At 37.5% G+C, this 72,089-nt stretch overlaps 2 protein-coding genes and 2 long non-coding RNA genes across 4 annotated transcripts; 2 read left to right on the forward strand and 2 right to left on the reverse strand.

Annotated features, from left to right (window-relative positions):
- Positions 1-1,605: 1,605 nt before the first annotated feature.
- LOC139690605 (uncharacterized) lies at positions 1,606-2,702 on the forward strand. Its single transcript, XR_011701484.1, has 4 exons — positions 1,606-1,784; positions 1,923-2,058; positions 2,143-2,300; positions 2,372-2,702. It is a non-coding gene; the product is annotated as an uncharacterized lncRNA (long non-coding RNA).
- Positions 2,703-26,083: 23,381 nt separating this feature from the next.
- LOC139690979 (uncharacterized) lies at positions 26,084-30,742 on the reverse strand. Its single transcript, XR_011701545.1, has 3 exons — positions 30,659-30,742; positions 28,250-28,381; positions 26,084-26,397 (listed from the first exon to the last, which is right to left on the reverse strand). It is a non-coding gene; the product is annotated as an uncharacterized lncRNA (long non-coding RNA).
- Positions 30,743-33,269: 2,527 nt separating this feature from the next.
- LOC139690657 (aprataxin and PNK-like factor) lies at positions 33,270-34,380 on the forward strand. The gene is made up of 4 exons (XM_071588148.1): positions 33,270-33,349; positions 33,461-33,630; positions 33,709-33,893; positions 33,982-34,380. Exons 2-4 carry the CDS (start codon positions 33,479-33,481, stop codon positions 34,167-34,169), a joined length of 525 nt encoding a protein of 174 aa, XP_071444249.1. The 5' UTR covers positions 33,270-33,349; positions 33,461-33,478; the 3' UTR covers positions 34,170-34,380.
- Positions 34,381-38,623: 4,243 nt separating this feature from the next.
- On the reverse strand, positions 38,624-52,933 carry pasi1 (pasiflora 1). The gene is made up of 5 exons (XM_071587473.1): positions 52,685-52,933; positions 52,201-52,300; positions 51,877-52,064; positions 47,845-47,895; positions 38,624-41,192 (listed from the first exon to the last, which is right to left on the reverse strand). Exons 1-5 carry the CDS (start codon positions 52,769-52,771, stop codon positions 41,109-41,111), a joined length of 510 nt encoding a protein of 169 aa, XP_071443574.1. The 5' UTR covers positions 52,772-52,933; the 3' UTR covers positions 38,624-41,108.
- Positions 52,934-72,089: the final 19,156 nt, after the last annotated feature.

Genomic DNA, 72,089 nt, shown 5'->3' on the forward strand with positions numbered 1-72,089 from the left:
TTCTATGAATGTGATAGTTATGTTCCCGAAGGATACAACGTAAATCAATAGCGACAAAAATTCTGTTCCACTTTTTTCAAGTCTGGAACATTTACATGTCCATACATATCAAAATCAGCAGTACAGTGTCAAAATTAAATACCTCTAGTTATATGCAGTTACTATCATAGAAAACAATGAATTTCTAGCACCATAAACATCAACAACAGTGCCAAAGGAAGGAATGGTGAGTTATGTCACCAAATGATAGTATTATTACTGCTACCATTTATTCATCCATGGTGTCTGTGATAATTTTCAGAATAAAAATGACCTATATTCAAGGTATAGAAGAAAAAAACCATCTTTCCTTCCACCCTCTCTGCATAAAACAGAGAAAAATATTTTATAGGGATATTATGAAATACTCTTTCCAGTCTTTACTTGGCTGTGACATTATGAGGCCATACTTTCTTTTTTAATATATCAAACTTAGACGTCAGGTTGTCAGAGGCGGGGCCAAAATTTTGGAATCTGCTGAATAAAAGTGCATTGAGGACCTGAACTATTGGCCATATCCGTAAAAAATAGGAAACCCTTTTACAGATTTTGAACAAAATCTTCGGATCCACTGTCAAGAAAATTATGATAAACAATACCAAGAGTATGATGAAATTTCTTATCTTATTTAAAAATTTCTTCTTTATTATGGTTTCTTCTTTACTATTAATTTCTTCTGCGCTTTGGTTTACAGGGGTTCTCCCTCCAAAAAAGGGCTCTAATTTTGGACAAATGGTTATGCAAGTCTTAACCTGAGTTTTTACACTTTTAATAATGTCAAAACCTGCCTCAGAAATCAAAATCATGTTTTAACTACGTTAAACAAGATGAAATTGACCTCGATTAATGGCAAAAGGCCATAAGATTACAGAATAATGACTTTCAATGGCTACAGATTGTCAATTTTAAATTTATCACCATCCAACTTTTGAATCTTGTGATTAAAAATGTTCAACGGGCGAAGTAGAGAAACCTTAAAGAAGTGAGTCTAAAATCAAAGGCAATTATTCAAACATACATTGCTCTAACGTTCTCAATGGTCAACTATTATTAGAAATTGATCTCTCATAATCAGTCATTTCTGGACGAGTTACCCTTTATCTGCTCTTTTTGTTAATACAACAGCATTTTCCATTCTTACTTTTGAGGCCATTCTTATTTTAAAGTTCCTCTGTAATTGCAAGTAAGCAGCAAGCAACTGCCATAGGACATTCAAATTAGTTGCGAACAATTTATTTACACGAGTAAAATTTTTGATTGGAAACGAACAGTTGCAAACAGATTTGAACTGAAAAGTTTCATTAAATTACGATAAAATCTGGATTCGCTGCAAGAATTAAAATGTGCACACCCGTAATGAGTATCCTAGGTTCTAGCTATCCCGGGTGATAGCGGAAAATAACAGTTTTGCCCAAAAATACACCGTTGGGCACACATCTATAGATGTAATTGACGAGTCTAGGCAATTCAAATCTGGTCACGGGAAGCGCGGGAAAATATGTATTTAGTTTAGGAAGATACTCAAAGGTGGCGCAAAATATCCCTAGTCTTGAAACTGCAATGAAACGTTCAACAGAGTGAGTTGCTGGAGGTCGGGAGAAAATAAGTTTATGTCACGTTGTTTACTTATTGTTTTTGTAAAATCTTATAATCACAACGTTGATTAGGGAAGGCGTCATCTTAAATGTTGCATTTGATCTATAGCCAAGCTACCTTACCGTAAAAAAACGGCTATGGCCACTTACGTAAAGAACTTAATACTTTTCTGTCATAAGTTGACATTATTTTTGGTGTCATTAATTTTTTGATGCTTTTATTCGTTTGTTATGGATATATGTTGAATGCTAAATTTGAATCTTTAAGAAGTTACTACTTTATTGCAGAATCATCAGCCTTCAAAATGTGGCGTTTGAATGACAATGGTGTTCTTAAGTTGCGAAAGTCTGACGTGGAGGGTTTTAAATCAATCATGGAAGAATGCACGCAAAAAATCAATGAAATTACCGACGTCGGTAATTGGTCAGTAGATGAAGTCGGTTGATTAAGTGCCTCTATGTGTTCTTGTTCGTCTTGAGCACTCAATCGAAATTAACCTTCTTACAGCAAGAACGATTTGGCGTTAATATTCAACAATCGAGGCCATGCAAAATACATGCAAGTTGATTTTATATCGGCAGTTGAAGACTACAGCAAGGCATTGCAATTAAATCCAAATTTGGCTGTGGCATACTATAATAGAGCGACAATATACTATCGAATGGGTAATTTTTATGACTTATTAACGCATTTTTTAAACTTTTGGAAATTACTGGTTATTTGTTTTCCCTGGCAGGAGATTTCAAAGGAGCTTTAGATGACATGGAAAAGGCATTGGAACGGGATCCTTCGAATGTAGAATTCCAGGCAGGATATAATGAATGTGTTAAAATGAACTTTAAGAATACACAATGAGATTTGGTAGCTAATTGCAGACATTTTAACATATGTCTGGTGAAAGTGATAGCATCGCCATCATGATACAGTTATAGGTACCTTTATGTAACTTTGTAATTAGTGTGTATATTTCATTAATTTCCGCAGCCATTCTAACATTTAATTACTGTCAAACTACTCTTTATGCATGGACATTGGTTTTGGCAATAAACACATGGTTAACTATTTAATATCATTTATATGTTATATATTAATTATAATATCATTAATATATAATATCGTTGATAACATTATATCAGTTTTTATAAGTTAAAGAAATTATATTCATTTTTGTCATTTTTTTCTGGCGTTTTTGGCGATTGTAAGACTTCTTCTTGTCAACTAACAATATAATTGATGACGTGATGGGCAATATAAAGTTGTTTTTAGTACTGTTAATACATTTTTCTTAATGGGGAATTCTCAAGGTAATCTATTTCAAGTGATCATAAATTTATTTAGATATGGACATTTAATGTACCTTTTTAATTTTTTTATGGTCTACTTTTTGTTGATGTGCAATTAATATCAAAATGAATGATCTCAGTAGGAACTACCATCATATCTCATTAATTTACATGTTAGCTAAATTAGTTTTTACTAAGCCCAGGATCACGGAAACCATTTGGGGAAGTATAGTATACGATAAATTCTATTGGATTCAGGACTTCTAATTTAATGTCAAACACTTTCCAAACCATTATATGAAATTGCTCCAGCCCTGCTAAAACCAGAGTTTGTAATAGAAATAAAGAAAGCCCCTGATGTTCCTGCCTCCATCATTTCTCTAAATCGAAAAGGATTTTGGGAAAAATTCAGGGTCAGCAACATCAGCAGGCAACCAGCTTGCAGTTCCAATATTATTATCTGCAGGGTGATGATATTCAGCAACTCTATATTTAGGAATCCTTCAGTTAACTATTGATACATATGTTTTCTTTACAATTAACTTTGCTTGAATGTTTAACAAGGATAATTTCATTGTTACTATTGAATCACTTATAAATATTTTATCCAATGTTATCTTATTCACATTAGGTGTCCTATTGAATACATCTTTACCACGGACCCTAAATTCATTAAAAGTTAAATTATTTGTCAAAAAGTCTTTGAGATACCCACCCTATACCCTAAATGAGAGTTACAACCCCTATGCAAACATGAATTTTGAGGATAACAAGACAGAAAACGTGGTACTTGTCTTAATATTTTGCAGAAAGAGCATTTATTAACTAAATGGGATGAGTATTATGGCTTCCTTATAGATTCTCAATTGTGTACTTCCCTCCACCTTTTTTCTAAAGGATGTCTGATTGCTTCATTAGTATATGCCAAATGGATAATCTTTTGAAAACTCATATTAATAAAATTGTAAATGATTTTTAATTAGACAACAGCAAGGCGAGAGGAATGGGATGAAGATTAACCTAAATTGACCAAAATAATGTCATCCGTTAGTAATATGGAACCTAAGTTTGAAATGTGAAAATTCGGAAGTAAACTAGAACTGGTGGAGCAGAGTGTTTTCAGGGAATGTCTTTGATGAAAACAAGCATTCAGAAAAGAATTACGTAGGCAAAAGAAGCATTTACAACAAGAATTTACTCTGAAAAGATGCAGGGAAAATGTTATAAAAGGCTAATGTAGATAAAAAAGCACTATATCATTGAGCATGCTTGTGAATCCTGGATTTTGAAGAAAAAAAAGGTATGATACCCAGTTATTTAGTCTCTGGAAATGTTGGTGAGGAGAGTAACTGATGAAATACGTTAAACAGAGGAAGAAAAATGGATGTTTTAACTTTGGTGGTTGAAAACAGGAAGTCGGCTCCGGAAATCTGAAAATAAAAGGAGAAGCTGCTCAAAACCATTAGACATAGAAAATGAACATGAAGTAGAGGAAGATAGCTTAGGTCCAGGAATACTCGACGATGAGATGAAACTAAATAAGGCTGTGGGGGTGGAACTACTAAAAAGTTTAGGAAAATGTGGGAGGAAGAGTCTATATTGACTGCTTTGTAAGATCTATGAGGAAGGAATCTGGCTTGATAACTTTGTTAGATCAGTGTTAGTTCCTATTCTGAAAAAGATAAAGGCTTCATCATGTGTGGACAACAGAACAGTAAGTTTGATTTTCAGGATCATCACTAAAAGAATGGAGAGCAAGGCAAATGATCAGTTTGTGTTTAGGAAGGGGAGAGTAATGCGTGATGCCATTGCAGTAATGAGATTACTAATCGAAAGGAATATAGTATATTATATAATCAGGAAGTATTTACCTGTTTTTTAGATTTCAAAAAAGCGTTTGATAGAGTGAATCAGGAAAAACTCTTGAGTATACTGCAGAAAATAGGAATAGATTGGAGGGACAGGAGGCTGGTTCGCAACCGGCACATGTCTCAGACTGCTCCGGTGCGAGTGGGTAATGGAGAGTCCGGATGGGCAGTGTTAGGAAGCGGTGTAAAGCAGGGTTGCCCATTGTCACTGTTGACGTTCAACGTTTATGTGGAGGAAATGATTAAAGAGGCATGGGAAGAACTGGATGTAGGAATGAAAGTCGGCGGGGAATTCGTAAAATCAGTTAGATTTGCGGATGACCTAGCTTTAGTTTGTCATTCAGCCAAGGGATTGCAAGCATTGCTGAGAGAATTGGAAATTCAGTGTGATAGATACAGGATGAGAATCAATATAAATAAAAAAAGGTGATGCGATTTTCCAAAAAGAAAAAGGCTAAGCTAAACATAAAAATAGGAGGGCAAAAAATAGAGTGGGTAGAACAGGGTACGTATCTCGGAAGTGTTCAGGGCAAACACGGTCAAAGTAGTAGGGACGTAAGGAGAAGAATTCCGCTAGGCAAAGAGGCTTTCACAAGGACGAGGGAGTTGATGACAGGGACGTTGAGTAAGGATGTTAAGAAAAGACTAGTAAAAATTTTGATTTGGAGCGTAGCTATGTATAGCACGGAAACAAGGTCTTCGAAGCAGGAGGATAGGCGTAGATTGGAGGCTTTTGAAATGTGGATGTGGAGAAGAATGGATACGGTGAAATGGACCGAAAAGAAAACAAATGAGGAAGCACTTGGTATGGTGGGCGAGGAGAGGAGGTTGTTGGGAGAAATCCTAAGGGGGCATGAAAAATGGATAAGGGGTGTATTGATAGGCATTGGGATGTTGAAGACTGTAATAGAGGGGAGAATGTTAGGCAAACGAGGAAAGGGCAGAAACAGAATAGGGAGGTTGAACGGGAGGAAGGAAGTATACGGAGATGAGGAGGGACCTGATGTTGACTAGGTTTCTATATTGTGTTTTTTTAGGAGTCACAAAATATTTATTTGGTAGTTGTTTCCATCCAAAAACCTACATTAACCGGTAGAGTACCTTATTACTATTATTATTAATGGAAAATATAAGAGCCTCTCTCCTCAAGGATATGTGTAAATTAATCTGGTTCCTATTGACTGAAAAGACGCCCACCGTAATTATTAAGATGATCGCATATCCAAGTAATATTATCCCCTAATGCTGTTTGATACCGATCATCAATAACTATTCTTATTTCTTTGGATTCCCTATTCGTCACAATTTAATGATTTTCAATTGGATTGGCAGCATTATGTCGAGTATTTTTCTAGGCAATACTCTATGAATCACCTCCCACGTGATGATATTCTGTGACTTTGTTTTTTAAACTTTGGCAATTTACTACCAATGCAGATAATGTTTCCTTGGCATTGCGGTTTTTTGAATTTTTAACGAGGGTCATCTTTTTATTAATATTGAATCCCTTGCAAAAGTTTCCGTCTAATGCTATCTGATTCGCGTTAAATAATCTATTACTAGCCATGAACCTCACTTCATTTAAAGGTACATAATTTGGCAAAGAAGACTTTATAGACCCACTATTTGACCTATACGCTGACCTAAACTTCAATCTAAAAAAGCCCTGCAGTGCTCGAATATCCTACTCGCTACACACCTGGCGGCTTCAGACGTGTAGTGAACACCAGAACGATTGAGGGCATTCCTACAAGACTGGATTGCTGGCTGAAAGTCGACGAAGGACCCCCCGATATCCCTGCAGAAAGCACGCAACCTCTGATTGATGCCTTCCACTCGGCTCCAAACCAGAGCTCCACGATCAATATTCGGGGCAAGGCTGCAGATCGAGAGCGTCACATCAACCCCCTCGACACAACCCACCCGCTTCGCTTCCGAGTTCAATTCCCTGAAGGAATTCAGAATCTCTTCATATCCACGGTCGACGGCATCGTTGGCGCCAACATGAGCCACGGCTCGCAGTCTGGAACACTTCGTGTCCGCAGACGCCGCTCCAACCACCTCCGTCACCTGGGGAACGCCGCCCCTAGGAATGCACCATGCCTACGTCTGGCCTCCCGATCTGCCCTCTCCCGCAATGGGACTGTCAACCGTCTGACGTTACTGCTGCCTATCACTAGAATCCCCCCTTCCCACTCTGTCGGTTCCGTCTGGGTAATGCTCTCACAGGGGCGGAGGTAGGGGCTGAAGATACCGCTGGGCAACCTTCCGATAGCACTTGATACCTGTTGGAGGCGGGGATGAGGTTGGCTTCGCATCTCCCCCGCTGCTGCGCGAGACAACCTTCCAATCCTCCGGTTTGCGGAATGGCACCTCCCCCATCAAGGGATACTGCCTCGTATTCTTTCACGGTTATTAAAACTACCAGTATATTTCATTGGGATTATGTCATGTTGAATCCTGAGTACATAAGACGAAAACCACATATTATACAGGCTGTAGTTGGGAAAACCAGAGCGGACAATTTAGGTAATCGCACATGGACATTCATATTCAAACTGTGTTTCTATCTGTTTACTAGAAGTCTGTGAAATCGCATGGTGGCAAAAGGAAAGTACCTTTCCTTTCTTATTAATCTGATTGTATGAATTTCAAACGCCCTAAGGCCTCATACTCCGAGCGGCCTCTCGATCACTCCGTCGCATGTTGCATTCGGACGAAAGTTGCGAAAACTCGCCACGCCAATTAGCGACTCCACCCAGAGTCAGGCAGAGTCAAATCATTTTGTGTAAAGGTAATACTAACAGGATTATTTTAGGGTTTCATTAGAGTGTTCTAACCTCATTTACACCTTCCTTCAGAATAGAAGTGTCCTTCTGGGACATGACAATTGGAATATAACAACTGATATTGGTGTACAATTGGCAAACTCTCTTAGGTGACAGGGAGAATATGAGTTGGGCAAGAATTTAGAATTGAAAAGAAAATTTAAAATCGGCGAAAATGCAACCCGATTATCAAAATGAAATCGTGGTTAAAAAAATTGGAAAAAAATTACGAAGTAAGACTTGGGAAAATATCGTACCCCATTTGGTATTTCCTTCGGGACAGGTTTTGAGTGCGGTGTCCAGGGCATCACACAAGGAATAAGACCTCTTGGTTGTGTTGGGAGTGTCGTATATAGATATGGACTTATAGACGACGCTGAGTGACACCCTTATCCGAGTTCCATCGCTGGGGAGCCGCTTTCCGGAGGAATTATTCTCAATTATCCAAATTCATCCTTTCGGCGACCATCATGAGAAAAAAGGGTAATGCAGCAAACGAACGTCTTTAAGGCATTTTATTTTTCAATAATAATGAAACAATTATAATTTTTCCCGTTCGATTAGAATCGGGCAATTTATTATTTCAATTATTTTGGGGTAACTTGTTTTTAAACCTCCAACACAATTTCGCTAATTTTTTACGAAATACAAAATATGAGTTACATTCCCTTCCTTTCCGTCTTTATCCTTGTTCCCAGTTTATCTTTTTTTGATAAATCTATTCAATATTTTCCTTATCGGTTCCTCGTGTAGATATTTCCAAATGTGTTGGACGTTATGCAAATATCAAAGGATAGCTTCCAGTTCGCGTCTTTCCTCGGCATAAATTGGGGAATAAAGGTGGTGTATTGCCGTGTCCTCCTCCATCATGCATTCACACGTCCCCTCCAATTTTCCCCAATTTTTTGAGGTATGATCTAAACTCCCTGTTTCTTATTTTTCAATAACGAAGTTTCCGTTAATTTTCAGCGCGACGCGCAAAAGTGATTCCCTCTTCCCTTACCCTTTTACACCAAATGATTGCAACCCCTGCCACACACCTTTGGCGGATCGCGGGGTATTTACGTAGATGTAGATTCTAAGGTCAATTTAGAGTTTTAAAGGGACGAAGGGAAAAGTAATTTTCACTGCTGTGAATTGATTTCATTTGATTTTTCAATGCCCAGTAAAATATACCACTGTTGCTAAATCCAGCAAGGCGATGACCAACAAACCACGACACCCCAACCCCATTCCCTCTTCTCCGAGCCAGTGGAACAGTACCCCCGGCCGACCCCACCCCCTCGCCCCCACTCCCAGGGGGTGGGCCCGAAGATTATGATTCGTTTGTGAAGTCCAAGATTTTGCGTAGGGGACGGAGGTTGAGGGCTCGTGTACCCTCCTCGTCCTTGATAAGTACAAAGGCAAACCTAGTCGGAACGGAGAGCTGACACACGAAAGAAAATAACAAACATAGTGAGGTTTTTCCAAACGGTTTCACGTTCTTCGGGAAGGACCGGCCTAATGGACATCGCGGAACAGTATTAATCTCTGTAAATTAACATCTTGGTAGTCAACGATATGAATGCGATGACAATGACATGGAAAGAGTTTGATGCAACGTACAGGATTTCAACGACAGATGCCTATCCGTGTTCTCATTTTACAGACCCCGTGATTCCAATGTAGATGGCTCGACGAACAAATGTCCATGTATCCACACTCGGCAACAAACAGAGCAACAGTATATTTATAATCGCTGGTGATATTAGCCTGCCATCAATTAATTGGGACTCGTACTGCCTGGGAACATTGCAAAAGAAACCAAATTCAAGAATTTCTTACGTATTCGCAAAGCAGCCTTTGGAACAAGTAGTTAAATCCGCTACAAGGAATCAGGGCATATTTGATATTTTTGCGACGCATATACCCGAGATAGCTACAAAATTTGAAATGATAGACAGTGTTAGCGACCATCAAGATATTCTTGTAGATATAATAATTTTATTCGCGTAATTAAAGAAGGAAATGCGTTAAGTATACCTTTTCAACAAGGAAAAATTTAACGGAAGAATTCAAGATGGAAACCCAGACCGCCAATACGGTGACTGTCGCAGTATCTTGGAATTATTTATTAAATTTGGCTATTTAGTTAACAGGCCCTATTAAAGACCCCCCTACCATGGACTTCAACCTTCACGTGGTGGAAGGGCTTGTGCGTTCCGGTGGCCCCTAGAGCTGTGCTGACACGAGCAATGACAATTGCTTCTGCCAGCACAGTTGCTGGCTGACCCCAGTGATGCAGGTTGAGTAATGTTGTCACATTAAGAACACTTTTGATTAAGGTAGCGGGAAACCACCTCAATTATTAATCCCATGGTTTTAATGACGGATATTTTTGAGAAAATGAGTCCTGGCAACTACGGGACTCGGCCCAACCGGCCGTGTATCGTGCCTGGCAGTGGGAGAGGTAAGGTTTCAGCAGTCGTCAACTTACGATACCCTTGGAAAGAAAAACTGGCAGCAGCAGCACAGAAGACACAGAGGAGGACAGAATAAGTTAAAATAGGACCTTGGAACGTTAGGAAAATATTGAGGACGGGAAAATTAGAGAATATTAAGGGAGAGAAGGAAAAAGGAAATATATGTAGTAGATGTTTCAGGCCTATGCAAGGTGAGATTGAAGGATAGCGGTGATTACTGGAGTAATAGATAAAGATTGATTTACAACGGAGGGGATGAGACAATTGAAGCCATCCACCTATAAGAGGGGCTACCTATTGTACTCTGGGCAAAATATTCCCGCTGTTTAAAACGCTTGAAAATCGCGCGAGAAAGCGAAAAGGGAGGTTCAGGAAACTTCTCAGCAAAAAGTTAAATTGCAGCGAGAGGTCACCGACGATCAAAGCCAAGAGTTGTCTGCTCGCGATAACCTGGTCAACACTCGCTTATCTTCTTGCTCCTCGTAAGGTCGTCCAGTCCATTTGGGATAGCGCGAAAGGTGATGTTTATTCCGGGAGGGCAATGCTGAAATGGGAAAGGGATAGTGGCGGAGAGGATAGGCCAGTTTTCCCTCTTACACCCAAGTAGGCGAGCCTGTTCCCATCTGTTTGATTACGCCTGAAATTGAACCATTTTAAAATCATTTAAGGTTATGCATGTTTATTATTATTATTTTAGAATTACGTTGCAATTAGGCGATTTTCCAGGTGGCAACGGTGAAGTTTGGTCAAAGATAACTCTTACAACGAAAAATACATACAGGGTTCGTCCGGAAAATAAGTGTACTGAGCTCAGGAAAAAAAAATTATTACACTTTTACATATCTTAAGCTAATATTCCTCAAAATAGGACCCTTGTGAGTCGATACACTTGTTCCAGCGGCGTTCCCATTCCTGGAACGCTCCCGCGAAGGCATCATCGGGAACCTCTCGAAGACACGTCGTCACGGCCTCTTTGACGGCGTCCGAAGTCCCGTATCGCGTTCCTTTCAAACTCCTCTTTATCTTCGGGAACAGAACAGTTCTCTAAAAAATGTGGATCATTTTTGCAGTGATCCGCAAGTTGTGTCGCGATTTCCAAACGATTGAGTCTTTGATCATCACTGAGCACTTTCGGCACCAACTTTGCACAAATTTTTCCCATCTGTAATTGCTCCCTAATAATCTCGTGCACTATTGTTTTTAGCACATTACACTGCTCTGCTATCATCCTAACACTAAGACGACGATCAGAGTTCAGTACATCGCGAACTTTTCGCACATTTTCGTCGGTGAGTGTTGTTGATGGGCGTCCAGGCCGTGGTTCGTCGTCGACCTCTTCTCTGCCCTCCACGAACATCTTGTGCCACCGTAAGATCATGTTTCTGGACATGGCTGACTCCCCGTAAGCCTGGTTAATCATACCGACAGTTTCGGTAGACGATTTCCCAAGCTTTACCGCAAATTTGATGGAATAACGCTGCTCCAAAAACTTCGGCATCGCGTTCCGTGACGTGGGTCGAGCGTGGATGTTCGCGTTAACAGAGCTCCTCACTGCACCACAGCTCAGAGCCGACTGCCTTTTTCAGCGTCGCTTGCCAACATACCCCCCTCCAATCGCAGCCCGTCAGAGCGGTGCTGGGCGCGCCTGGAGCGGCGGGAAAAAATCAGTACACTTATTTTCCGGACGAACCCTGTACATACACGCACTATAAAAACAGATAAGACACAAAATAGTCTTACATACAATGACACTTCCACATTACATGCAAACAAACTTCCACATCACATACAAAATGCCGTCCGCATCACATACAAACAATGTTTTAATAACTACAATGAAGTTTATCACCCGGTGGCTGCTTTACATTTATGCTTAAAACTTCTGAAATTGGATGGAAAGGGCTCAAACAAACCTCCAGGCAGCTGGTTCCAATCAATAATAGTTCTATTTAAAAAAGAGTATTTTTTCTTATTTGTTTTTTGCGTCCTTATTTTTATTTTGAAACTATGGTCGTTTTTTCCCTTAAAGTTAGGCTTTTCTATATCCCTTGCCATAAATCTTCCCATGCTTCGTCCTTTTTAACAATTCTATGCACCGCGCCTAACCTACTCCTTTTTCTTCTATTTTTCAAACTCTCCCATTTCAGTAGAACTAACATTTCTGTGACACTATCTGTTCTTTTGTTCCTTCCGAGTATATATCTTACTGCCTTTCCTTGAAATTTTTCCATCTTTTTAATATGTCCCACCTCATATGGATCCCATACTATGGAAGAGTATTCTAGGATAGGGATAACCAGTACCTTATATGCTTTTTCTTTTGTGGCTACGCTACTTCCTTTTAAATTTCTCATTACCCAATGCAATTCTTTAAATGCCTTCCGTGTCAAATTATCTACTTGGACTCCTCCCCCAAGATCCCTAGTTAAGTAAATGCCTAAATAAATGCATTGACTGCTAAATGGGATTCTTTCTCCAAAGAGGGTGTAAATTTCCTTTTCTGCATTCTTTTTATTTGAAAAATGTATATGCTTACTCCTACTTATATTAATGCCCATATTATTATTTGTAACCCAGTCACCAAGGCGATCGATGTCATTTTGCAGTATTGCGCGATCATTTACATGCTCTATCCGTCTGTATACAATGCAGTCATCAGCAAAGAGTCTTATTTGGTAATTTAAATTGTTAGGTAGATCGTTTTTTCGAAAATTAGGAAGAGTAATGACCCTAGAACACTGCCTTGTGGAACTCCTACTAAAACGCTCGCTTCATTTGAAAATGTATTGTTCTGCCTCTAAGAAAATTTTTTATCCATTGTTTTACCCTCGAGTCCAATGGTAACGAATCCAACTCTAACAATAATTTATCGTGAGGCACTCGGTCAAAAGCTGCCGAAAAATCAACAATTACTGCATCCACATCCTTTCCTTCATCTATTGCGTCGCCGATATATTGGCTAAATCCCAAAAGCTGCGTTTCACACGAGTATCCCGGTCTAAACCCTTGTTTGTGTTTGAATAGCCATCTATCTCTTGTCCACCATTCCCGAATGTAGCCAGTGATTCTTTTTTCCATTATTTTGCAAACAACTGAGGTTATGCTTACCGGTCTATAATAGTTGGCTATTGTTTTTTCTTGAAAATTGGTGCAATATTTGCTTTTGTCCAATCATTGGGCAAGGCATCATTATTTAAAGTTACTTTGAATAGATGACTCAGGTATCACCCAGTTTTAGAATGTCAATTGAGATATTATCCGGTCCCACTGACTTATTTTTCCTCATCCTCCTTATTTTTTTCACAAAATACGAGTCCTCCACGATAATACCGTTTGTCGAGGGCAGTGAGCTATTTTGTGCTGTTCCCCTGATGAAGTTCTCCGTCGTTTCTGAGCTATTTAGGCAAGCCTTATTTTCCTTTTTTTTTCCTATTCCCCGAAAAACATCCGTAAAGCAGGAGTTGAACATATTTGGTATTTCTACAGTGTCTGTTACAATGCCATTTTCCTTAGTTTTTAATATATTCACGCGATCCCTGTTATCTTTCCTCGTTCTCATATATCTATAAAATTTCGTTGCTCTGTCTTTTGAAATTGCATTTATGAGAAATTTTTCCTTTGCCTTCTCTTTTACCTATTTAGGTTCCGGACCAAGGTCCTGTAATGGTGTGACATTTCTTTACTTTCATTCTTTAATCTGTGTACCTTTCTTACCGCTCTCTTGAGTTTTTTTATGGTTTTTTTGTATTACTCCGGGTCCGTGTTCTGTTTCCATTTTTTTATGGGAACATACTTCATTTGCCTTTCAAGAATTATTTCTTTGAATGTTTCCCATATTTTCTCCACGGTCGCTCCACTAGCTGCCCATCTAGGAAACTTGCCCCTTAAAAATTCCTGGAACCCTTCCCTATCTGCCCGGGTATATTGTATTATTCGGCTCTCGTTTTCCCCACCCCCTTCTCTGTAAGTGTATGTGATATCTTTATCTCCCTTTTCCTCCCCCTCACATATTAAGCGACGCAATCATCATTGTTTCGAATTTGTACCTTTCCCCAAAGAAAAATAAAAAGCATATTTAAATTTGATGGAAGCGCTTTTCACTGCTATCATATACATCTGATTTTAATTAATTTTTTCTGAAATTAAATTTTACTTTTATTTTTATTTAGTACCCTGCGAGCCATCACTAAGGTGTATGGCGATGGGTGATTAGACACTAGATTACCCTTGACCCAAAACACCCTCATACAGCCGTCCGGCAAACGTTTTATTCTGATCTCTTATCGTTGATGGCAAAAATTACATCTTACATCTATTTCTTCTGCACTTGCACAGCTCTCCAATTTAATTGACATTGTCTCTCCTACCGAGAAACGATAACGGGCTAGTAACACAAGTACGCAACCTAGAATGATATTTTTAAAAATAAATGAAACGAAGCTTTCTAAACTCTTTTGAAAGGTTTACAAGTTCTTGAACAATTCTGAGCGATATTTTCGTAGGTGAAAATTGGGCCAACGTCGTTCTTTGGTGATGAAAGCCCATAAAGATTTTCTTCACTAAAATTATTGAAACAATGCAGTATCAAATCTACGGTAAGATTTTAACCCCGTACTGAGAGTCTCCGTAAGTCTTCCCGCTCATTTGCAGTGATCGCTTGTACTTCTTACTGAGAGTGGAAAAATGCCTCATTCGGATCGAAACTTCCTTATTTTGAGCAACCAAAACAAAGAGAACTTTTACCTTCTTTGGACAGGCTACCTTCGAAAAGGAGATAGAACTCCTTTTTACAATCTCACCTGTGTCTGTAGATGCTTGCTTCGTAGGAAATACTCTCGGTACGGGTCACCCCACCCTTGTCCAAGATAAGGAGACTTAATGAAATGACCCACACCACCGTCCCTCAAAAGCCCTGAGTCAAATATAAGTATAGCAGCCCCAACTCACTCCGTATGGAAAAGCAGCAGTCCCAACTCGGCTTTAACCACACTTAGTCGCTGCGTTTGCTATGGTCGAATGCACCCGCGCTCATTGAAATCACTCCCACCCCTCCACTTATTTCCTCTCCCCGTGCGAAGCCATCGGATAGGTAATAGAGAAAGGACCTCCACCCCAAACAAACTTACCCCCTCCTCCTTCACTCAATTCATCATTCCAACGCACTCATTGGCCAGGTCATCTAGAGTGGACGAGTTTTTCCCTCTTTCGTTTTGTCCCACCCCTCTCTGGTCCTAACCCTCCTCACAACCCCGTCCCAAGGGGGTGGGTGCAATACCCTCCCATTACAATTGCTCGCTCTTCGCCACTTCCCGCGGCCGAATCTTCCACCTCTTTACTCATTCCATTCCTCCATATCGCCTTTTTTCCTACATTGCTTTCTTTTGTTCCTGGCAGCCTTTCTTCTCTCGAGCGCGGCGTGAGTGGAGCGCTTGGATAGCATTCTGTTCGTGGCTGCAGCGGGAGGAGGACGCAGAGTGAATGTCGGAGTGAGGGAAGATTTAGCCGCTCCGGTGGGTCAATGGAATTACTGAACTCTGTACCGCGTATTCCAGGTGGGCTTTAATGATTTTCACCAACTCTCTCCGTCGATTTATATCTTAGCAATCTATCCGAAGGGATTTTTTGAAAGAAGTCAATGTTTGTACACCTCGCGATGAACTCTCTTAGCCCGCGTGAAACTAGTGAAAATCCAATGAATGGGATCATTCAAATCATATCTCTGTCCTATGATATTGCTTTCCTCAATTTATGAATGCCACAAAATATTCCTGATTTAATTTCAGATTTCTCCATATATCGACCAGGATTTCCATCCAAGGACCACTTAACAGCATGTCAAATTTCGGTTTCCTAGACTACCACGTCGCATCATTCTATAAGGAATATTAATGTAATTCATATATCAAATCTTTGGAGCAGTTATTTGACAAGGAAAGATCCAGGCGGGTAAGTTGCTCATTCTTCTCTTTTCATGTACTCAAGTTAAAATTCATTCTAGGTGAAGATAATTACTCATCGTCGAGCTATGTATGTAATTTAAAAATGATGCCACGTAATTATGACCTGGTAAAAAATTTGCAACTTATATCAGTCGTTACATAATATCAAATTTTTAGAATGTTTTTGTATTCTTACTTCTATATGTAAATAATATGACATCGACGGAGATCAGGTTGGTGCGGCAGCTAGTTTATTGGCTTCCCATGCTGAAGACCTGGCATCGAATCACAGCAGTGGCATAACTTTTCTAAGGTATCTCGATCCCTACTTGGGGGCCATATGTAATAACTGAATAGTCTAATATCAAATTTATTAGAATGTTTTTGCATTATTAGTTACTAGCCAAATAGCATGACTTCAATGAAGATCAGGTTGGTGTGGCAGTGAGTGTTTCCCATGCTGAAGGCCTGTGTTCAAATCACAGGGCTGGCATAACTTTTCTAATATATCCTCATGCCTACATGGGTTCCATATGCTCCAATGGAGTAGTCCATCCATCAAATGGAAAATTAAATCGTGTGACCCCTTGGTGTTTTCCCTTATAGTAGGCTAATGCTGACAATGATGTCCCCTCCCCATATTGGTCATGGAGATGAACCTACTCAGTAATCCTGGTTTGATTTTCCTTCAATGAGCAATGAGGCTTAAAATGAAATATTTCCGATACTTCTATCAGGTCTGAGATGTATCACATCCAGTGTGCCTATCTGTGTAATTTATGCAGCTTCTTTTCCACTAGAACTCCGCCAGCCCTATTGTATGTACTGAGTGATAGCTGGTGCCATGGTATGTATTATTCCTCCATCCTTTTATTACTACATACAAAGTATTTTCACATTATTATGCCATCTTCAGGTACATGTGAACAAATGTGCATACTATTACAGGAATACAAATATATATTCACACACAATATATAACTAAGAGAAGTGCAGCACTTCATTATACTTGTTCAAGTATTTGGTAGTCATCTTGGGAAAAATTTTGAGGAAATTATTTTAATGAACCAGTCATTGACAGTGAGTAAATCAAAGTTAAATGAATTTTCATGATGTTGCATTTCATAGTAGGTAATTGAAAAGTGTTCCTGACAAACAGTGTAATCAGCATGTAAATGTTTCTAAAATTAAAAAGTTTCAATGGAAAATTACTTTCATATAGGAGCTGAATAATTTAGAGAAGAAATTCAAAACTCTCCAATCATACCCATCGTATCAATCTGCATTTGAAAATCTTACCTTTCTTCCTCAATTTAGTCTTATTTTTATCTTGACCAAATTCATTATAACCATCTGTGTAACAATTTAGGCATCTGCCTACCCATTTAGCCATATGCCTAACCATTAAACCATCCAAGTTCTCTTGCCATGTTCAGAAAAAGTAATAATTGTTCAACCACACAAATCCACAAATAGGGAGATTTTTTAAACAAATTTTCCTACTTCTGGAGCTTAATGTCAAATTTTTTCATCGTTGCCTTGACCCCAAACTGTTCATGTGGCTGGATAATACTTTTTTGTAATCATAAACTCCCCCAAGCTGCCACCCCTTCCATTATTGTACTTTTCTAAATTTGTACTTCCTATCTAGAAATAAGATTGGACCTAGACTCTTACCCCAAGCTGAGAATGGACTCCTCTTTCAAAGAAACTGTTTTTTGATGTCTGCAACATTTCCTATTCATCATCAGCATAACTTTGATGCCACCATTTGTGTGCTGTCAACTGAAAGGAGCCACTCTCTGATTTGTGCTGGACCACATGAGGTTTGCTGAGGCAGAAGAGGGGACATGGAAGAGAGCAAGATTCACACGGCAAGTAGTGACGTAAGCTATTTTAAATCTTTATATATTTTGTCACCTCTGTGAAAATTTGGAGATATTAGACTTCAAGATCTTTGCATTGATTCTACCAGAAGTAATGAGCATTGTATGTAGTCAGTGGCATGTCTCAAGCCAAAGAGGACTATTTGTTCTTCAAGAAATTGAAAAAATTTCATTTTACCATTAAATTTTGACTGAGTTTTCTTATTTTTCTTTCTCAAATGAATCTTTCAATCAAAGAAAAACTTTTCCAAAGCAATCTCATTTCCCTTTAACTGATTGGATGCGAGTTGTCTAAGGTGCTCGGTGAAATTGTTTTCTTTGAACCTAAGCATAAATTTAAGTTAGAACACAGGTGTGACATTGTCTTTGTCTTTTTATTTATTTTAAAAGCATAACAAACCTTGTATATTCATTGAGGGATTGTGGTTAGGATGTTTTCTCTCCAATGAGTTCAAGGATGGTTGGGTCACATGTTCTAAGGAATATAGGAGCTGGTTAGGGGGAGTTATATTTAGAAAAAGGTTAAAATGATCAGAGTCTACATTAAAGTCAGTGGCCGTGATGGACCCATAGTGATGTGAAGGTGGTGTCTCTGTTTTTCCTTAGTGTTGGCCGTTTGAATTTTCACTTCCATGAGTTGGTGGGCATCCTCTGTTTAAACTCTTAGCTTATTTGTATGATTTCTGTAGCTTCTAGGATGAGTTCTATTAATAATCAGCTATCATTGGCCATTAATTTTGCCTCTCCGATGACATGTTGAGCAAAGGCCACTCTGCACATATTATGTGATCACCAACAAATAGAATTGCTTGCTTTTTCAATGTCTCTATTGTGTTATTGCAAGTGACAATTGAGTTCTGAATGAATGGACAATGTTAGAATTGCTGCATTAACCTTTCACCATGGAAATGCCTCCTGGGATGTTTTTAGTTTAAAATTTTTTTGGATAAAGTGGAAAACTGCTTTCAAGCCAGATTGGCCCAAGCAGTGAGAAACCCAAGACAACTAATTCATCATTTCCCAGCTATTGCCTAACCTTCTGTTACTGCAATTAATACCTTAAACCCATCTGTACTTATTTTCTTACCTCTGTATCAGCCCCATCCGCCTCTCTCCACGTATTTCTTTCAAATCTTTGCTTTTTTCTCTGTACTTGGCAACCTTTTCACACACAGGAAACCTTTTCACACCTTGTCTTGCTTGGTCATATTGTCCAAGGAAGTCTGTTCATCTGCTGCAGAATCTCACTGATTGGTAATCTATTATGAACATGATGTTTTGTCTTTCAAGGGATGTTTCCTAGAACTAGCATGTCTGCATTGAAAGCAATGATTTATTTATTATAGCTTATTTCTTTTGAAATTTCAATTTTATTGACAAACTCCTCTCTTACTGACATTACACAGATTTGCCTGGAGTGAAAATTATAATACTTTATCCGATTTGAGAGAATTATTCAATCTTACTTACCCAAAAGGATCATTGCATTACAAATCAGTTATGTCTCTAAACCTTAATACTAATGTTTTCATGGACCCATGGATTGACATCCCAACTGGAGCTTAGAAGGGTTTTATGTGGGATTGCCAGCTGTAATACATGAAGAATGTTAATGGTTTTTAAGCAATGTGGATTTCAATCAGCATCATGGTTTAAATAATATCATTATTTAAAATATTCAATAAAACCCATTAAGACAATCCCAATTGCAAATTTTCTGTCAATTCTAAGAGGGAAAAGTTCTTTGTTACTCCCAACAATACTTGCTTTGGATGTATCCTCTAAAAGTGTTCTTCAGTGTTTTAGCTCTGAAATGTTGTTTTATTTGAATAGCTTAGGAACTAAGGGGCATGACCCAAGTTATTTTGGTATAAGGCTGAATGTACGAGGGTCATCCGGAAAGTAGTACCCGTTCGTGCCGCATGAAGTGCTGACGACGCGAGTAGCCGCTGGACGAGGTCAGATAGCTTCATTGGCTTGTCTGCCTTCTCTGAGCCAAGTTGCGTGACGCTAGCATTGCCTGTGTTGTTTCTGTGATTGTTTACAATGTTTAAAAAAATTGAGAACGCCGCCAGTTGTGAAGTGAGGGCAGTGATTAAATTCCTCAATGCAAGAAACGTTCGCCCATGTGATATTCATCGCCAATTAAAGGAGGTGTATGGAGACAATGTAATGGACGAGTCGTCTGTTCGGCGGTGGTGTCGCAACTTCAACATGGGGAGGGGGAACACACACGACGATGAGCGTTCGGGGAGACCGTCTGTCATTACAGACCAACTGGTGAGCTCAGTTGACGAATTCGTGAGGAACGATCGGCGCGTCACAATTGATGACATCTGTGAGCATTTTCCCAATGTTTCTCGAACAATTGTTCATGAAATTGTTAAACACCATCTGCATTATGCAAAAATTTGTGCAAGATGGGTCCCTCGCGTATCTCAATGAGCTGGCGGCGAAGGACTATGCAGCAGGAATACAGAACCTTGTCACACGTTATGACAAATGCCTTAATTTGCTTGGAGATTATGTTGAGAAGTGGTTTAAAGTATCCTCTTTCAAATAAAATTTTTTATGCTTGTTAATATTTACTTTTGTCTTTTAATTTCACGAACGGGTACTACTTTCCGGATGACCCTCGTAGAAGGCCAAAGGGAAGGTGGAAAACTTGTCACGGGACTTCGGAGAGACCAAATGGGATGAAGTTGGTTGGGCACCTTCTCTATTACTGGTTATTTTTTTCCATTCCTTCCATTTCTCCCTTCTGTTGCATCTCCTTTCTTCTATAAGCCCTTCATCAACACAATGCATCGAGAGAACATTGGTGATACAGTGGATTGGTGCTGTTTGGTGTCACATCAATTGGAATATGATCATGATATATTTTCATAATGAATCTTTGACAGAGAAGTTTTGACTTTAGATTTCTAATATTCTTGTTGGAAATCATGAAGATAATTTCTCTGGACAAACTTGTTCCCCTGAATACTTGTAGTTTTCCACTCTGTATTGATGCCATGGTTATGAATTTTCATACAGCTATTTCTGAATCCTTATTGTTGCAGTATAAAAGTGGTAAAAGCAAACAATTTTAGCAGTCGTATGTGGGCAGTATTTGTGGCAATGGTGGTGAATTGTTGAAGGAAGTGGATCTCATTATTGATTAAATAAATCCAAATATATAATGGTCATTAATAACTTGATACAGACTGCTGAAAATTCTCAATTAAATTTGTTTTTATCCTTGTTGAGAACTTGCATTTCATGAAAGTTCACTAGTTATAATTAAAATTACTTAAGAAGAATGAACTCATAAACATTGATTAGAGAGTTATGTAAGAAGTGGAAATTTTGAGTAAAAATTCAGGGGCTTACCAGAATGAGATTGACCAAGATTCAGGCATATATGGTGTGAGACCCTCCCTATTGTTCAGTTACAAGAGCTTCAGCCAAGGGATAGCACATGTTATTTCATGTGTAAACCTTGGATTACTTCCTCATGTGATACCTCCAGAAGGGTATAAATGCCATTGAAATGGTAGATAGGGTAACTGTTGCAATGCTAAGTTTCATCTGCTAATCTTAGTTCCATGACCAACCCAAATGGTCCAAAGTACAAATAAGGAGAGATTCTGCAATGTATATTCGAAAATGATAATGGACAATAATAAAATTGAAATGAAGATGGGTGGACCTTTAAGGGGTTTAAAACTTTCTTTCCTCTCAGACTCTAAAATTTCTACTTTCTGTGTGAGAAACTGCCTCAATGATCTGAAATCAAAACAATGCAGTTCTATTTGAAGGTTGGTTTGATAAGAGAGATCTCATTAAATTAATAAATATTATTTGTACCATATGTGAAATTCGCACAACAGGATAGTAAGATATGGATAGTTCCATTCTGTGAGCCACTCTGGTTTCCCAGGGAGATATGGTTAACTGGCAAATCGCACGCATGGGATTAATCAGTCCGCAACGCTGTTTTCAAATGTGCACATTTGTAATGCTTAATTTTGTTCTTAATCATCTTACTAGGTATTGTTTACAGAAACTGAGTTAGCTTTTCAACAAATTACTTCGAACATTTGTGGGAAGTGTCCAAAATTCACCCTGCTGTGATGGTAAATGAAGAAATCAAATGAACATATCATTTGGAGACATGAGTAGTGCTGGACTGCTGACTGGAGGGCACAGGTTCAATTAGAATTCATACCTCTATGGCACCCTCTGCTCCACCCAAGCTGTTTTTTTATGGGTACCAGATCTTCCTAGGAAACCATATCTGGCACAGAGAAAGGGACCGACAATGTGTGTAAAATTAACACCCCATTGGGCTGAGTATTGAGTGAACTCTACCATTACTAACCTAACTGGCCTTTGAGTGGGTTACTGTGATATTTTGTGGTTTATATCACAGTGATGCCTAGCATCCAAGTATTTAGTGGTTTTTCCTGACATGGCTTGATTATTCTTTTATTTGTGTAATTAATAGATTTTATCCTATTTGATGTAATCCAATCTTAAACATGAGACATGTAAATAAAGACTTCCTACCCATTTGCTGTTGACTGAAATGTTTTAATAATATTTAACAGGCAGCCATTTATATTTTAACTGCCAGGAACTAGGTGCAACCAATAGACCAAATGACCCGAAAGGTAGGTAGGTGCCTGTGGTTGAAAGTAGGAATTTCGGCTGATTAAAATGGAAGTATGATTTAATGTGTTGAATTATTCAAGCTGGAAAAATTGTAAACAAACACCAATGAGTTGATTGCAATAAAGTAACCATAGAGGAGAATGTTAGTGGCCCTTCGAAATGGTCCTTTAAGACCCATCAAACCCAAAGAGCCTGAATCCCTCACCCATATGTAGATGGTTTACTTCTATTTGATCTTTATTTCAAATGTTTACTTCCAATTAAGTCGCCAGGTAAAAAGGTTTTAATTTCTCCAATTCTTCCAAAATCTTTTTCTCTCCCTTTTTCCCCTTACGTTTTTTAAAGTCCAAATTCTTAATCTTCCTGCTGGATGAATCTGAATGGAGATGTACAATGAAATATGAAGAGCATTGATTAAATTTCATGTAATCTAGAATTATCCACCCATACTTTCACATTTTTCGTTTTGACCAATAAGTTCTCAAAAGAATTCCCATTAAATTAAGGTGAAAATCCTTCCATTGGTATAAGATATTATCTAGTTATTTAATTGGCGGGTAAATCTGGTATAACACATTACTCTTCATAAACAGTTTTGATCAACCCTGATTCAGAATCCTTATTTTGATGTCCGATTTCATACATGAAACCTACTGTTTTATTTTAACCATTTTATTTTATATTCCTTGGTGTCTTATTTAAGTGGGATTGTCACATTATCCTGTTATTTAACAAATGGCTAATAATAATTGTATTAATCTACTAGTAATAGTAGGTTTATGATGAAAACCAGCTACCAAAAAGTATAGAAACAAAGTCCTTGCCCTTCCGAACTAAACAACCCAACATCTAACACTATAATCTTCAAATTATACACACCTCCTTATTCCATTCTGTCTATTATGTGTCTACTATTTCTACTCCTTCCTCGCATAACTTTCTTCCCTGTATTAGAATTTTCAGCACCCCCATTGATAATAAAATAGGTCTGCAGCTACCTTTCCTGCCTAATTATTCCCAGCTATCCGCTCTCCTCTCCCATGATTCATAGTACTTCCTAGTTAGTGGTCTAATAATATGCAGTCAGGAAATTCATTACAATCTAAATTCTTTATGCCTGTGCAACTAAGCAAATGAATTTTTATTAGGTTTTTAATGTGAACCCCAATAATAGGTAAACATAAATGATTTAAGAATATGATGTAGTAAGTGACTTTTGGATAGCAGTTTGCAAAGATAATTCCGTGGTACAGTAGAAAGCATATGTAATAGTTTTTCCATATCCTGGTGTATAGGAGGGAATTATTCCTTCAACTTATTGTATGGACAAAATATTTGATGAATATTTGTAAATGTACATGATATGAATTTGGGTGAAAGCCAAAGAAACTTAATTGGAGATGTGGTATTATTATCCCTGAAATATCAGGGACATGGGTTATTTTAAACCCAAGGAGTTTTCAGGATGTTTTATTCGCTGCATTGTTTAAGAAGATATCAGACTTAAGTTGACATCTGTAATTTTGGAATTAATAAAAGTTTTAATAATAATCTTGCATTAATGATTCTTATACATAATTAAAATGGTAACTACTATGACAGCAGTAATAAAGATCACGTAAAAGTGGCAAGTAGTGAAGTGGATAGCATTTTGCATAGATTGACTGCACCACTGAAGCAGTATTCAGGAATTTTTGGAAAATGCTATTATTAACTAATATATCAGTTTTTTTTGGATCAAACGCAACTCTTCCATACTTCACAACTGGCCGATTTCACTGAAATAAAAAAATCACAGAAATAACTGAAAATCAGCTATGAGATATTACAACCAAATAAGGTTGCCACCCCATTTTTAATTTGTGCTTATTCTAATATTTAAATACATATGATGTTCCCGCACATTCTAAGAGCTTTTACTAGAAGTAATCGGAGGGATGCTTCTTATTTTATACGAACCGTGCCCCAACGGCGAATGAATCCCATTTAGCGAAATACCAAATACACGATGCATTTTCTATAGCCATGTAAATTTTGAATTTCGAAATTACACGTTTACTCTAGCGGGAAAAAGATGTATTAGTATGTGCTGGTATTTGAGGATGTTTCAACAAGTGAAGGCATACGCCATCTGTTGGCTAAATCCTCAACCAATCCATTAATTAATTTTTGTTCATTAATTTTCAGTTAATTGTCACCAGAGATTTTGACGGTAGGTTCAGGACGCCGCGGGAGATCAGGAAAACAATTAATAATTGAATATTTTTGTGAAGAGGGCTGCCATTTTTTCCGGCGCCCCGCCGCCCGGCTGGAAAAAATGGCAGCCCCCCTCACAAAAATATTCAATAATTAATTGTTTTCCTGATCTCCCGCGCCGTCCTGAACCTACTGCCAAAATCTCTGGTGACAATTTTTTGCATATTAGCCAATCGAAAATATTTTTCGAAAAAAAAAAATTTCGGCTGCAAAAGTGAATCGAAGTAACATGCTCTATAGTTTCGCCCCCTTATTCCGCCTCTTATCCCCCAGGCTACTGGGTTTCTTGGAAATATTCGATCTGAAACTACTTTTTTTTCTGCAATACTACGGACTTCGCCGTTTTTTTTCTCAAAATCAACTCGAACTCAGCAAGGCTCTCTCATCCGACGAATCCAAGGCATCTGCCTGCCTGGACGCCTCTCTCGCCTGGCGAAGGGCTCTGGACTTAGAAAATATTTTTGCTGGGTGGACTCGGGACTTGAATATATTTTCTCGGGGAGGCTTAGCGCCTCACCTTGGTCCTCCGAGACGGCTCGTGAGCGGTGAGCGAGGAAGCTACTCTTTTTTGAAGCAAGAGCCGGTTCTTGGAAAACAGTTGATACCATGCTTTTTCGCATGTGATACACCAATAAACTCTAATTATTGGACTTCGTTCAGTTCGGTGCATGATGTAATTTTTTGTCTCGGTGCGAGCAAATACACCTAATATTTTATTGTAATGACGGATTACACCTTAAAAACCAAAGACAATTTTTCAGACCATGTTGCTTTGCAGGATAGGATAAAATTACTTTAGAATAATTTGACAACATTTTAGGCTGCCAACGTACGGACTAAGGCCTCTTTTCATATTCGAATTGAACAATCAATTCGATAACAATTTGTTTCGAATAGATATATGCAGGAAAAACCGGTATTCCATTTAAGTTAAACTATTTAATTTTAACTGTTTAAAATTTTAACTAATTGATTATCCCGGTATGCCGAATGCGAGTATGGCAGATTGTGTAAATGTATTCACTCATTTTTTTGAGATTATTAGACTATACTAATGTACAGTTATCTGTCCTCAAGGTAACAATTCCGATCAACATTTTAATCAAATGTTTACCCCAGAAAAAAGATCTTTATTTTGCAAATTAATTCCTATATTATACTTAATTCTTAAGCAGCATAGTAAGGCAAAATTAGTCATTCAAAAGTTACATAAAGAGAAAAATCAAAATTAGACAACATTCATTATTGTTTAATTCATCTTTATTAATCATAAATACATTTGTGTAGATACATCAGTTTTTGAAATTGCATCAGTATTACAAATATCCTTTTTTTAACTAAAATATTCTACTGAAATTCCCGCAGCCACTATCCACAATGTTAGCGGTGGAGGAGTTGCAGTCTATTCAGAGGCTTCATTAAAGGCTGACACCCACATGAAGCGCACTTCTTCAGATGCTGATGGCTCCATCCAACTTGGCACCAGCAAAGAAATATACACCTTTGTTACTTATTTCCTTCGATGTGAAAGCTTGATTCCCATGGATGCTCCTCTTCACCTAGTGTTAGCATCGAATGGAAGACCTGAGGGAAAACAATTCAAATATGATTATGAATTTTAATTTATGTGGCTTTTTAAACTACTTTTAGGATGTTTTAAGCAAAAATATAACTACTTGTGTGTTCAAAAGGGCTAAAGAAATATTCACTGGTTTAAGATTGAAAGAATAGTTACCCTTTAAAAATAAAAAAATTGAAACTTTCACTTGAAATTATTCATATAACCACAATCGAATATCAGAGGTATTAAGCTTTAATTAAAATAGAAATGAATTTCATGCAAACAGTATTTTTTTTGTGAAACAGATTTAAATTTAATTATTTAATTAACAACTGATGCTACCACACTCATTTCAACATTTGTCTAAAAATAATAGGTAGAACACCTTTATATGAACATGTGTGTGATACACAAATGGTTAAGAATGGCTGGCTGAAATGAATGACTTCAGATCATCACTCTTACACATCATGTAAGAAATTTGAATCTAAAATGCATTAACATGTTTGTGTATGTTGATCAGTTAAATTTTTTTGAAAGAATTCAGGCATTGCAGATTTCAAAATATATTTAAATATTTTCATATGAATTTGGAAAATATCAGATTAAGTTAAAATAACAATGAAATCCCTTTTCTTACATGAAAAGGGATATGAGGTACAATTGAACATGGAACAAAGTATATTTTACTGTATCAAATATGCTTATTTAATGGAGAATCACCTGAGCTTATAATCAAGTTCACAACATGTCTTTACAGAATTATTTATGGATTCAATATTTTTTTCTAAAGGAGCTCCAACCACCCTTCTCCCCTGATCTTGTGAGCTATATATCCAAAAAAGGTGACCAAATATGATTCAAGGAATGAAGAAGATTGGGATGTGAGAATAAGGACAGAATGAAAGTAGATGAGTCTGTGTTGAAGGAGTCCAAGGCAGGAGAGGGGGGAAAACAGTGAGGGTAAACAAGGAAATGTCTTGCCAGTTATCAATCATTGCATCTGCCTTGCTTAATACCCTTTAACAGAGAAAAGTAGCACTCATTTAAACAAATTTTGTTGTTATATCATCACTTAAAACATTTGCTAATGCCAGTGGATAAGCATATATTGGAAGCTCATAAAATAGCACGGACATGGGGAAAAAATCAAATGGGAATGAAATTAAAACAAGTTTGCAGCATGGAAGGGGAGGGGGGGAAGTGTGTTGGGAATAATTTGCATGAAAAGTGGGAATTATTGCAGGGCATATTGACTGGAAATAATAATTCAATGTGTGTGATAGAAGGGAGTATGCTGGGTATGTGAGTTTAAAGAAGAAAATTAGTTTTATGTTTTAAGGGTGTGTCAACAGCTAAGGTCATTTAACACCACTGTCTAATTTAAGAATACAGAGTGCTTATAAATAAATTTAAAGGCATGTTGGATTAAAAGGCAGAATGAAGGGAAAGAGTTGATACTTTGGATGAAATTGAAAGTAGTCATTTAACTTGTGTGTTGGAAAACCTGACACCTAGTAAACCACCTCTTTGACAAGTGACACCTGATGGACATCACAGGAGGAAGACCACTATTAAACCTCAAGACCAGAATATCTGCATCACCGAAGAACATCATACACAGGAGAAATTTTTTAACCATCAGGTGAAATCAAAAATTACTTCAAAAACAGAAAAGAATGAAACAAAGATATTGCACATACAGCAACTAAAGGAATGAGTGCCCAAATAATGTTTTTATTGTCCACAGACCATACGTATCATGTACATATAGGAGTCTTCAAACAAAGAAATTTACAAAATACTTTTTGGCACAGTGAACACGCTTAAAAAAGAGTGCACATATTGAAGTATGTAATAAAAATTATACATTACCATTACATTGTTTGTTTTTCACAGCATTGAATTGCTTGTATTTGCATCTCCAGGTTCTCGATCCATGTTGGCTATCTTGAGGATGAGATAGTTCATTTCCTTGAGCTGCCCGTGGTTAGCATTTTGAGCACTCTGAAAATAATAGAATTACGATGAAGCTGGAAATTTTCCAAAGTCACAAGAGATTAAGCCTGGCCCTACAGAGTTAAACTGAAAATCCTGCATCCTTGCGATGATTACAAATTGGCTGGTTACTTTTTGCATTGCTTTTCCAAAGATGTGATGCTTTCAACATAGGCTACTACACACACAAAAAAAGCTACTTTGAATCTGTAATTTCACCTTAGGTGTCATAAAACTGATAAATTTCCCAGTCATATTAATACAAAAAGGTTTACATAAACTCACCATTTGGCAGACACTACATATTTAAGAAGTGGTCTCTCAAAATTCTTTGCCACCACCAGAAATTATTGCCACATTTTACAAGTTAGTTTTCATTAAGGAATGATTTTTTTATTATGTAAAATAATTCACAATAAAAGGTAAAACACAATTTAAACATATTATTAAATAATAAAACTAACCCGCAAATAATATATTAGTTCATCAGTAAATAAAATTTTAAACTTGGTATTGCGAAGACTAAAATATAGCCACTTCACTTCTCAATCTTGGCAAAAAAGAATACCCGACCCCACACACTACAATAAATGCTTCTATTCCACATCAACTCCACCCAAAATCCCTAGTATATTCCTGCAGTCACCTGCCTTGACTAACTTTCTCCCCTTTAATACACTTGATATCAGACTTGATTCCACGGCTATCAGAATGGATTCCATTCCATTTATTTTTGAATGAAAGGAGAATGCAATGTATTCCCCACAAAACTTTTATTTACTGCATCTAATTTCAACACAGGCATCATCTTAAGGTACCCAAAGATAATGATTTTTCAGTGAAACTAGTTGTCGCAAATGTAAAGATTTGGAACAAAGAATTATCTTTCATTATCAGCCCTATTACAGTGTCAACGTTTACACCATTTCTACTTGCTAAGAGAAAATATAAATTATTCATCATCGTACTTTTAATACTTTGGGAGTGAAAATATTTGGCAAATTATCTCAGTACAAGCTAGAGCAACCTTAAGTTTTAAGATTTTACCCATATTTTCTCCTATCAGCAGCAGGTGGACATTTATTCAGGTGAAAAACCCTGCAATAGGCCTAAGATGAAATGATGAGGGAATATTGACATGTTTCAGTCTGGGAGTGACCTCATCTGAAGCATATCTGCATAGAAAGCAACTTCAAAACAGTATTTTTAGAAGACTGACAAAATTAAGGAATTCGTGGCTAATTTCACCAAGCTCCATCGCGCCGGGACGGTTGATTTGTTGTCCTTATAAGGATTCCTGGGAAATACATTCCAGTCGCCCGCAAACTCGACGCAAGATTTGAGCGCACAGCCTCTGTGCTTGGATGGCGAGAGCGATACTAATTAGGGTGCCACCGTCGCGTATGAAGGAGTGAACCACAAAATTCAGGCTGCATTTATATCTACTTAACAAGCGATCGAATCTGCAGTCCCTCCCCATTGCGAATCGCATGCCAAACGACCGGTAGACCAGAAGGTAACCAGATTAAAAATTATGGGTCGTCTACAATAACGAGGAATTGGACGTCGCAAATTGAAATTTCAATGTGTGCGGACACAAGAATTGGAAGCTACCGCGGCAATGATTGCAACCTCAGAATTGCAGAGGATCGACAAAACTTGTAATTTTAGGGGAGATGGCCGAAAGCCGAGGTCATTAGCGCCATTAGGGGTGGATGACAAAGGAGGAAGGGTGCAGAGAAACCTGACGTAGGCAGTAGTCCACTCTTAACGAAAGGCGCCAAGGGGTCCGCAGTTTTGCGTCCCAAACGACTGACGGTGCACTCACTCTTCAAAAGTACCTTCATCGTAGGGATCGAGACACTACTGAAGAATACCTGCCGCCTCCAGGATTTAAACACTGACCATCAGGGTAGGAAGTCAGTACGTTACCCTCCGCACCATCCCGATCCCCAGTGATAGCAATGACGGGGCCATCATTAATACATCCCCAGGACAATAACTAACTGCAATTGAGCCAAGCTGAAGATATGATTCACTGCGTACTTCAACCCTTTGCTCAGTGTATGTATGTACGGATGCCATCAAGAGAAAGCACATTTCAAAATAATTTTTGTAGGCCGACTCTATACGTACCAACATGCAACCGTCAATTTTGGAGAGTGGCCCCAAGATGTAGATAATCGAAGCCTGACAATTAGAAACTTGATACACTGAACACTTTTACGAAGAAGCCTAATCTACATCTATATGTTTCACCTGGGCTTGCATTAAATCGCCACTCACCAATGATATCGAGTTACCCGTGATTTCGTCCGCTCAATCTTAGGAGCTTGCCCTCGCGGGTTCCACGAACTCCGGGATAGCCATGAGTGCAACCGCTTCGATCGACTCTCAATGCGAACTGGCGAGACGAAATGCCCGTCGGAAGTTAGGGGGGGGGGGGACTTTGGGGGGAAGGCGGGGGAGGCTAGGGGGGGGTTTATTGAGTGGGAGAACTCGCACAAGAGAGAGTGAAATCGAATTGGAACGATGGAAAAGGAGGAGGAGGGAATTGTCAGCCCATTTCAATTCCGAAAGTGCACATTTCGCGTATCTTCGCAGGGCTTTGCACTGGAGCGAACTGGAGTCCTGCACTTGACCTCTCCCTTCCTCGCCGAAAGGTTGAGTGTCGAGTGTATGTACAGTTGCCTCCAAGACCACCAGCCCACAATGCAACTGCGTGCCCCTCCAGAAATGAGCGCGTGTCATTCAACGAGCCATCGTGTGACCATTCAGTGAATCAAGACCTGGGTCTCATTGTTAGTCCATGACTATACTAATACATGCCCTAACACACATGTAAGTAAATGAGGCCAATGATGATGCTAAGGCCTTGCAACCCAGAAAATAAATTGCATGTTCCAATCAAATTGGCGATAAATTGCTGTAAGCAATATTTCATCAGGAACTCGGTAAAATAAATGTGTTGGCAACTACTATTCCTCAGTAGGTAGTATGAACCTGAATAATTCCTTAGTTTTCTTAAGGGCATGGTACCTTGTACATAACAGGGAGGGTGAGTTTGATGGAGGGTCAGAGGAGAGGGGGAGGGAAAGTTGAGGTAAAAGGGAAGCAGCATTGCCAAACCCGCCTCGGAAGTGCGATGAGTCAACTGCGTCCCATCCGACGGACTGTGCACTGCACTGGGATATCCTCGGGTAGCATTCAATTACTCTTTCGCGATGACTCTATCATCTCTTTGGTTGGCCTCAATCCCCTTACCCTAATGCGGGTAGGGGGATCGAGAATTCTCCCGCAGTATCCCTGCCTGTTGTAAGAGACGACGGCGGCGGGGAGACATACCCGAAAACTAACCCCTAGTAAGAAAGGGATACTTCCAAACAGTCCGTCTGTGTCCAATGGATTTACTGTATGCGTGCGGCCATAACATCCGGCCTGCGATCCACATGGGTGCTTGCCGCGCCGGATTGATGTATTCCACTCGGATCCAAACCAGAGGACCACGATCAATCCTCGGGACAAGGTTGCAGATGGAGTGCGTCACATTAACCCCCTCGACGCCACCCATCCGCTTAGGCATCATTTAGAATATGCTGTTAGTGGGATCCCCACGAAGTTGTATTAGTTGCCGAATTGGATCGCGTGCAGCGTACAGGAGCTAGAGTTGTGAAACGTTGTTATGATAAACTTAGTAACGTTTCTAAAATATTAGAGGAGGTAGGGAGGGAATCACTCACGGAGCGAAGGCTAAATTGCAGATTAAATCTCCTGCATAAATTGGAAGGATGCCTCTTTAGCACTGATGTTGTATTATGTACTAAAATGTATTATTATCCCCATCGTACTACGGGAGGAGATATCATGTAAATTAAATCAAATAGATTAAGTGTAGAACATGTAGTGTTAAGATGTAATTTTTTCCACAAACGATAAGGTATCAGAATAACATTGTCCGACCGCAGTAAGGTCATATTAAGGTCAAAATTAGTCTGTGTGTATTCAACCCCCGCCGCATACCCTAGCGGTTGCTTGCAGGATAGTAAAATATCTCACTACTGAATTTTATTCAAAAGTTCAATTTAGAATAAAATAGAGGAGGGACGCGAAATTTTTCGATGACTATAAGATTTGAAAAAAATAAATCTTAATTTGCAATGCGAGGCCAATGGAAGATTGCGGATTGCCGGAGCAGGAGGAAGTAAAAGTGAGATGTGTTTTACACCAAAAGATCCAATGTGATCATTGTATGGGAGGATACAGCCAAGGGCGCAACAGGAGTCTTCATTCCGCGTGCCGTGGATGGCTCACGGATTATGGAGCCTCACCCGTCCAAGTTGTCCGGGCAGTGGGAAGTACTTTATGCGCCAAAAAACATCCAATATATATGTTAGATTATACAATTCGACAGAACTCACTTTTGCTACTCTAGGACCTATCCTCATCTGCCCCTTAGTAGCTAGTTGCAGGCAGGTCTGGGTGGTCTGAGCTAGGCCTTGCGCTCAAAGAATAAACGTCAGGCGTCATCGGGTTCTTATTGAAGTCTCTGCCTTAAGAACAATCCGCTTTAAAAATAATAGAATCGCATTAAAATAGAATTAGATATTTTGCGTATTTCCTGGCTTCCACCTTTCTCCAGGGCACTGTTATCAATTAAAAGTAATTCTTTGAAATCATAAGCATTTAAACATACGTCTCAACCAAAAATATATTTACGGCTTGGCTGAAGCCGTTGCTCAGTAATATTATTTTTCCACAGTTCCGACTAATTGATTCATTAGCGGAATGAGGTACTTGACTCCAATTTTGGTATTGGCGCGAGACGGCGGAGGGTTTGTACAGAGTCACCTACCGTAAAATAATTAAACTATTTAAACATATCACTAGCTATCAGTGCGCTGCCTTGTGTTGTTTTCGTGAACGTCTTGTTCAAGGTTAGCTTCCATAGTAAATATAAACAGGAATGTTTTGCCATAGGTCTGTGTCATGTGGTCATATTTCGTTGTTTCTTGGGAAAGCAGCCTGTGAATAAATTAATTTGTCGGACCTATATAGCTATTTAATAGCGTTTTATTTTTATATCATAAGGTCTGTTAGTTATCGACAATGGAATCTCAGAATATGGGAGACAACGAAGAGGTGGCGGGAAATATACCTCCTGCTTCTGTCGTAGAAGATGTCTCCGAATCAAAAGATGAAACTTCAAGTGTTAGCTCGGGTCCTAGAATGAGGTGTAAATACGGAGCAAGCTGCTATAGGTAATGGCAGTGTAAGTAGAATTCATACAGCTGTGATTTTAGGTGTAACTCGTTTACTATGGTGATTTTATATTAAAGACGAAACGAAGATCATAAAAAGCAGTTCAGCCATCCTGATGATCCCGACCATGCACCCGCGACTTCAGATGATCGACCGGAATGCAAGTATGGCACGCTTTGTTATCGCCGAAATCCCCAGCACCGTATTGATTTCAAACACAATTCTACTCCGGCGAAAAAGAGGAAGGCGAAAGTGAAAAAAGGTATAATTTTGCTTTCTTGTGATTGCAATGATCATCATCGTCTTAGGAAGTGTATTTAATTATAATTTTGAATATCCATGTCTGTTAGAGGTGGCATCTGATCAAGAGTCGAGTGATGACTACGATTATGACGACCCTTTTCTCAATGACGGAAGCTCAGATGATTACCAGCCCACCTCAAGCTCGGACAATGATTCCTCTTCCAGTGATGGTGAAGACACGGAAGAAAATTTAAAAAGGACGTTAAGAGAAGGAAAAAAATTTGTAAAACATTGAGAAAATTTGTAAATTCATCTCAATCCACGTGTAAGCGGCAATGTTTGGCCGTTTTGTTTACTGTCATTCCTGAGAAATTGTGCACCAAGGCTAGTCACTGCAGTTGAATATCTGTCCTAACCTCTTGAAAAAGGAAGTCTCAGGAATTCACAAGTGTAACTTGTAAGGGTATTTAAACATGTAATGTTTTTGCAATTGAAATATATAAAATATGAACAACTTGCAGCTTCCCTGGAAAACTTCACATTCGTGTTAGCTTTCTCAAAATAAGAAGTAGTAATCTCGATCTTAATTTTCTCGCGATATTTTATTTGGTGTATGTTACAGATACGAGGAATTATGCACTTTGTTATGCATGGTTGTCTTATGCCATTAGTTATCTTCTTACAATTTTTCAATGACCATGAGAAAACTGGAGGCTACTGAGATCCGCTTGTGATCTGTACATCTTTCAGTAAATGGGTGTATGGTTTAGTTGGTTTGAACACTTGGTACATCCCTTTCTTACTGAACTGTGGAAAATTGTGGAGTATTCATTCAAAGGTCAGTAGATCTCAAGTGCTCCTAGCAAAACCTATTCTTTTAAATTTAGGTAATGATTTAAATATGAAGTGGGCAATCTGTACCCTATCTCATATGCCTTTCCGGGAAAAATCAACACACCAATATAATGTGGTGATAATTGTTGTTACCACTCATTTTATTAACATTATAAAAGTGTCTGACCTGCTCTCAATGTGATAGGGAGGTCTCAAACTAGGTTACTCAGTGGCCTTCTAGTAATGCTTAAAAACTCAACACTGCATTGATGTTTTTGGAGAGCTGTCCATGACATACTTAGAAAAAATATGAAATTGTTAATCAGACTTAAAGACAAGCACAAGGTTCAAATATTTTCTTACAACAAAAAGGAGAAAGGGTGTATTTCAACATTGTATACATTGCGAGTAATTTTTCCCGCATAATTATTTTACTAATTTTTGGGACTGATCTTGTATGCCTATTGCTGGAAAACACTACATAGGATTCTCAACCTGCATACTGGCACCAGGCATTACTTCTTTTGGCACTAACCTGGTATCATACATTCCCTTCTGCTGTAGAATTAAGATTTACCTCAGACATAACTTTTCATTCAACCATTTGCGGTGCAATGCTGAGTTGGGAATTCCTTAATAGTTTTGAAGAAGAGAGCCCATTTTTAAGATTTCTTCGGCTTATGACATAATGTAATTAAGAGAGAGTAATTTTACAGCGACAATGTTGTAATGTAGGTGACTGTGACGCATATTAGAGGGGAGTTCTGGGAGTTAGCTGAAAGAGGAGTGGGATCCAAAAAGAAGAAAATATGTTGGAAATTTTCAGAAATCACATAATTGTTTTTCATGAAATTCCTTCCTCCTAGTAAAATTGTGGATGACATTGTGACAAAACCCCAACCTTCATCATGAAATAACTTATTTGCTTTTTGGTATCGCGTGGCAAAATTAAGAAAAACAAATTATAAAAGTTCCTGACCCATAAGATGCATTTTACTTCAAAAGCTATAAAATTAGGCTGCGTCTTCTGGGCTGGGGGTATAACTTCTTCCTCCTAAGTGCCAGCCGATTTATCAGAAAAATTCCATCAAGTATTTTTTTCCACATCGGGTGTAGGAAATAATTGCCTCGATTACAAATTTCAATAATCTCTGTTTGGAGTCAATTGTAAGCTACGGAGTTTTAATATTTCGATGAAAGTACTACCTAAAAGAATTCCCCAAATAAATCATAAATGTGTTGCAGCTCAATGTCATTTCACATGTGGTGCTCGACTATTTAGGGGAGGCGACTGACTGCTGAGGTCATTTGCGCCTTAGTGGATGGACAGGAAAGGATGAAGGGTTGAGAGAAACCCGGCGTCGGCATTAGCCTACTCTTTATGAAAGGCGCCAAGGGGTGCGCAGCTTAATGCCCCATCTGACGGACGGCGTACTCACTCAAAGTGCCCTCCACAAAGCATCTCAAGTAGAGATCGAGATACCTCTGAAAAATATTCAACACCACCGGGATTTGAACCAGAGCCCTCTGGGTGGGAAGCCAGTACGGTAGCCACCGCACCAATCCCGATCCGCTGTGGTGCTCCATCCAAGTATTTTTAATAAATTGTAACATGAAAAACCAGGGTGTCTCTGGGCTAGGAAATACGGTATTTGTAGCAGTTTTATGCAATTAAAAGGAAGATGAATGCTGCTGATGAACAATTAAAACCATAATCCTCATACTTCCAATATCATACACTCATGTGTCATAATTCTTAACGCGAGTGTATTTCTACATGCATAATCAGACAATTGATGGACAGAGGAATACTTGAGCAAATGCAGTCATATTACTGAATCATGCTGAAATTGTTCTATCACAAGGAGCATAATATATACCTTGTAAAAACTCAGGCCAGTTTTCTAATACCCTGTCTCCAGCATGTTTTACTTGCTTCGTGACCCTGCCTATTCATTCTCAGGATACTCCACATGAATCTACAAATGTGTGGTTTTACATGTTCACTCAGAAAACATCTGGTCATCAACAAAAAGTAAATATTAAATTAACGTTGCAAAGTGAAAAGGGGGGGATTTCCGCAAAGTAACAGCCTCAACTATCTCCTAAAGTAAAATTACATAAATGTAGAAAATACTACTAGATTTAAGATTTTTGAAGGTATTTTTTCTCTGGGATTCGCTTTATCTCTCAATTTTTTTGGCAACTGGCATGGCTAGAAAAATTACCCAGGAAGAAAAGCCAAGGACTGGGAACCAGAGCAATAAACACAGAGGTTTATCTGATCAGATGTAAATGCAGGATAACATAACAGACAGAAAGTTTAGTCTCTTGGTCACCCTGCTTAGTTATCACGAAACTACCAAATCAAGTTTGGAAAGATCAGGATTTTGGTGAGTGGAAAAAAAACCCTATTTTCCAAGAATGACTAGATAAACTATAGAGATATATTTAGTGAGGTAGTATTTCTCTCTTTCCCATGTGATAATCATTTTTTTGACTTCAAGAGAGAAGGACCAATTGATCGCCAAGGAGGAAGTGGCTGGTGCCTAGGCAGCCACTCCTGTTTAAGACAGGTGTGGAACTTTTCCATCAAGTGGACATGATAATACTAAACATATTGTTTGCAATAATTAGAACTTCCAACTAAATCATGGACACTTTAATCAAACCATTGGCTGTAGTAGAACTGCCAAGATATAATCACTTATGCACACCTATTGATAGAAAATGACCCTCTGGTTAAGGAACATTGAGACAATGAGTAAACTTGAGAGAAGCCATCATAAACATGTTATTAATGCTGAACAAGTCAGTAAAAATTTTGAATTTAACACAAGGAGGAGGTTGAAATGAAAATACTTACCCCTGTCATTAGCACTATAAATCGTTTTCTTTATGAGAGCTTAGAGCTAGGATTTGATGAAACGTACAGAAAGTGTCAATATTTGTTAAAGAGGCAAACAGGTAAGTTTTTAGGTTTACAAATAGTGCGATATACAGGGTCGGCAATATAACTTCCTTTTTTCAAATGCAAAACACTTTCAAAAAAGGAAGTTATGTTGCTGCACCCTGTTGTACTAGCTGGTTGACTAACTTCGTTTGAAAAATTTAATTACACTTCTCGTTTACCTTAGTTTGATGGTTGGGGGGCTTCAGTAGTGACAATAAATGGCTTCAGGTCAAATCCTGATACATACCTTGATATTTCCAGATCCTATGAATTACTTGTCATTGTCATTGGATTTCCCCTAAGTCAGATGCTTGGGTCACCATCTCCAAGTCTCCTCAATTGTACCTTGAAGTTAAAACGTAAAGAATGTTATTAAAGGCAATTTAAAATAAAAATGCATAAAGAACTTCAATTACTGTTGCTTGAACTTCTGAACTGACCTTGTGATAAAATGCTGCAAAAACCTGGGTTATTGCCAAGCGGAGCATTCAAGGTTCGCTCCAAAAGTAATGAAATTATTTTTTTTAATTATGTATGTTCAACTATTGAATACATTTTTAAGGAATCAATAATAAAACGGCAAGTATATTTCAGTCTAACCAGGGTCCAACCAATGAAAAAGAAAAATTTTAGTAATTAGAATAAAAGGGGATAAAAGTATATTAATTTTTGTAAAAAATTGCTTCAGTGACTCGTTCAAAGAAATAGCTATTGATTCAAAAAGTCACCCATTATGAGGAATGATTCATACATATATGCATCTGAAACAGTGATGACCACATCAATCACAGGTATCATGAGAACACTGAATGGAAATTTAAGACTATCAATAACAATGACTACAAAGTGAAAACAAATTGAATTATTTATTGATGTGAGTAGGTCTTTGCTGAATTTCTTCATGAAAGCAATAATAACACTTATCTTAGATAATTATATGCAAAAAATTACATCTTTTATTCAATTCATTACAAAATATATTACTTTCACATACAATAATATAATATCAGATTCAATTTTGAGACACTAACAATTCCATTTCCTTAAAACAATTATGGCGTTTCATTGGCTTTTTATTCACCATTTTTGAGAATACAAATTTGTTAACAGTATACCAATGTATAAAGACATGGTCACATTAGACCATTCAGAAACATTAAAATAAAATCCAAATTTAAAAAAAAAGGTAAAATATTTTGCTCAATATAAAAATATCAAAGTGATGTCACTCAATTAAGTGGTAAACGTTGGACGGAAACTGGGACGGATTTCATACCGATCTTAATTAGAAATTCAAACAATCTTATAAATTAAAATCAACATTAAACTTTAAAACAAAGGAATGTTAAACAGGACATGATCCTCTACATCAACAAAAAATAATGGTTGTTGCAATTATAATACAAGTGCATTCAAATAATACAATTACATGAAGAATGTAAAAGGATTCATAGACCCTTTAAACTACTAATAAGTGCCTTAATATATATTGTGTGTGCAATGTCTTGAACTGCCTAAAAAAAAACAGGTGAAGTAGACAGAAATTGATGACGTGTCTTCCCCATGGATAGTAGACATAAACATGCATATCCCAAAAAAATTTCTCATGTAAAATTAACCATTGGATTGTGGCCATAAATATATAATTTTAAGAGATCCAAAAGATAAACAAGTTTTGGACTTAGTAAGTGTTTATAGAAACAATAACCACATCCATCAAGATATGTATTTGTTGAAATTCAAATTAGATATTGGCTAGTACTCCTTAAAAATGATATCAAATGTAATTGTATAGTTCATGAAAAAGGATACCCATTTCATTACTATGGAAGGCATATTTATATTTCAGCATCAACATAATATTTCCAAGCTGCCATATACTTAAAAAAAAAAAAATAAATATCAATCATGAAAACCCTACATTACAATGGAAATCACTAAAATGTTATTTGGTTTCTGAAATAGATTCATGCAATTCAAGCCCGGAGCCACTTTGCTTGGGAGCTTAAAATAAAAGTACAACCTGATGATGTAATACTATAATCAAATTCCAAGCCAAAGGAGACCTCTTTTTTCATGTGAGATCAGTACTTTCAATGGAAAAATGTTTAACATGATGGTGCGCTGGTAGAAGTGACTATCCATAGAGGGAATTTTCCTTAAGACACATTATGGCTTCCCTCATTCTTAAGAAATTTGAGCATTCAATGGGCAACATATATTTAGCAAGTGACCTTAATCGTTATATGCTGAACAAAGATATATATTAAAATTTTTAAAATGGCCTTTCATATCCTAATGATATAAAAATGTACAAAAATGATCGTTTACATTTTTGGTATGCTGGGAATGACTCATGATTCCCTCAGTTGGAACTTGAATCATGACTTGTGATAATTCTGCGATAAGAATGATTTGCAAGTAATAAACCACATTATAGACAGAATATGAGAGTATTAGGCACTCACCTGAGAGACAACTACATGCATGACAAATAATAAAGATTAATTAACTTAACATGATATGATTCAAGGATATTCACATTTTAAGGAGAATGATTAAACAGAAAGATTGAATGAAATGCACATCACTGCATTAGGGAAAGCCCTTCTATAATACAGTAACAGATTATATACAATCAGTCACATTACCAGGTGTCAAAATTTTAACCGTATATGAGAGTATTCACTCGATATTGAAGTACGGTTTATGAAAGATTCTCATAAAATGAAGATTAGAGGACAAATATACATCCTAGCTTTTCAATAATATCACACACACAAAAAATGTGAGTTCTAATTTCAAGTGAGAGGGCAATACATTAAATTCACTCCATCCTCTTTCCTCTACCTGCAAATTCCCGTTCATGGCGAGAGAACATTCGTTTCCCACTTTTAGAAAACACTGTACAAAGCTCCCTGGTGACATTTCATTTGTATGAATCTAGTAGGCCAGAATACTCATGAAAATGGATTGTCCTCAAACGCAATTATTGCATTAGGACACAGCACAAGCTCTCCTTTTGCAAAGCTTTTTTGTACAATAGATAATAACAATGTTTGAATTGCCTGAGTAATAAGAATAATTCTTATCATCACAAATAACAAATGTATCCAGGATTAATCCTGATGGCATCAATAAAATACCATGACAATTTATACGCCACTATTATCTACAATTAGCTTTTTTCTTTTAAAAATACAATAAAAATAACTCTGAATACAGGCATACCTCTTTCCCCGATAAAAATAACACACATGTACTTTAAAATTCAGTGCCACACATGTGCTGTTCAACACCTGTATAAAATGTAAAAGCAGAATTTTAACAATCGGTAATAAGAAACACATTCACATACATGAGGAATGGTAAAAAAAAAGAGAATTATAATGGTGAACACTTGTGACACCAGACTGCAATTCTGATCAGACTGGTGTGGGTGACTTTTTACGGGTATAAAAGTTCAATATTTGGAGACTGCATCTCATCTATGTGTTGATATTCTGAGTAAACCACCAGCCAGCAGTACACCTGCAAGGAAAAAAATCCTTGATAAATGTAAAAGAATTTGCATACCTATGTAAATGGTCACACAGGGTAAATGCAATTGAAATTGAAAGCAACATCAGGATTCAAATACATTGTCATTAAAAATGTGATGTGGATAATCTAAAAACGCAGAGATTTACGTGATTCGATCCAGGGGAACATTTATGGGTAGTACAGTGGACCGCCTTGAATAGGAGCAAGAAATGATAATGTCCCCCAAGCAGCAGTTAAAAGTCATTTGCAGACATTTTGCAACAAATCAACTGCGAAGAACCAAGACATTGAAATAGAAAAACAAAATTAAGGCTTGATATAGAGTTCATAAAATCATTAAATGAATGTGCTATCTGAATTAAAACAACTGACTAGGATAAGTTTTAGATGGTTAAGTTCAAATATGACTTCCCAAGAAAGTAACGAATATATTTCATAAAATGACATTAACCAAAATTTCACCATTATTAATACAGAGATCACAAAATCTACCTCGCAATTGATGTTATGCTGTCAACCGTTGTAATTATTATGACTTACTGCTGATATACATTCTCTTCGGCTGAATAGAAGTTGGACGATAATGGAATTTGCTAATTTGTTGAGAGTAAGTGGAAATTAGTAGGTTAACATATTATTTATAAGGACTATACATATCACAACTGTCTATTTATGACAGGGCTCAATAACATAAAACCTTAGTTTTGAATATCCCATCCCACAATCAACCAACCAATTCCTTTTGAAGAAGAGCCCATCCTTTCAGCCACAATATTCCTTCTGGTAACCTCCAATCATTTATTTTTTTTTGACAGAAAGGAAATCAATCATGGAGATGTTCAAAGCAAAACTTTTTAAGTTCTAAAATATTTTGTCCAAATGACCAATTTTGTTGAACAGTCCTAAAGACATTGATTATTTGCCAAAACTTGCTGTTTTAAATAAAATTAAGGGGAACTTACAAAGTTTTGAATCGCCCATGTTCACCATGAAGCTTCATTAGCTTGAGCCTAATACCACTGAATTCCAAATGTAATATGTTGGAAACGGTTATACATTTACCATTCATTAACTCTTATACCTTGTCAGAAAAGACAAAGAGGTGATAATGTTCACCTCAAGTCATCCACATTCCTTCAACTTCACTACGAGTACACCTGCTACAATTTCAGAGTGTAAAAATCATTCGCCTTGACTGGGATTTTTACTGGGAAGGAATGATTTTTACACTCTGAAATTGTTGCATTGAAATGCACATTAGCGGATGACTCCGTTAAAAGTTACTGTTGCGGCATCTCCTGCAGTTTCTTTGGAATTTGTCGAAGTGCACCTGCTCATACTGCTGTCAATGCCATTACTACCCCATGCAATAGGCTTTAGATTTCATGGCAAAAAATATCGTAACTATCTTGCCATATCTGGAATGAGTCTGTAACTTGGACTCCAGTTCCTCCAGAGTGACACCGGTTGAGTTTGAAATTATCTGAAAGAATTACTGGCACTGGTTGCGATTTCATGGAAACATCCCAAGAAGTGTGTTTTATTAACTTAAATAAAACCTCGAATTTATAGGGCGCTAAGTTTTACAGTCTCATTAATTTCTCACACAATGCACATGTACTGAGTACCTCTGGTATGGAACACCATCTGCTAGATAGAATATTAGCCTTAGGGGACCCTGATGGCCATACCTAAAAGATAAATTATGCTGAAAGAAATCGTCCCATAAGCCTTCCTTAACCTTAATTTCCACATCACTATCACAGGTCAGCAAGAATCGTCTTCTGCATTCACCTTTTGATATCTGTCTACTCTTAAATAGAAGTCCTGAGAGGTCATCATTGGACAACTTATTCTACTAACTCTTTGAAGAACACCAAAGAGTTTGTAGGACATGGTGTCCTGTTGAACATCACTGAAACCCCTGTCACACACAGAGCATGTACCCTGAAACCCCTGTCACACACAGAGCATGTACCATTGGCAGAAAAGCACCAACCAATTCACCGATTTGAAACATGTTATGACCTGCCCATACACTTCATGAAGAAAAGTCCCTCACTCAAATCAATACAGATATAAGAATTACTAAATTACTAAGATCTGCTCACCTGTTTGCAGTCAAATTGAACTGAACTATGCTTTTTATGTCTTATTTTATTTCTTTATTTCCTCCATTCTTCAGCATAAGGAATATAAAATATATGACTGTCATAGGAAGAGCTCTTGGACCCCATGCTATATTGAATATGCATCTCAATGTTTTAAAGCTTTACTTGCACATACTGAGCACACAGATACTGTAATTTGTAATATACCACATCAGTAAGTCAACAATTTTCTAGTTTTGCAAGGTCAAGTAAACAGGTTTCCTTCACTGATTTGGATTCAATTCATATGAGTATTTTAATATAAAACTTAAAGTTTGATGACAGTGTTCAATGATGGAACAACAGTTGAGGTCGTTAACAAATTAATAGAGAACCTTCCTAAATAAGACATTCCACTTCAAAATTAATTAACAGAATGCAAAAGGAATTGCATACATTTTTTCTTTCACAGTCAGCACGAATGTTTTCAACACCAAATGTGAAAATGGATAAAGTAATTCTATTATGAGAAATATGATGTGCAAGTGGTTTAATTTATGTAAAAATATGCATGTATATAAAAATTAACAATAAACAATGAAATACACCAAGTCACTTTTGGGATTTTTTCATAGTCATTTATGCCTCAGGTTTTTATGTTGTGTGGCACTCCTGATACTTTATTAATGCTAAAAAGAAGTCAAAAATATAATGCCTCAAATCCAAATAAGTAGGGCAGTATGTAAAGAAATCATCGTAGACAGATTTAAAAAAACTCTTGTCCTCTTAAATGTGAACCTATGACTTTTAGCAAGACACCCACCAGGCTCATGCAGCTGTCATGATGTACCTACTGATATTGAGTCTAATATTTATTCAACTGAAAAACACATTCATTCAAATTTTCTATAGTGCTAGTGCATTAGCAAATACTAACAGACATAACACCAACAGGTAATGAGAGTAACTTTTCAGGAATGACGAGGAGGAGGATAAATTTGCTGTAGTGTAAATCAACACAGTACTTAATTATATATGTATACATATTTTATGGCAAGTATGGTACTTGGTGTATACTATCTTAATCCTAGTAAAATTATAACTTTAATTTTGACTAATTGAAAAATGATGACAAATATGCATAAAATGAGCCAGTTAAGTGTTAAATAAGCTGTAGTTCCTGGAAAAGCTGGATATTAGAAATTCCATAAAAATTATGTCAAATCTTATCTCCAAGATATCAGTTTTTTATCCTCTCAACTAATTTTATCAAATTAAAATTCAAAAGTAAAGCTTATTTATATGAACAATCCCTCTTTGAAATCACATAAAATACAGGGAGCTAAATCTATCCCTTATGCATATTGTAAAAATCCTATAATGTCAGCTGGTAGCTTAAATAATGCAGGTTCCAAGGAAGAACACATCTCTCTGTTTGACATGGCTGCTGCCAAATGAATCAATCACTGTTTAATGTCAACAAATCCTAGCCAATTTTATTCACACACAGGAAGATACACATGAATTCTGATAAATGTGAACAGCATCGCTATACCCAGAGACCAAAATAACAATGTTCAGACCCTAACTCAATTCCAGTATGAGCTGCAAAACTCATATCAAGCATTAATTAATCTAATTAAGTTTAAACTGTTGGGTACCACAGGGAAGTGTCAATAAATGTTCTTAAAACCCTGCACTGTGGAGAATATCATTCTCACTTGATGCACAGTATTCTTTTTTTACAGCATTCTCCAATTAATACCCAAGTTTTTTAAAATTCCAAAAAAAAAACGCTTTCTGTATTACGGCCAACTTAACTTGCCATTTCCTCTGGTGCCCGGCCTATACTAGAAAAAATGTCAACTCCCTGAATTTATATTTTCATGGTAACAATGTACATACAATAAAGTTTTGAAAAGACTGTGATAGTTGAAATAAGGGTGCAACTAATGAAGGAGAAATATTACGCACATCCAGAACTTTGTAGGTATCATGAATTTTCATAGATACCGTGAGCCCAGGGCTTCATAGTTATCTTGAACGTGTATAGATGATGCGCATCTGTTTGTGTGTATATATATAGTGGGTGTAAAAATATGTCTATATCCATTTACTAATAGATGGTAACAACCAATGAATACATGGGATCATAATTGCCTGTGGCTATATCTACCGTAAGTATACAGAAGATTAGAGCCAGGTGACTGAAATGAATTCCAAACAACAGAAGGATAGAAAAATATACAATATTTACAAGCCAACACAATATGTCGCCTTATTGCTTTTTTGCTATGATTCGTAAGTCAAAATGTGACATAAATTTGTGTACCCTTGTATTTGCTATAAAAATTAACTTTCAGCCAATCAAACATAGAAAAACAAGAGAATGAATGAAATAGAATTTTCTTGTTTTGCATGCTTTACTTCGCTTTGTTAATATTGGCACTAAGCTGTTCTAGACACCCTCCAAGTTCTATGAAAATGCTGCCTACATGGTGATTGTTTCAAACATGAATTGAGGTAAGCTTTTATAATTAGAAGTTTCTCAAAAAAATTACCCATGGAGAAGAAAATCGTATACAGCGATATTTAAGCTAGAAGTCATCAATTATACGAAAGAAAAAAGAAACCCCACAGCTGGCAGGAATTATCCAATAATAAATCTTTTAAATGAAAGTTATGTTCTGGTTGGGAAAAGTGGATGATGGAAGACTACACAGAATCGGAAAGGATTAAAATAGTGTCTTATGAAGATATAAGCCAGTGGATCCTGGAAAGTTGGCAGGGTGTCAGAGGGACTTGTGTTAAAAATGGATTTGAAGAAGCTTTAGGCAATATTTCAACGCCAGTGCTAGAAGATGAGGAAGAGTTAACTTCGGAGAGAAGAACTCGATGATGTGCCTAAAGATACAATAAATGCCGTTAAATCATTTAATTGTGATTCAGGTAACTAATTTCTTGGATTTGAGTTATCCACCTATCCTATCATGTATTTAGACGTACGTGTATATAATACGACATACTCTATGCATACGTGAAGTACTATGTATCAGAACAAAGAAGTACTACATATTAGAATATATGAAGTGTAGAAACTATATGTTTCTTCTTTTTCTCATGGATTTATGAGATGAAATAACTGTAACAGGAGCAGATCTGTATAAAATAGAATGCAATTAGAAAGGCATGCTTCCAGACTAATTTATTTTTGCGTGACTCTTCTTTAAATTATTGTGTACGTCGGTATGTAAATGTTTGGATTTTTTCAATTTTCATTACATAACCCGCATCGTCATTTTTTTGGATCTTCTGAACATTTTTGTATTGATAACGCGCACGTTATCGATGGGAAAATACGGTAATTAGAATAAAAAGGGATAAAAGTACATTAATTTTGTAAAAAAAAGTCCTATAGTGACTTGTTCAAAGAAATAGCAACTGATTCAAAAAGTGATCCATTGCAATGATATACATGATATAGAAAAAATATCTGGAACAAGTTTTCCTTATGTGACTATACAAGTATCAGTAAAGAGACTGGTATGTAGCCTGCTCGCACCATGCTGGCTCAATGGTGGGGCATCTGACCTTTAACACGCACCAAGCAACAATCCCCTACGAGTGTTTGCTCAGGCTAGAATATGTTTTTAGTGAACCCCTGTTGAGTGACTCGGTGCAAGCACAAAATGCAGGGAATGATTGAACAGCGGTACACCATCAAATTTTGTGTTGGACTGAGAAAAACAGGTATGGAGACATTGGACATGATTCGTCAGATGTTCAAGGATGAAAGCATTTAACAATCTGCAGTTACTTAATGGCACAAGCTCTTCAAAGATGGCTGAGAGGGTGTGGAGGATTAGCCCGCACTGGATGGCTGTCAACATCAAGGACCAAACACAACGTGTGCATGAAGTGATGAATTCAGACCATCGGTTAAGGGTGTGCATGATCGCAGATAATATTGGCAATGATAAGATGACATTGCACATCATTGTCACTGAAAATCTGGTGATGTGATAGACCTGCGCTAAACGCATGCCAAAGGCCTTGATGGACAATTAGAAGCAGAGTCAAGTGTCTGCTCGCGAAGACTTTCTGCAATGCGATGATTCCCCAACCCCCTTATAGTCCTCACTTGGCAGCAGAAAACTATTTCCTATTCCCTAAAGTAAAATTCTCCCTCAAAGGACACCACTATGGGACCCTAAGTGCCATCAAAGAAGCATGCACCTGGTACCCTTAAGGACCTTCCGCCTATAAGGGAGTCATGGAGTATCAGTGGGAAGTAATGGGAGGGCATGCGAATGGGAAAGAGTGGGGAGAGGGCATTACTTGGGAAATGCACAAGGAACATCCAAATAGGCCATGGTCTTTTATCTTGGAGGATTAATGATCTTGAATTATGCATGAGAATGGACTTATTTTATCATTTTGTCATAATTGAAACCAAGGATCTTAGCAAAGTTATACCTGAGGCACTATCCTATTAAGTGATACTTGTATAAATAATATTTTTTATGCATAGATATAAAATGTAGACTTACATTGTACGCCATCCATAGCCACAGCACCAAGGCCACTAAAACCGACTGAAGCTGCAAAATAAAAGGTAAAGAAACATCAAAACCCAAATGTCACTGACATCCATTACACAATATATGTACATTCTGGGTCAACTTTTCCAGGCTATATTAACAGAGACCACTATGCCAGGAATAAACACAGAAATAAAAATTGCAGGTGACTATAATATGCCTAAATCAAGCCAATAGTGAAATAGAGTGAATAATACATCTAACACTATTTTCAATAATTTTATTTATAAAATAGTTAAATATGCACTCAGTGCACAAAATATGGGATTATGTCACCCTTTAACAGATACTTGAGGGGAAAATATGAGCAATAATCTTAAGTAATGACTTTTCCTTATACTGTTTCATCACCATTAATTCCTATAAATACATTCATTTAAGTGGGCTGAATAATTTTCAATGGTACTTAACATTCCACATACACTCACATACAGGTATCCTATTTTGCATAAGAACCAATATAATTTTGTTGGAAATAACTTGATTATCAAGGTAAATTATGTGAATGTGCTTCAATTACAAAAAGATATCAACATGGATCAAGAACAAAGAATATAAAATATAAACTCTTAACTGTGTGCAATACATTATCTCCATCATAAAAACCATTTACCCAAAAGATAATCCCAAGACTGTGGGATTATGGCATCGTTCCCGACAATTTTTGAGTTTTTCCTTTTCATTAGAGGTGTACTCTGATGCAATGCCCTTTCAAGTTGCATGGGTGATTCCAGCAATAGGGACATAACAGGAATGTGGGTGCTACACGAGGAGAAGCCAATCTTTGAAGCAGAAGCACTTTTGGCTTCAATGACAGCTATTCACGCCATGTTGGCCGCAGCCTTCACTTTTACCCTGATTTTAAAAGACTGTACATTGATTTAATAAAGGATTTATTGTGCAACGCGACCCGATGGTACATGTCTTCTGATGAGATTCCGGCCAACCATCCTCCTTGTATCGTCCTACCACCCTATGCTACCTCCATCTCTGATTCGTCAATGACGAGGTTAGTATATAGGGTGGATGAAGCCTGAGGAGGTAGTCGATCGAATTGGCATAAGGTGTGCCAACAGATGTCTCGTTTATGAAAAACTATTTCTGTCAGACACTAGCTAAAGTCACTCTCCAAGCCACTTTGGCGAACACTGCAACAATGTCAAAGTGCAAAAATCATTCACCTAGACTGGGATTCAAACCCAGATCCCTTGATGTCTTACAAAGTGCTTTAGCCAGTTAAGCTACTGAGCTACTCACAATACGATATTACTGTTGTGGCATCTCCAACAGTTCCTTTGACTTGGTGAATATGTTAAAGCTACCAATTTTCCAACAAATATCACAAGTAACTTCAACCCATGGACCAAGCCATTATTAAAAAAACCACAAACACAGTAATCAACCCCAAGGTTGTTTTGGTAGGTGATGGTAGATTTCACCCAAGACTAAGCCCAATGGCGTGTGAAATTCACACATAGGGATAGAGGGGCCAGTTCCTTTCCTTGTGTCCACTATGGTTATCCCAGGAAGATCTGGTATCCAAAAAAACAAAGCTTGGCTGGAGTTGAGGGTGCCTGAGAGGCATGCCCAGGAATCGAACCTGGATCCTAGTCAATAGTCTAATGCTCTACCCCTGGACTATCATATCCTATCAGGCCATTATGTAGACAAATCAATCATTATTCCTTTGAAAAACGTATTACAGAAAACTTCTTAAACTATAAAAAAGATGCTATTCTCCACAACTTTTTATGTCACACGACAAAAAAATTTCATTCGAAATATCACATTGGGGATGTTCAATAAGTATCACATCGATAATTTTTGTTCGACAATTATTACATCTAATATTTACAGATTATTGATAAGTTTTGATATGCAAACCTTTCATTAAAAAAAATGAACTTCACTGTATGCTTTCTTGGCACATAATGGCTAATAGGTAATAAAGGGTGGGAAGAAAGAAAAGGAGAGGACCTGGGTAATGGTTATGGCTGGAATGATCCAAGGTCATATCCCTGTCAGCCTGGTGGAAACACTCGGACACTTGCTCATATGGGGAAGGGGGAGAGAGGGTATATGCACTGCAAGACAGGTAGTATAAAATGAAAGATATGTATTTAAGAACTCAATGTGTTACAAGTGTTTAGCTATTATAATTAAAACCCATTCCCATTGGAAAATATAAAGGCAATGGAAAGTTAAGAGAAAAAGTTGTACTATTTCATACAACTATGAAGCCACGATCATATTTTTCTACAACCAGCAAGGACACTAGTAGACACTGGAAAAAATAATTGAAAATATAGACCAGTGAGCTAATGAAATATTTCAGTACACTGCGGCTCAAACAATACATCAACTTAAGTATGAGGGTAAGAGAAGGCAATTGGGATAATAAAATGGAGAATAGGTGTCTTTCAGAGTCAGTAGAAACGTTGCATTTCCAGTGTTCAACCACGTTAAAGTATCCTGAGTTGATTGTGATATGTCCTCCTTTTGTAAGAGACATTAGAGATAAACAATTATCTCGATAATTAGCCCTATGATTTGTCAAGACCCATTAATGGTAACAAAAATCCAAAATCTAGAGCCTCAGTAAACGCACTGGTTCTACTCTGTCAACAACATTATACTTATGTTCTGCTTATCAAAAATACTTAGAAAAAATTCAAAAATTTGGAATTGGGAGACAAATTTGTCAGAAATGGGTAATCGTTTTATGTTACCTGCCACCTAATTATTTGGGAGTGATAAGAACTGGGGCCGGGCACAAGAATGGGTTACCAATCCGTTTTGGGCTTTTGGGTGAGATGGAGATTAGGTTCTATACTAGTTGACTACCTATGATATTATTATATTCCAGCAGAGAGCAAAGAATATGACTTAACAATCAATTTACAGTAAAACTAGAGATAAGGCTTGGCAATTATTGCACACCACTTATGCCATCCAAGAGCTTAGAATCACTTATCAAATAGCCTTAAGGGCTATTGTGGTGTGATAAATCTGCCTGGCACTAAGTCAATTCACACTCATCCTTCTCAATCTATTTCTGTCTTTCCCTAGAATAAACACCAAATGCCTAAAAAAATATGTACATAAGAGTTAATGACTCATCAAATGACGGAGAAATTATTTGTATCATCAGTGTCATTCCATTAAAAATGGAAAAACACAACTCACAATTAATCCATTAGTTTTTAAGTGAGCAGAATTTTGAAAATATCATTTCACTAAAAATCAGGAGGTACTGAGAATTCCAAAATGTACTGATAGATTTGGGATTGAAAATAGTTAATTTTATTAAGATTAATTATACTTAGCAAAAAAGATATCACACATCACCTTCTTATGGCTCAAACTCTTATTGGCTAAAATGAAAATAATTGTCACACGATGCTGTCCATTCATAAAAACTGTTTCCATAGTTTTGAGACAGTACATCAAAATTTAATGAAAATGTATACAAATTATCTTGACGAAGAGTGGAAAATTTTTCAAATTAAATTTGTCACATTCAGATTATTTATAGTATGCTTATCATGAGAACAAGAAGCTATTCCTCAAATGCATGGAATCCACCTTGCCATCTATCTTTTGATCAATTTCTCTACACTGGTACCTTGGTTAACATTTGGTAATGCAGGACTGTCCATTAAGTTAACTGATTACAACATTTTCTACAGGTTGATTTAAATACTTGGCTTTATATGTACTCATGCTATTCAAGCATGCAATACCCAGAGACCTGTTCAATAGTCACGGGTGGTTCGTTTAATAACTTGCCATATGGATTTCATCTCATGAGAATGATATTACCTGATATGTATTTAAAACTGTAGCAAAAAAGATTTTACAACCAAATAAGAAATTTGTCCAGATCTTTTACTTAAGTTTTTACTTGAACATTTCTTTCATGATTTAAGTTGCTATTACACTTGCTACACTTCAGGTTGTTGATGAAAGTGTCTTACTTACATAAATGTAATATCCTCCAATAAGCCACAGCCCAAAAACAAGTTGGAAAAGGATGACGATTCCGAATCCCACCAACCATGGGATAAGATAGCCTCTAATTCCCTTGGTCACTCCGACAATTAGAAGAGCAGCAAATAAAATCAACAGTAGAAAGTAAAAGATAAAAAATCCACCAACTCCTTGTGTGGCTGCAAAAAAGTAAAGCGATAATTTGGTTGTGCTCAACAAAACATTTTTTTCCACTTTCAAGCCAAAATAAAACGTAGGGCACTGAAGAATCATTAATAGATGCATGAGGAATAAAGTGATATCACAATTACTTACAATCTCGGACATCAGTTTCGAACAGAGGAAGGTAAAACTGACTGGATTCGCCACCACTCATTACAAATGCGGTATGAGTTATACAAACCACGCTTGCGGCCTAAAAGGAAAAAGTTTGATGGTTAAACAAAAAAACTAGACACAGATAAAAATAAGGGTGAGCTACACACTTGCAGTACAAAATGGCTTTTCTAAAAGACATCAAAATCAAACAGCGAGCGTGTATATACATAATGCATGCATGTAAGTTTAAATATTAGACCATAAGATAGACTATACACTGAAAGGTTACACTCATGAGCACCAATGACCAAACGTACTCACTACATCCTTTCACCTGCTCTAACCACTCAAATGAAAGAAATAATAAATATTGCCATTTTTTTAAATTGTGAAATATTTTAGATATATAGAGAACTTCATCAAGCAAAACCTTCGGACTGCAAGATTGTTACAAATAGTCAAGAAAAAACAGGCTTCTTACCAAGGTGTAACCTGCAACAGCTTTTGTCCCAGTCTTCAGACTGTTATTCCAAATACATGGGCACCAACAAGATTGCAGTAGGGGCATTCTAGCTGATTAATGTAAATTTTCCAAAAAATATAAGTCAATTCCCACGTATTTTCAGAAACTAACACCGTATGCTCGTAGAAAACAGCCTCCGCAATACAGTGAATTTACCTACGTTCAGTTGATGCTTAATTTTGAATGTCAACGCCCTACTCACGCATATGAATTCAAGCAATCTTCTCTTGTTTCTTTCGTTCAAGAATTTACCGCGGCACGCCCGTTTCTCATGGCGTCCAAGCGGTAATGGAATGCGAGTCCGAAGTAGCGGTAAAAAATTAAAATATACCTCGATGATTGATCCATAATTGAAACCCTATAAGATTGTTTTCGATTATCAAAATTAACCCAAACTACATCTTCATTCAAACATACTGCAACAGTAATTCCAGAATTATTGTTACAATGGAAGAATAAATGATAGATTCCCGCCTTCAACCAGAATAATTCAAACAAGTGGGAAACTTAGTCTCCGATTTAACCTAAACTTTAGGTGGATTTCTAAGATTAGTCCTTTCAAAAAAGGATGATATTTAAAGAAAATCAATCCAGGTTCACAAAATAGGCAGCTCCCTTATATCTTCCCCTTATCTCTCCGTGGTTTACAGCCTTAATGTGGTGGAAGGGCTTGCATATTCTGTTGATCCCCAGAAATATGTTTGCGGGAGCGATTACAGTTTGTCCTGTCATAGTCATCCCAAACTAAATAAATCAAAGACAGAGTAAAAAATCCTCAATATTCAGCTGTAATGATTCAGTCATTACTGAGCGAAGTATAGAAACCAACCACTTATAACAAGTTAGGCGTTAATGAACAATAAACCGTTATCGTTAATTTCCTCCCTGAGAGAAAGTAGTGATTCCTGCAGTGAAATGAAATGGCGAATTTTACATCAAGAGAAAACGACCCTGTGAGCAGTATTAATTGGTTTTCTCCTTACGAGGTGAGACGGATTCGTTTCCCAGAGGTTGCAACATTTCGCGAGAGTTCAGTTGTGACATTAAAGCTTTCATCAGCCACTGATTTAAATAATGATTACCCGGGAAGCCAACTTCAAAAGAGTAAAATAAAAAAATGTAAGGAGAAAGGTATCCTATGAAATATTCATTGAAATGTTAAAAATATACTTTTATTTTAATTGCTCCAACACTGCAATTGCCGTCCCGGCTCGGCCGAATTTATGTTATGTTAATCAATTGCCAATGTGAGAATTTAATTTAAAAATAAAATACATATATGTGTCCAAGATCCGCTAAAATCAACGCGTAAAATTGCTCTACCCCTGGACTATCATGTCCTATCAGGTCATTATATAGACAAATCAATCATTATTCCTTTGGAAAAGGTATTACAGAAAACTTCTTAGACTATAGGTAACATGCTATCCTCCACAACTTTTTATGTCATATGAAATAAAAATTTCATTCAAAATATCACATTGGGGATGTTCAATAAGTATGACATCGATAATTTTTGTTCCATAATTATTGCAGCTAATATTTATAGATTATTGATAAGTTTTGATATGCAAACCTTTCATTAAAAAAAATGAACTTCACTGAACGAATCAACGCGTAAAATTAATTTCCCAAAAATTTGAAATTTAGAATGACTTTTGACTTTGTCAGCAAGACAACGAATTTTTAATTGAAGTGAATTATAATAAATGCTTAAGAAACCAAGTATTTTACATACATAAGCAATCGCTAGATGGTACGTTACTTTTAAATTCATTAAAAATATGCATAAATAACGAACTGATAAGCTATACTGATAGCTTAACGCATTGCATAAAATTTGTCCGTCTTTCATAAAGTTTGTATCCTTCTTTATTATCTTTATTATCGTGACCCTGTGGTAATAAAATATCCGCATGAGTCTATTTTACAACCGTTGTAAAACCATTGTTTTGCGACTTCATAATCGTGCGTTCACATGGATACTATAGTGACTATTCAAATGTTCCCTTCATGCGGAAATTGATCTGTACTTGGGTATCTCGTTTCCCACCAGTTGGCGTAATAGAAGTTAAAAAGAGATAAATTTGTTGCTGATGACTGATTATCTATAATATATTATTGGTAAGGTCTGATAAAAGAATGCATTGCATTACTAGTTGCTTTTGAAACATTGAATTAGTTTTTGTCTATCATTACTCGGGCCGCTTTATGGAAAATAAATCATAGGTGAAAAAAATGGTACGATTCCTCCTAAAAAGCCATTGAATTCATGACAGCGACAAAGACAAAAGAACAACAATAGGACATCTTCAGGCATGATTATATGAAAACGAGATACTTGCTATTAAAACTCTAGGCGACCGCGGATAGCGGCAAAGATAGAATTCATTTTATTATCACTTCTGCTGAAAGCTAAACTAAACAGTGGCATCGTGTAGCGCGGCAGCATTGCTTATATTAACGTTTTTGTGCGATTATGTCCTAGAGAGCGCAAGGGAACCTAATCGCCATCCACCAACAACGATTTATTATTAAATTGTACGCCCCTAATGGATAGATAGATTAGATAGTCGTCTTTGATTAATGGATGACCTAACGCTCAACATTATGCCAGCTTGATTATTTATTTTATAGCTATGAGTACGTAGGCTCAAAACAAATATCGGATTTTTTGCATTTTTTACGGTATTCCGAAAAATACTTTTCTATTAATTATAAATTTTTGTATAAAAATAACGTTAAAATATATTTTTTTGAGTGGTAGAAATTTACGTAAACACTGGCCTATATTTTTTTATTCTTAAAAAAATTGAATTGATAAAATTTTAGTTTTTCTCATGTGTTTAACCCGTAAATTTGGAAACTATTTTAAAAAGACAGTCATATCTTCACCAAATTTGGTAAAAAATATACCAGGCTTAATTTTTCAAACCACTGAAATCTAAGTCGACGCTGTTTAAATTGAGATTGCGAAAATTGAATGCTGTAGTTAGTTACGTGCGCATATGCATCAAAGCGCTTTTGGAGTGGCAACTGGCCGACAGTATGCCCATCGCCCACACCATTATGGAGACGTCATTACCTCCTCACACCCTTTTGCGATGGACCCCTGATGACTTTTTTACAGACACAGTCCATGGTATCCTTGGATTTTCACTGTAAAGAAAACAACCCCAGTCGAAGGAAAAAGTAAAAAAATTGTATTACGAGCATGATCATCAGCCGCAGTATTTTGAAAAATGTAGCATTTATTTTTAAGTTAATTTGTAAGATTAAAAATTAGAGCAGCGCAGACTTCGATGAAAAACAACCATCATCGAATTGAATTCTTTGGAATATACGACATAAATGTTACTTATGTTACTTATGACCGGTTTTAAATATCAGATTAGAAGGAATTTGGCTATTTATCAATGTTCGTCATGCTTCATTGCTGACTTGTGACCGCGGCAATTTTTTAGTTTTGGCCAGAAGCCTCCCCAAAGTAGCCTAAAATCCGCTGTAGAAATAAATAGGTCAGTATGTCATGCTTAGAGGAGAGAAATTAGAACGAGTGGACACATTCATCAAGTGGATCTGAAGATATATAGGTCAGAATGATTTTATTAGAGGGGAGAAACTAGAACAAGTGTATTGCCTTGCCTTGGAACCAAGGATACGCGGAATGGGATAAATTTGCAGAAACTTATCTTTAGAATGGCTCATAGAAAGATGAATTTCATGGAAAAGTTGCCCTTGCAGTGTACGAAAAACTGCGAAACCTTACCATACATGGACGGAAGAACATTTGCGAGAAGTGCGGCTGAAAACGTGGGGAACTGGAAGAGCAGACCAAAAAAGAAGCATTAACGTTGGAGACGAATGTTGACAGTTTAGTCTAAGGACATGAATATGAATGAGATGGCTTAAAGAAGAGGAGAAATCAGTATTAAGTATAATATGAGAAAAAAGAAGCTGAGCTGGTGTACACCATTAAGAATTATGGCGGAATTATGAGAAAATATGCAGTTGAATAAACTAGATTGAATCAACAAATAGCGACAACCCAGACTAACTCGTGAATAATAAAACGGATCAAGCCGTAGAAAATTGTTACAAATAAAAATTACGTTGGTAGATAGATAGGTAGATTTCTCTGGGACGTGATATTCAGTGAGTGGAACGTTGTAGTAATACTGAGCGGATGGCCTGGGTTCGATTTGCGGGGACTCCTCTGGGCACACTCATGTTCAACCAAACTGCGGGATTACCTGATCTTCTTGAGATATCATAGGCGGCACTGGGAAAGGAACTTGACTCCTTACCCTAATGTATGAATTTTACAAGTCGTTGGGATTAGTATTTTGTGAATTCAATCCTCACCTGCCAAAGCAACCTTCGGATCCCTAATTGTTGGAAGTAGGCATTAAGAAGACTCATCGATTCATTTAGAGATTGAGATACCTCAACAATTTAAAAGGAGGGCAGCATGCTCTGATCTCGAAACTTGTGAAAGAATGTCAGTACTGAATAAATGATAAAAATACAAGATGAATATCTCCAAAGGAAATAAAAGAAACGGCCAGAAATTTTTTTTGACTATGACGATGTTCACGTGCAGGGAACCTCAAGGGTGAATATTTCCACGGAAAAAATAGCCCACTCCTTTATCGCTGGGGGAAAGATCAAAATTGGATAATTGAGATTCTGGATAAAGCGATATTTTTTCAAAATAGAGCATTAGAAAATACACTACCAAAATATCTTCTAGATCCCTTCTCAAGAATTTGAAGTGTTGTAGAAAATGGTTGCAACGGCGAAATAAGTGCCCACGTATGCTCCTATGCATAATGGGTACCCTTAGATTTGGAAACAGCATGATCGATTCGCACTTAATACATTTTTATTAGCTATTATCTCAGCATAGCCCTTTTATGTTTCAGGTACCTAGATATTCCATTGCTGACGCCGATTATTATTCTTAACCTAAACATGTCACATCTGAACAAACGGCCCTCTTGATATTTTGTATGTTTTAATGATATAAATATTTATTTGGTAAAATAGTACGTGAATAATATATTAAATGTACAATGATATTATAGTAAAAATTCGTCGTTGCTACAGAATTCTATTCATCAGATTTTGGGAGGTTAACCGAAAAAGTTATTTCAGTGGAATGCAATGTATATCTAGCAGCATTAACAAATTCCAAAGAAACTGCGGGAGATGTCGCAACAGTAACTTTTTAACGGAGTCATCCGCTAATGTGCATTTCAATGCAACAATTTCAGAGTGTAAAAATCATTCGCCTTGACTGGGACTCGAACCCAGATCTACGAATGCATGTGACATTGTATGCACGGTATTTCGTCACAACATCTAGTTCCTTTAAAAGCCCCATAATTTCAGAGTTTAAGAGGACGCCTCGGTAGCTTAAGTGGCTAAAGCACTCGACCGGATGTTGAGGGATCTGGGTTCGAGTCCCAGTCAAGGCGAATGATTTTTACACTCTGAAATTGTAGCAGCATTAAGTTAAGGCTTGATAAAATTAATTTCAGTTAAAATAAATGAGATTGACTTTTAAGTTCACCCTAAAATTAAATTCAACAGAAATATACCATTTACTCCTGCGAAAACTCGTTAAACATTTTTTGTTTTCGTTTCTCAAGGTAAAGAATGAATCATTATTGATACTAATGAAAGATTATCGATCTCTATAAAAGAACAAGTGACTTGGAGTCGAAATCTTTTCGCTCTCTCTCTCTCTCTCTCTCTCTCTCCTATTACCTCGCATTGGTGCTAACCTGAAATAATTATCCTGGAGATACTCTCTCATGTGACGAATTAACTTTCACCGTGGTAAGCTCAAAGTTAGGTTATTGTACATTTAAACAAACGTGTAAAGCTAAACATTTATCAGAAAAATAATATAATGAGTTAAGAGTTCACCGAAAAGTTGTCTTTTGAGTTGATACATCAACGTTTAACGCGCTATTTCCCAAGCCATCCGTTTAATCACACTTCAGCATTATCTTTGTAAGCTAGTACGCTACAGTAACCACTATGACAAGCAGTAAGTACATGTATGCACCTTCTTCCCTCCTCATGGAATACAACTGTGCTGGCGTGATCAGGGATAACTGCTCATGGTTGAGTCACCTATTCCAGATAGGTCGCGTAGGGGCCAGACGAGTAGGAGCCAGACGAAAGGCCGTCCTCGAAGGTGCAGTGAAGTGAAGTCTGCGGTAGTGAAGCGGCCTCAAAGGCGTCTCTTGACCCCAGTGGATCGGCCAATTGGGTGATGGCGTCACTTTAAAAACATTATTGATCAAGACAACGGGAAATCACCTCAGTTATTTATCCCACGACTTTATGAAGAAGACAATTATGAGAATGAGTACTGCTGCTGGATACTAAATTGCTAATACTGCTAACTACTTTAAAGCAGCAGCATGAGCATGAAAGGCAAGGCCTCCGCAATCGCCATCGCATGAAATCCTTGAAAAATGAAACCAACAGCAGCAGCGAAAAAGACGCACGAGAGAACTGAACCAGTTGATATATGGACTTAGGATGTTAAAACGATCTTGAGGCCCGGGAAATTTAAATCATAAAGCGAGGGATGGAATGGATGGATGGAGAGATGAAAGAAATATATTTAAGGCTGTGTGAAGTGAAATGGAAAGATAGCTGGAGTTTTTGGAGTGATGGTTATGAAGTACGTAATATATACGGAAGAGTCAACGTGGGGTCGACATAATAGCACTGAATAGGAAGCTGGGGAGAAGGGACGAATGGACGTGGCACAGGATAGCGCGAATTACTTATTGTTATACAGAATAACAGAGAGGAGAAGAGAGAATATGGGATAACTGTAGTAAAAGGAAAGGAGTGGGAAGAAGTGTAATAAACATAAAGCATGTGATTGATGGATTACTATTATTATTAGTACGAGCAAAACTAACGAATCAGGTCATTGTTAAGATTTCGTAGCCAAAATGTAATCATAGGGAGGTAAGAATAGATAGAGTATACCAGCAATTAGAAGAAAGTCTCGCGAGTGTGTCCCTGGAAGGAAATATTTGATGGTGATGTAGGATTAGAACACGCTGGTGAACGAAGTGAGAGATGAAGAGGGGGAGTTGGGAGACTACGCGTACCATTTAGGTACAAGGAATGGCCGCAGGAAGAAATCAATAGAGTTTTAGCGGAGAAGTCGTTTAATCTAAACGAGTAATTGGGTTAAAAATACGTAGTATTCGTGGAAAATTCCCGAAGACTAAGAGATATATCAATTAGACTGTATTGTGATTACCCATGAATTTAGAAACATTGTGATCAATTCGCACACATTTCCGGGAGCGGAAATGGACTCGGATCATAATTTAGCACTAATGAAGAGTAGCGTCAGATCCAAGAGGATGAAACAGGGAAGTTGAATGAAACAATGGAATGTAGAAGAAAAACCGGGACGAAAATAAAGGTGTGCAAGAAGAGAGTAGAAACATTTATGAGTGAAAACAGGGAGATGGGTGGAATAGAAGAAAGATGGGAACATACTGGTATAAAATACTGAATATGAAACTACATATAGAAATACTTAATAGGAAAATAACTAGGAAGCTATGAATTACAGACGAGATGATTAAGAAAGTGAAAGCGTGAATGAAATGGAAGAATGTAAAAACAGAGTTTGGTAGAAGCAAACAATAAATTGAAGGGGGGAAATGAATAGGACAAAGGGATTCTTGTTGCAGGACACAGTGTGACGACATGGAGAATTTACTAAGGAACGGTGAAATGAGCGCACTATACTCCAAATGTAGATTAAGCCAAAATTATGGTTAAAAACGTCGACTGTTAAATCTGGATGCACAATGGCTGGAGGGGGAGTTCCAATTTTTTCCTTTTACGGTAGAACGGAATGATTTTCAGTTCACATTGGCAGTATTTTTAGACACACTGAGAAAACACCGATCCTGATTTCTGTACTTTTGTCATCGCCCCATGAAACATTCGGTATTGAAAAGCCCTTTATCTAAGTCCTCATCAGATATTCTCATCGTTTACTTGAATTAAAAAAAAATGAGTGCCAAATAATCCATGTTTCCGTGTCGGTCGACGTCCTATTTCGTCATTTTTTGGACACCAACTAGAAGACGCAGTCACCGCCACCGACTCGGTCATGCAAACAGCTGAGAGGGGTCGTATTAGAGGTCGGTAAAAATCAACCATTTCCGCCTAGTGCTCCGCAATTAGAGATCCATTGGGCACGGAAGGATGGCGACTTTTTTTTAACCGCCGACAGGGATAGGGGCGGAGGGAGGGGTTCGGATTTCGCCTTAATGGGGCGCGCCTGCCCGATAGCGGCGGGAGTACGGTGGTATCCGTCCGTGCCAGGACGAGCGACGTGGGTGTGTGTGCGCGCGCTAAAGAGAGAGGCGCCATAAAGAGGAGAGTGTACGTAGATAGAACTCAAGAAATAAATTATCCTCATGTTTTACCCACAAACAGCCAGAAAGGTCTCTTTAAGTTTTTGTTTAATTCTTAGATTGCTTACTAGGAAAAAAATTGCCTACTTATACCTACGCATAAGTCTACCTCCCCATTACCTACGTATTAGTCTTGTAAGTAGAGAGGGGATCGAGATGGTGCGGGGGCTAACGTACTGGCTTCCCACCATGAGGGCGCGGGTTCAAATCCCGGCGGTGTTGAATATTTTTCAGAGGTATCTCGATCCCTACTTGAGGTGCTTTGTGGAGGGCACTTTGAGTGAGTACGCCGTCCGTCGGATGGGACGTTAAACTGCGGACCCCTTGGCGCCTTTCGTTAAGAGTAGGCTAATGCCGACGCCGGGTTTCTCTCCACCCTTCATCCTTTCCTATCCATCCCCTATGGCGCAAATGACCTTAGCTGTCGGTCGCCTCCCCTCAAAACTACTACTACTGTAAGTAGAGAATGTATAATGTTTTCTCGGATTTTCTTTCAGATGAGGTAAGTTACTGCCTGGATTTAGAAAGCTTACGAATACCTTCAATCGTAATCCCAATATTTGGCGCACACCCTGTCGTCTTCCTCAAGGTGTTGAGACGACGTCGGAGGTGATTATGTTAGCTTTCAGCAGTGTAACTCGTGGCCTCGTGGAAAACCCGAGGTCACTTATTCTACATCAACTTAATACCCCGCAAGCCACCGCAAGGGCGTGTGGCGGGGGGTGTCAGGGCACCACCCGTAATTAAGAAAAAACCGCATGCAAAATCCACAAATTTTTACAATCCACAAACAAAACATGGTATACATTCATGCAAAAAACATTACACCCCACGCACATGCAAAAACACAAACTACCAACTAACATGCACATTCTCCTACAAATATACCTAATGTCTTCGCAATGCTTAATTTTGTTCCGACTTGTAAATTAAACGTTTTTAATATTTCTTAAGTGACGCCGGTTTCCTAATATTTTGATTTCTCATTGTTCGGGGAAAGAATGAGTATTTTTATCTATCTGTACTGAAATCTATCTCCCTTATTTTATCTTTGTGGTCTGATCTACCTGAGTAGTGTGGGGCCATTTTAATTCCTTCGGTGTCATCGTTAAACTCGTTAAACTGGCGGATATTCTCTGGGATTTATCTAATCCTCTTTGCAAATATTTTTCCTAAGGATCCCAAATATTTGCGGCATATTCCAAATGAGGTCTAACTACGGCAAAATAACACGTCTCTTTAACTTTCTCATTACATTTACCCATCACCTGTTTAATGAAACCGAGTTTCTCTACGGCGGATCAGCATATTGTCCAATTATATTAATATACGACATATGTCGGGAAAATAACCAAAACATGTAGGATAGTGTTCGACTCCTTGGTGGATGGCGACGTGTTCAAATCCCAGGTGACTTCCTAAAACCCACGGGTTCCAGTTTGGAGTCACGAGAGGGTTCGTAAGTATTTTAAAATCCACCTCAACTCGGGCTTTGAAAAACTTGGGGTTCGACACCACTAGTATATGCTCTCTCAAGTGTATTCTCACGATCCCATACACGTACGATATCTTATAAAAAATTCCCGGGGCTTATTTTTAATAATTAATTGGACATTTTTACAGATAATTACACACTATTCCCTTCAAAGTACCCTTATTGACATGCTATACATTTTAACACTGCCGTTTCCACTGCTAGGGGTATCCGGAAAATGCTTCTTCTGAAACGCTGTTCAGCTCAATCAGCGATTTTTGTTTTATCTTCTCAATCATGTTAAATCTCCGTTCTTTGATTAGGTATTTGATCTTTAGGAAACAGGAAGAAGTCCGTAGGGGCCAGGTCAGTTGAGAAGGAGGCCTGGGGAACGACCGTTATGCTGTTTTCCATACAAAAATCGCAAACGACGAGGGCCAAATTAGCGGGTGCATAGCCATGATGCAACGTCCACTATCCGTCGACAACACCATTTCAATGGAAGAAAACAGAAAATGACAGTCAGCCGTGAAGTTTGACGGTCTTTCCGAACGAGGAATATCTACAGACGAAGTTCGGCTTCTTTAAACCTCCCGTAGCATTCATGATCTTGTGCGACGATTTAAAAATTCATACCCAAAAGGTTTGCATAACATCTAAAACATTTTCGTAAACGTTTATTCTAACTTCACACAAACGCGCTGATCTTCCTTCTAATTAATTTATCAAAATCGGTGAACGAAAAAAATTTGATTCTAAAAGGAGCCGTAGCTATGCAAAAAGGACGATTATCGAGGTTATGCGAGGTTGGGAGCATGGTTTGAGTTGGCTCTGGAGAGGGTTTGGGCCAACTATTTGTACCAACAGCACCTAGCCCCGACTCTCCGTCGAGAACAGAACAGGAATCTTTGATAAGGCCTCGTATAATTCAAACCGGGAAGAACTGCCATTGCGCACGGAATTCGTCCCGTATACTCGAGTAAGTTTATGATGTTTTATGCAGGTTTTCCCCACGGTCTCATTTTTGTAAACACGTCCACATTTTTTGAGAAAAGACTACCATCCGCGAACAATTTGAAAAATTTACATAATTTTCGGGAATGCTCCAATTTGAAGTTAACTTGATTGATTAATTTCAATTTTATTTATAATGCAGCATATTGATGTCAAAATGCTGGAATTAGTCCTCGATGTAAATGCCAGCGATGAACGAACATGGGATAACCAGGTTTTTTCCGTTAAATTTTCTATTTTGATGTAAAACAACAAATTTTTCCAAAATTATTTTGTGATTAATTTTGTTTAGACAATTCAATTGAAAATCCCAAGTAATCTCTGGACCGGTTATATTACATACCTTAAGGGAAATTTAAAATTTCAGAGTCCCATGCCCTCAGTTGTGCTCAACGAGTCATTATCTCAGCGGATCAAATTATGACAACCTTAATTTCAGAGGATGGAAGACAGGAAGTTGGATGAGGTCCTACCTGATGAACCTGCATGAAAATTCCAAAACTGTCAACGAAGAATACCAATGGGGTCGATGGTATCGCGTCCAGTCTGCGGGGCGGAGTGATGCACCTAAAAATATGCTGTCATGAAAAATTACTGTAAAAAATATGCTCTCATGCATGCTTGTATGCACAAATATGATATCGCACACATGTAAGGATCGGAATACCATAGAATATTCTAGATTAGAATTCAATTTCCATGCGAGAGAAACAAGAATACGATAAATCAAATTAATATATATTATAAAAAATAAATAAATAAATAAATATATATATACACGTGTGTGTGTAATTACACACACCCATATACATATATGTGTGTGTGTGTGTGTGGGTCGCGGAAGTCCAGGGGGTAGAGCGTTGGACTGGTGATCGGAGGGGCCCGGGTTCGATTCCCGGGCAAGTCACCCTGGGTATCTGCAGCTCCACCCAAGCTATGTGATTTTTCGGGTACCAGATCTTCCTGGCAAACCATAACCGGTACAGGGAAAGGAACTGGCCCCCCCTACCCTGATGTGTGAATTTCACCCGCCGTATAGGGCTTAGTACTGGGTGGCTACCATCACCTACCAACCGACCTTCGGGTTGATTGATGTGTTTATGGTTTATATGTTTTTATATAATTTATATAATTATTTGATATAATCCTATTTGATATATATATACATACATACAATATATATATATATGTGTGTGTACATATATATATATATATATATATATATATATATATATATATATATATATATATATATATATATATAATATATACATTATATATATGTGTGTGTACATATATATATATATATCAAATAGGATTTTTAGAATCTCTTATGATAAGAGACTGAATAAAGAACTGTTTAATCATTACAAGTTGACATCATCGCACTTTAAGATATTGACGTGTAACGACATAACCATCGTCTATCCAATGCAAATGTGGAAACGAGCTTTCTCTATATCAAATCAAGTTAACTCCTAAATATGCCATCGTGTGACCAAACCAGGGCCTTAAATTAGTTTTGTAAAAAAGCACACCATGAGTGTTTCTCCTCTTTCTCTAAATCAGTTATCGAAGGCTTAGCTGGTGATTTTCCTCCCGTTTGCACTCACTCCTACGCGAAGCGCCAATAATTGCTGCTGTTTTTTTATATCTCAGCATGAAATGCACCGCACGTGCGACCGTAACCTTCTAACATCTTCAAAGTCGGCAATATTCGTGCCGGCTGCAATTGTCTCGCGGCAGTTTGGCTATTTCCGATACGGAATAATCGATTTCAGCTCGAGACCTTAATACTGCGCGAATCGATATCGCCATGACTATCGAAGCGATATCGCGATTCTCGAGGATTGAAATGTGTTTCCCGGAGGATGAAGGTGGACGGGCGTTATCGGTTGCGTATCTCAGGACTGCTCCACATCCAGCCGAGGAGATCTGGCTGTAAGAGGAGGGAGCATGACACGCACTGCGTGTGTACGGGACTCCTCGTGGCGCATGCGTACCGTGACGACAACTGACCTTGGCGAGACATTCACCGTGCATTCTTGAGATCTTTACACAAGTCCCCCGGTCCATGCAAATGCTTCAGTTTACGCTCGTATGTTTTTTTTATGCCCTCAACGCGATTTCACGATAAATGCGAGTTTTTTTTCTCCTCTCGGACGGAAAGGAATTTCGCTAAAAAGGTATATAATTATTCTCATATCCACCATAATGGAATTCTATAAAAGAAACAAGTGAAATATACAGAATATAAGCGATGGCATAATAATAAGATATGAAATATAAAAACCTTTTCATCTCAAGCACAAATAATTTCTCCACCTATGCCTATTCGACGGAGAGGATATTCGCTCTGACGCACACGAGCCGAAAATCGATATCCTCACTTCTTAATGCGAAACACTACGACTCCGGACAGCCAACAAGTGGCTGAAAACACTTCACCGAGTAACAAAAAAGTGCAATGGGCAAGCATTTTGCGAAAAATACTAAATCGCTAGTGTGCTATGGCTAGGTTGATAAAAAGCTATCAGTCTGAAGTTTGGTTGAAGCATCTTTCCAAAATGTTCTCTTCTCAGCATGTCCTTTCGATAATTTGTAACTTTTCACACGTATGCCTCCATTTTATGGTAATTATGTTCCATTCATGGTTTCCTCTGCAGTTCTTGCCATCCTTTCCTCCTTCCATTAATGCCATTTGGAGGTTGTCGCATATTCACCGTTCCTTCATCGCTTCTATATCTTCTCCTTCTACGTCCTTTAAAGGGTTTCCTTCCCCGCGCCACTATTAGGCTTTCTTTGTCGGCGATTCTCTTTGTCCATTGAAGTATTAATATTCATCAGTGACACCACAATTCGATAACTACTAAAATTTGTCCTTCTTGCTGCTCTTAATGTCCATGTTTCCTTGCCATTAAAAATCCTGACAATTAAAACAAAATTTAAAAGAAAAACCGCCACTACCATTCCAGTATTTTTTATGCCAACCGCGATATTTTTTTCGAGCGCAGCCTTAAGATTGATGTCTCTTCATGAAATTACTCCGAGCAAAAATTAAATTATTACATAAATAAGTAAAAATACATTCTATTGTTTCAGGCTTCACTTCGTGGAAATAATTAATATCCATTATTAAAATAGAAAGAAAGACTCGTACTTTTCCACAGATTTTGTGGAAAAAAAATCTGTGGAAAAGTACGAGTCTTTCTTTCTATTTTAATAATGGAAGTAAAAATACATTTACGATTTCATTTCGCCATGGAGAAGGGGAGAGGGGCGAAAGAAGAGACTGGATTTTGAATAATTCAGTGCTCTTTTTTACTGAGTACATGTTGATCGCACCGAAAGTACTTGCTAATTGTTTAATTTTTATGTATTTCAAGAACACGAATAGTCAGGAGTATGTTAACATGGCGTGAAAGCTCAGTATGGCGCGGCATGACTCCATTTCCCGTAAATAACAGTTCTAAATACGAACAAAATGTAGTTTAATCTAAAATATTTTAATACCCAAAAAACGCACAAATAAAATGTTTGATTTAACAAAACTCAAATTGCCGGTGCATTGAAACAGAGCCAAAGGACTGGAAAACATCCTTAACAATTTAGATAAAAGTACTGTTTTCTCCTATTTTTTTATCATGTACTATCTAGCATATAATGAGATCGGTTTTTATAATCCTAATATATTACATTAACGATGTAAGGGACGTAGGCGTGTTTGGTTTTCTTTAAGTTATTTTGTCTGCCGACAATTTTTCTATGCAACGAATGCTCACGGAAAATTCTCTGCATATGACCTTTCAAATCCTCCAATATCTAAATCAGTTGAGGGATATACTCATAAATGTATTTAATAAGTAAAAAAAAATATCTCCCATCAGAGAAGTGTATTAGAAACCTTCAGCCGGACTTCTCCAATCCTAGATGCCTCTTTTACGTAGAACTGCGAATTAACAATTTCATCCTAACGTAAATTTGAAACAATTCTTACCAAACAAGAAAGGTATTATACACAATTTTTCACCTTGTTCTATGGACTTCTGGAACGACAATTGCCAAAAAATGAGGAGGGTTCCAAATGTCCTTTTTTTTTCGATTCACTGAACGTAAAAAAAGGCTTTATTTTTTTAAGCTTTTGTGAACTGACGACTGTTCTTGATTTAAAATGAATAAAGGACGTTTTCAGGGTTCTACACGCCTCAATTTATTAGCCAACCATAGTTTCAACAGTCAACTTCCACATTCCGAGGAATGAATAACAGAATGTTCGGGAAAACTCTTCTTCCGGAGATGAAAATGGGAGAGGAAGGACGTGACTGGTCGGGAGATGTGCAGGGGTCGGAGGGAAAGCGGGGATATTGAAAAAAATACGGCTGAAAGTCATGGGTTACAAATTTCCAACCAATGCTCACATTAATACCAAGTCAGGGCCTGGTATACGAGGTCTGTTCAATAACGAATGACCATATTGTTTTCAAACATTCCTTAATCATCCTCTAAATGTTGATCGATGTAGTTTCAACGTAGTTTCCGTTGGATGAAATTAACTCATTCTACTTTTATCCAGTCCTCTTAAAGACATGAAATTAACTTATTCTTTCTTTTTACTAGTGCTCTTGACGATAATGGAAGCCATATTTTGCTGGGCCCTTCAAAATTACCTAAGCAGTCTTAAAAACTGCTTCTGATGATGAGAAATATTTCCCACATTGGCGTTTCTTCAGATTGGGGAAAAGTACATGTAAAAAGACACATGGGGTTAGGATTGGACTCTAGAGAGGATGAGGAAAACACTTCACATTCATTTTCGCGAGATGTTCAGCAAAATTTGCGAACAGCATCTATGCATCATTATCTTGGTGAAGCATCCAGCATTTCTTTAAAATTTGGCCTTCTTGAGATGACTAACACTCAGGAGAATTTTCGGTATATAGCTATGACATTATTCTTTCAAAAATGCGTGTACTGGTACGACAAGCTGATATATAGTAAGTTACCCTGAATATAGAAAAATGTTATGGCCATAGCTTTCTCACAACGTTGGCTTAGTGACGCTAGAGATACCCACGCAGAGCTTTGCTGTTTGCTCTCATAATCAAAATGATTTTGCTAAGTTCCATCTGCATTGCTAATCTTCAACAAGTACCTCTCATAATCTTGTGACATCAACTTCAACTGTAGAAAAACCTGCACACCAATGCCCTGTTGTCCAGATATGAGCAGTTTTGGAACCCAACACATAAACAATTTTTCTGTTATCAGCCGTCGGATGGTATCTTATGATATTCTAATTTCTCTCAAAATTTTATTCAACAATCTTCTCTTATGATGGCAGCAGCGGTGTTAATATTTGTTTCAGTAAGAGCAGTGGCTGTAGCTATGGGTCCACCTTCATTTCAAAATTTCTTCTCCCTTTTATCTTGTTAAACCATCTCCTAACTGTGCTATAGGGTAAGACAGAGTCTCCATAATTTTCATATTTCATTACATAGGCCTCGGCTGACGATATATTCAGGCGAATGCAAAATTTCAACGCAGTATCGTGTTTTACTTTCAACGTTCCCGTGGGCACATTGAACATGTTTCAACTTGAAAGAGCTACTGCTGACGAAGGACTGGAGTGAGATCAATGAAACTTGTACCATATACATTAAGCACTTAGCAAACGTCATAAAAAATAATTAAACTCATTTATAATAAATTATGCGATTGAAAAATTTATGATCACTCGGTATTTACATCCCTTACATAAGTGGGGCTGAGCCGTTTGCAATCTCTATACCCACTTAAACATCATACCATCAAAATTAGCAAACATTTTATGCTGTTAAAAATATTGAACTGTTTCCTATACACTGATATCATGATATACTTGGTGGTAGACGTTTCGAAAATTTGGAGAATTTGTTGCATTTATCAAAACCTTTCCAAGTTAGTTAATTCTTCATGTGATTTTTTTTCAGAAGTGTGTCCGCAATAACTTGGGAGCTCACGGGATAGAATTGAGAATTTTACTCGCAACATCACATCACTCAAATTGCTGACCTTCGAGTTGAAAAACATCTCTCTCGTCGTCAAGGAACAAATAATGAGAATTGTATACCTATTCTCAGACGTAATGCTAATTAAAATATTAGTTTACAAATAAACGATTGCTATTTTTTTAAAGGGGAAAGTGAGCGTCTATTGGGTATAGTATCCGGTTACTGAATGGTTCAATTCCTGTTGATATTTCTCGTTTTCATCAGTTAAATGTTATCTATACGATGATGTGAAAACTTGATCATTCTGCACCATCAACAGCAGAGCAGAGCTGATTTTTGGAATTTTTTATTAGGCAGAGAAGGGACTTTAGTTATTGTAGAACTCATTATAAAATCAAATCGCAGGTTATGAATCAATTTAAATCACTACAGAATGAAAGTTATGATATTATCTAGCGATAGGAAGGAAGTAACTATCAAAGTAAGGAGGTAATACAGTAGAGAAGGCAGAACTTCACTTATTTGGGAATCATTTCAGACAAATATTTATTAATTCACAGTAATCCGAAAACAGCACTTTGGCCTTTACAAAGGACTTTAAACAATGATATAATAACAGAAACAATTTCGAACACCCAAGCCCCAGATGGAGAAAGACCCATCAAGGTGGGAATCTAACCCGCGACCTCTGGGTTGGTAGGCGAGGACGTTACCCCGCCGCCACCGGGGCTGGCAAAATACCGTATATCGTATAATACGTAATATGGGATTTATATTATCGAGAATTAGCTTGAATAGCGAAACATTTTCGTAAAGAGGAGGGTGTTGATGAATGGGATCTTAGTAAAGACGTATAGATTAGATTAATAATAACAATAACGTTATGCACTTCTTCCCTTTCGCTTTCACTTCATAATTTCGAAATTTCTCCCTCATAGAGTATAAGGGTAGTTTGGTGGCTTTAAAAATATAGATTTGGAGAAGAGTGTACAAAATATAATTGACGGAAAGGAAGGCAAACAAAGCTGTGGGAATGGCAGAGGTTAAGTTTTTGAAAGAAAGAATTGGAATTAAACATTTTTGAAATTTATTGACCAATAAAAGTTTGATATTACCGATCAAAATCATAAAGTTCTCATTGGCGGCTAAGTCTGGCTCATTGTGACACAGCGCAAATTCCTCTTCTGTAAGTTTCAAAACATTCCATTTCACTGGGGAAATTATCATTAGCATACCTGTAGAAACTATCTGAGGACTTCGAATTCGGATTCCGCTGACAATTCATTGTCTCCTTTACGACGCAGGCTGGTGAGTTCCGAAACATGAAAGTTTGATTTTCATAAGTCTTTCCACTGAATGAGCTTCCATAGATTCCGAGAATCCGAATGCCTTTTCCTTCTTACTTGAGGAGGACGTAATGAGGAAGAGGAGGTGATATCATTAAAGATGAAGAAGGGAAGCGCTGCTCAGAGAATCCGATGAATGATTGACGGATGGAAGTGAAGGAGCCAGAGGAAGCAGGGGGTTGGCAGATGGAAGAGGGGAAAGGGGTGGACGAGGGGGGAGGAAAGGCAGATGAATGGCAGGTCGAACGAGTCTTAGATCGGTGATGTGTTAAAGATCTATGGGAGGGGCGAGGGAAGTTTCATGGGGGGAGCACGAAACGACATTTCACTGACTTAATCCGAAAAGACTGCAATTACAAGTATGGTATTTCAAAATTATCTGATTAGGGGGAAAATCTAGCCAAATGTGGACGAGAGCCTTATGGGAAAGGCTTACTACTATGGTATGTGTTTTGTTACTTCTATTTATAACACTCGATCACATCGGACATCAACTACGGAAGTTATACGGAGGGTTTTGACGGTCGGGCTATGAATGTATTCCTAGTTTTAATTGCGGGAGGAGCTTTTGACGTGATATGTTTCTGATTTATCTTACTTTCCGCGGTGATAAGCGTGTTGTGTGTTCTATCAATACTAAATGAAAGACATTCAACTACCATTCTGCAATTTCCATTATGAATATCTATTTTATTTCTTTCTCTTGTAAGGTATTAATGGCCGATGGCACTGTGGGTTTATTTTTGGTGACTGGTTCATGACTGTCTATCACGTCACAATACCACAATGAGTTTACATTTGTAGGTAATGTAACAGAGATAAGATATAAGGCATATTGACTGCAGAACCAATTGGTTCGTGGAATAGTTTTTTCTTCGCACAATTAGATCCCACAATTGAAGGAAACTATCAACTACACGAGGTGAGTTCAAAAAGTAAGGTGACTTTATATTTTTATGAAAAAATATTTATTTATTCTTCAATATTCAAGTTGCTTCCTTCAAATTAATCTCCACAAATATAATACACTTATGCCAACGCTTTTTCCAATCCTCGAAGCAA

Source organism: Hetaerina americana, unplaced genomic scaffold (assembly GCF_022747635.1).
Source record: "Hetaerina americana unplaced genomic scaffold, ioHetAmer1.1.p SCAF_3, whole genome shotgun sequence".
Lineage (NCBI taxonomy): Eukaryota > Metazoa > Arthropoda > Insecta > Odonata > Calopterygidae > Hetaerina > Hetaerina americana.

What these genes read in the sequence shown, in the direction of transcription:
- pasi1 (XM_071587473.1), bottom strand. Translation starts at nt 52,771, where the DNA reads ATGCCCCTACTGCAATCTTGTTGGTGCCCATGTATTTGGAATAACAGT. An exon ending in CTGTTGCAGGTTACACCTTG is followed by an intron (nt 52,301 to 52,684) that starts GTAAGAAGCCTG and finishes TTTTCCTTTTAG; the next exon opens with GCCGCAAGCGTGGTTTGTAT. An exon ending in TTGGAGGATATTACATTTAT is followed by an intron (nt 47,896 to 51,876) that starts GTAAGTAAGACA and finishes TTTATTTTGCAG; the next exon opens with CTTCAGTCGGTTTTAGTGGC.
- LOC139690657 (XM_071588148.1), top strand. Translation starts at nt 33,479, where the DNA reads ATGGAATCTCAGAATATGGGAGACAACGAAGAGGTGGCGGGAAATATA. An exon ending in TACGGAGCAAGCTGCTATAG is followed by an intron (nt 33,631 to 33,708) that starts GTAATGGCAGTG and finishes TTTATATTAAAG; the next exon opens with ACGAAACGAAGATCATAAAA. An exon ending in GAAGGCGAAAGTGAAAAAAG is followed by an intron (nt 33,894 to 33,981) that starts GTATAATTTTGC and finishes CATGTCTGTTAG; the next exon opens with AGGTGGCATCTGATCAAGAG.